This window comes from Nyctibius grandis, chromosome 5 (genome assembly GCF_013368605.1).
Source record: "Nyctibius grandis isolate bNycGra1 chromosome 5, bNycGra1.pri, whole genome shotgun sequence".
NCBI lineage: Eukaryota > Metazoa > Chordata > Aves > Nyctibiiformes > Nyctibiidae > Nyctibius > Nyctibius grandis.
This window is the reverse complement of record NC_090662.1, coordinates 36,889,878-36,961,349: the sequence shown is the minus strand read 5'-3', so window position 1 is coordinate 36,961,349 and position 71,472 is coordinate 36,889,878. Positions and strand designations below refer to the sequence as shown.

At 43.6% G+C, this 71,472-nt stretch overlaps 2 protein-coding genes across 4 annotated transcripts in view; both read left to right on the top strand.

Moving 5' to 3' along the window:
* The window catches only part of SLC38A2 (solute carrier family 38 member 2), a 16,678-nt gene extending 11,534 nt beyond the window's left edge, over positions 1 to 5,144 (top strand). For 2 of the 3 annotated variants that reach the window (XM_068400406.1, XM_068400407.1), the window contains 3 exons: positions 671 to 815; positions 933 to 1,030; positions 1,763 to 5,144. In XM_068400406.1, coding sequence (XP_068256507.1) covers positions 671 to 815; positions 933 to 1,030; positions 1,763 to 1,861 — 342 coding nt within the window. In that variant the 3' untranslated portion in view covers positions 1,862 to 5,144. Of the gene's footprint in view, positions 1 to 670; positions 1,031 to 1,762 lie in introns of all 3 variants that reach the window. The other variant, XM_068400405.1, reaches the window with a different exon arrangement.
* A 20,523-nt stretch (positions 5,145 to 25,667) lies between these two features.
* SLC38A1 (solute carrier family 38 member 1) lies at positions 25,668 to 63,596 on the top strand. Its single transcript, XM_068401999.1, has 16 exons — positions 25,668 to 25,751; positions 34,110 to 34,322; positions 43,103 to 43,178; positions 44,547 to 44,662; positions 49,605 to 49,678; positions 51,327 to 51,419; positions 51,736 to 51,817; positions 53,010 to 53,092; positions 53,999 to 54,057; positions 54,188 to 54,313; positions 56,535 to 56,614; positions 57,729 to 57,829; positions 61,012 to 61,130; positions 61,679 to 61,820; positions 62,348 to 62,445; positions 63,495 to 63,596. The coding sequence occupies exons 2-16, from the start codon at positions 34,204 to 34,206 to the stop codon at positions 63,594 to 63,596; spliced, it is 1,470 nt and encodes a 489-aa protein (XP_068258100.1). The 5' UTR covers positions 25,668 to 25,751; positions 34,110 to 34,203.
* Positions 63,597 to 71,472: the final 7,876 nt, after the last annotated feature.

Here is a 71,472-nt window from a genome sequence, read left to right as displayed (position 1 = left end):
TTTCATGACCTGTCCTGCTGCAGTCATTTACTTACGTGGCAACTCCAATTTATTAATTTACGGAATTTTGCTCTTAAATGAAAAAGGAAATGTATTCCAATAAGCTTGATGAAATATCACTGTACTGTTAATTCAAATAAATTAAATAAATAGGCAACATTTACAAAGCAGTAGAAACAAATACGTTCAGTTATATTGTTTTCCTGATGTGGTTTAATTGCCACTTTATAAAAGTACTTGCACTATTGTATTATCAGCTTTCAAAAGTCAGTGTGTTCCTGTAGGTACCTTGTGAAGATGAATTCTGGAATTTAGGTCTATGTTGTTGAGCAGCATCCTTCGATGTTACAAAAATCCCTGGCGTTTATTTTTGTTAGACACATGTTTTTCCTTGTGTTTTCCCCATTGCTGCCTGTGCTTTGAAAATCTAAATCACTGAAAAGAAACACAGACCAGAAGCACAGAGCTATGTCTCAAGTGCAGGAAGTAAATATTTTTGAAAATTACTTTCATGTCTTTACAATTTTTACTAAAATCTGAAGTGTACAGCAAAATTATGTTAAAATACTTTCAGAAGGAAGATCTAATTCAGGTGACAGTCACTGACTTCCACAATGAAGACTAAACAGGTTTTTTGGTTTGTTGTTTTTTTTTTTCTTCCCTTCAAAAGATTCGCAGTTCCATTACCCAGCTGTTGTGGGCAGGGAAGGAGTTTAGATGGTGGCGTCACTGTGCCATTACAGTTGCTCTTCTGACGTTTACCAACGTGCTTGTTATCTTTGTCCCTACTATTCGCGACATCTTTGGATTCATTGGTAAGCATCTTCACATCAGTTCAAATAGTCTTTCAAATCTCAGGAAATGCAGTTCTGATCTAATTAAATTACATTTACCTGTTTATGAATATTTATTTCTATGCTTTTTAAATACAGGTGCATCTGCGGCTGCCATGCTGATCTTTATACTTCCTTCTGCCTTCTACATCAAATTAGTGAAGAAGGAACCAATGAAGTCAGTGCAAAAGATTGGGGTATGTATAAGCAGATATGTAAGAGTTACACTTGCTTGCTAATTCAGAGCAAGAACTTCAGTTTCCTTCTTCGCGATATAAGAATTTTGAAGTCCTAGTGAAGGTAGTCAGTGAATTGGCATTTAATGTTATCTTAGCTAACCCATGGGAGTTGCGTAGGTACTCAAAACTGAGGAGATAACAATCACAAGGCTCAGTTCACTTCAGTGACTTCTCTCACCCCCCAGCCCCCAATCTCAACAATAGTTGGGTCATTTTAGAACTAGATTTTGACAGGTTGCCCTTAAGAGCTGTACTTAAAAAGTCTTGTTCTCATTTAAATTTTCTTTCAAGATTTATTTACGTAATTTACCCCATAAAAGCTGACCTCCACCAATTGTTTGGGTTATCCTGACTGATCTTGGTGCTCTTACTGGTCTTAGATGTACTGACTCAGAATCAAATCTTAGACATTCTGAGTCAGAACCAAGTGGCACATCCTGACTGGTATCAGCAGCCACATTAGTTTCCCTCAGTTGAGGGTGAGGTCTGCTATACTGAAAATAAATGTACTTTTTTATTTGAAAAAGGACCCCAAGTATGGGAAAGATACCTAGCTCCTTGTTGCTTACTGCGATCTCTTGCCTCTTCTACTTTGTCCTCCATGAACAAGCATTTGTGCCATAAATGGGCATGACTTTATGGGTATAGTAGCAGAAACTGAAATACTTCTTTTATATTTTCTTTTTTCAGGCTGCATTCTTCTTTCTGAGTGGTATACTTGTGATGACTGGGAGTATGACACTGATTATTCTAGACTGGACCCAGAATGTTGAATCTGATGGCCATTAACTGTCCTGGTTTAATCTCTTAAAACTCCACTTCAAATGCCAGTGTTCACTCAGATACCTACTGAGAATGAAAATGAGCCATTCGGCTTCCTTTAAAATGCAGATTCTTCGTTGATGGTTCTTCTGATTGTAGAATACCTGAACTCTGTCTTTAAGAAACTATTCTGCATGATGGAAGTGGACATTAACATCAAACCACGTGAGTGTCTGGCTGAAGGAAGTGACAACTTTATTCCATTCCAGAGAATGGACAGAACTCTCTGTAGACTTTTATCAAGCCATGTTTGGCTTTCATCATTGTTACTTGGATATTTTTGTTATTTTACTTGAATGTGCCTAATGGAACCATTTGATGTGAGAAATAACTCTTTAATTTACGCAAAGTGTTTAAATAACCAATGAGAGAGAGAGACTATTATTTTTTGTACCAAAAATTCTTATGGACCTCAAAAGCACTATTTTGACTTTAAGAAACATTTTTCTAAAAAGAATGAAAGAAGAACAGAAGAGCTCATAAGAAAATACTGAATTAGTGTCCTAAACTAAATCTAGTTTGCCTTTCTGTAGAGGCATAATTAGAAGAAATTTTATTTTAAAAAATACTTATAATGACCAAAACAGAAAACGAACCAATTCAAGTCAAAATTCTCTAATTATAAATGCTTTCTGTGAAATTCACTTAGTTTGAAGTAGAGTGAAAATAATCCTGAAAATCATTTGTCCGCTTACTTAAGTAACTACAGTTACCGTAGGTCCCAAAAATGGTGTGGAAACCCAAATTTTCAAGCTTTAAAAAAAATGCCCTTTAGAACGGGTATGTTTTGAGAAAAAAGTAGCTAATCTAGAAATTGTAAAGATGGCATTGACATTTCCCTTCTTGAGGTACTCAATAGTGCAATTGGGTAAAACAGGGTTTGGGGGTTTTTGCTTTTTTGTTTGTTTGTTTGGGGTTTTTTTGTTGTTTTTTTTTTTTTCTGTTGTAGATACACTCCAGTGCCATTCAGTTTGTATCATGCCATTAACGTAAAACTCCCTCCTGGAGTTCTCTTTATTATTAAGGTCCATTGTCAGTTGTAGCAATGTTTGTTTGGTTTTTTTTTTATGTCCAATCTATCTTGAAACACTCTGTAGGAAAACAAAAAGGTCGTAATGTAGTTTACTAGTTGTATAATATTCAAAAAGTGTACAGTATTTCTCAAATTACTCATCCATTATTGGATTTTGAATTACTTGACTATTCTGTTTCTGAGTCAAATCCACGAAATAACTGCACCAGTATTTCCTGTTTGGTACAAACTCTCTTCACATACGCAACTGGGATTCCTCTTTGAATTTATACTGTATAGTAGTATTAAAGATAACCTCATAGACTGGATAGTCATCTCATACTTGTTTGCTTCAGAAATAGGTAAGTTTCTTAGGAGCCCTAGCTAGCTAGCTGATGAAACAGGTGCTGTATGGTCGTGATTAGCTGTTTTGTTTCTAGTGCATGTTTACTCTTTCATTCTTATCCCAGGTTGAAGAGAAATAACACTTGTATAACAGCATACTTGTCTTATCAGAGGTTCTCAAACGCAACAATATCAGGTACAAAAGCCTAGATAGAGATTATTAATGAAATAATCATGGCAGTGTGGTCAACTGTCTTTATCTGACATGATGCTTTAAAATCATGATTTGCAAAGTTCCAGTTGGTCGTTGTGTCAGAGGGAACAAGTAACGGCCTGTAATCCATTGATGAAGCAGTGCCTGAGACTTTTTTGCTCTTGTAGAATTAATTAGGAACAAATCTAAATGACAGTCACTGTTTGACAGATAATGTCAATCTCTGCCCAGCCATTTAAAATCTATGAAAAAATTGCAGGTATTTTGTATTGATAACTTCTGCATGACTGTAAGTACTGGTCACTAAGTCTGTAGTGTAAAACTAACGAGAAGTTAGATTCTTTTTGTGTTGTTTGTATTATTAGTTCAGTGGTACTCAACTGGCAGTTAACGATCCTGGAGTCAGCACTGGAAAACCTTAGGTACTCCTCTGCCTCAGGTACTGTACATCCCGTGTTACCTGATCTCCACCGAAGTGCTGAGCGCGTGCCTCCTCAGTCCTTTGGCAGCTTTTCTTCTTCCTCTCCACAAACATAGAAAGGTGAAAGAGGATTAAAATGTTGTCTACCTTTGAGGAATCTGTAGCACATAAGGGATGAAGCGCTTCCCTTGCCAGCATTTAAAAAAAAAAAAAAAAGGAAGTGAGAAATACCCTCCTTTCTCCAGTAACCATAGAAGAGGAAGGAGGTGCAAAGGAGAAGTTACTACACAGTCCTTCTCAGCAGCCGGAGAGGAGGAAGGTTTTTGTAATGGCACCTCATAATATATCGTACATGTAACTTAATTCTCTGAATGTAGCAATTTCCAGATTTTACATAATGTGTTCTATTATTTGATGACTGGCTCTCCACCTGCAACAGTTGAGTTCCTCTTGGCTGGGTTGGTTTCAAACGTGATTTATTTAATCATTATTTTTTCCAAACCTGTCTGTTTAAAGTTACCTACATTGCAAACCACCTAAAAGAGCAGCTTCAGTATTAAACCACTGTTTTGTCACCTGAGTTAGACATTACTGTCTTCCATGATATTTCAGTCATAAATGTAACATGTTATTTATAAAAACATTAATCCTTTAAAACTAAACCTATTTTTCAATATTTATGATAGTCTATGTACATAAATTGTATGTGTGTATATACTGTAAATATACTGTATATAATGTAGGTTTGGAACCTGGGATTTATGTGTATATACCTCTCTCGTTACTGATTGTTACATCATTTCAAGGAGTTGTTCATGTTGTACATCTGTGTAACAACTGTCAAGGGAAAGATTCTTTTACAACAAAATGTAATGCTTACAAAAACGGAAGAAATGTGTTACGCCTAAGGTGTGCTAGAAAACACTAAGATTGTATTTATTACAAATGTATATGTTGCAATAAACACAAGAGTCACTTGGGTCCATAAAAAGCATCGTTCAGGTTCCTGTATACTTTTCCTCTAAAATTTACCATGGATGTTACGATTTCCTGAATGCAGCAACTTAACAACGATCTAACGTATTTGTTAGGGCACCAAATTCGGGCATTCAACGGTACATTCGTGTACATATGTAAATACCCACTGTACTGTTAGAGGCCAACACTCCACCTGCGGTTGTTGGCAGGGAGTGCAACACAGTTTCAATGAAACATTGTATGTTTGTTTTAACTGAAATAAAGAAATAGATAATCCTAAGCAATGTTGTATTGGTTTTTCTGGGGGGAAGCATTTGCAGGATTTTCTTTAAAGACAACATTAAAAGTGTATCTTTAATTTCATGCATGTTTAACTTACGAGCACTTTTCAGGAAGGGGCAGGGGGGAAAGGAAAAATAGCATACAACTCAGTCCACAGTTTATGACACTACAAGAGTAAACAGAAGTCGTCTGGATGCTAAAGAAAATGAGAGATTAAATTGTGCAAGGAACCTGTATTATGTCATTTTTTATACTATAGGCATAACTGGAGACAAGACTCAATGTGTTTGAACTTGTATAAGTGTAATAAATGAGGGAGTCTTGCCAAAATCCTGTGCCATTTTCCTGCAACTGAATCTCTGGGAGAAGAATAACTGTTCCTGTAAAAATACTCAGAATTGGCGCATCTGTCTCACTTGTATTTTAGCAATTGGCTACAAACCAAGTGTGCTGCATCAGTTCTCTGTTCTCCGGAAATCTTGATCGAGTCATGTGAATCTTTGTCTTTCCCAAATATTAAAAATTGGGCGTGAGAGGTACCCAATGGAGGTGTAACTGTGGCATGTATACAACAAAACACTATGTGAAAGGAATATTAAAGAGGTGTAGTGAAGTACCCTGAAATTAGGAAATGCCTCATTAAGGTTGCTTTAATTACATGTTTGTTTGCATAGTACTTTTCACTGGAACCCCCACTGAGTAGCTATTCATTATTTTATTTTTTATCACGTTTTCTATGTGTTCACAGTGTTTACGTATTTGCTCAAAGTCCAAAGCCCATTCTGACGAGGGACGAATGTCCTTTCTCTCTAGTGCTCATTTTAATGGCATCTTTGTGAAAAATGATTACTCATTTTCACAATGTTGCAGGCCTGTAAGGAGGTGTTGATCAGTCTACACATCCAGAGACCTGAAGTGTGGAGAGGCAGCACTGTGAGACAGCCCTGCATTTCAGTCAACAATTGAATGTCCTGCACATGCTTATTTTGTATTTCAGCATTTGCTCACATGCATCTGAAGCATAACTGCAAACAGGTTTTGAGTGATTATCGTTCTTGAAACAAGAACCCTGAGTATCAAGTTAGCTTCTTGGAAACAGTGGTCATGCCTGGGAGTGCTTGTTCTCACAACTTGCCTACCATCATGGGAATTGCATAGCAGTAGCAAGCGCTTTCCCTGCAGCACCGCTCAACTAGTTGAACAATTAAGCCCACCTCTCTGCCATCAAGCATTTCCACAACTTAAATAATACGTGAAATAGTCTCTTCTGCACACTTCTGATTCTTTCCAAGAGCTGGCTCACTTTTTGTGATGAATGAGACAGTGCCATGATAAAAAAACAGAAACAAATTGTGTTGTGTGACAGTATCTAAAATCCCGTGCTTTGAACCTCTTTACCCACCACAAGGCCTCTGCAGAAGGACCCTATCCAAAAGAGGGATAAGCTGTCACTTAGGGTTTGTTCACAACGCTGAGATTTCAGAAGTTCTTGAGGCCTCTGCAGGTGAGCGATGATGGCATGTTTACTTTCTTCTGGTTCCCCTGAAGTTTACCTCTTTCTTCCTCCCTGGCCTTGACGAGTCTGTTCTGTCCCAAGGTCATGCCTAGGCACCTGACCCCCAAGCGTTCGTGCAGCGGCTGGATCGTATCAGCTCACACCCTAAGGTCCCCCGTGGCTCAGCTCGTGTACCTGTTTGTAGGGCAGCACAGCTCCCATCCAGTCTGTGTGCCCAGGATTCCCTCCTGGAGAAACAGAGCAGAGGGTGGCCGGCGTATGCCCAAGTTTCAGTGCCCGAAGGAGCTGAGATGCTGTGAGGCATTCCCCCAGTCCTGTCCTTCTGGGAACATGGACATGCCATCCCATCTCCAGTGCAGATGTGCCCCGCGCCTGCTTCCTCGGCCTTTCTGGTTTCAGTCTCTTGAGCGTGACAGTCTAAACCCCCACCTGCTTTCACATGTGTTTCCTTCTGTCTTCTTGCACAGCTGCTTTCGGCTGTCATACAGTGACTCCTTGTCAGCTCTGTAGCTCTTGCTCTGATCCCAGGCCCAGTTTGCCAGCTCCTCAGTAACACCGCCTCTCCCAGTTCCTCCTGCGAGCCACCTCCCCTCATCTCACTACCTTCCTGACTATGTGCTTGCCCAAGTCCAGCTCCCACCCTTCCACATTCACTTCACCCAGACACAGGTAGAAATGTCTTCCTTTGATTTTCCTAGTCTCTGCCCACCCAGCTGGTCTCCTTATGGCCTCCACTCTAACTACAACCCTTATTTTCTTGTTCTCTGGCCATTCCTCCAGTCCCGTTTCTCCAGCAGTCCTGCCTGGACTTCTTCGGCAGCCCGGAGAAGCCCACTTCCACCTTCAGTTCAGGCACTTCTTGCCCCTCCAGCCTTTGGCCAAGCACGAAGCCCTGCTGTAGAGAATGGGAGGGACAACTTTTCCCAGGAAAAAATGATTCATTATTTCACTACAAGAAAACATCCTCTTTTCCCTGATTTTATTCTCAAATGGGCCAAACCATGTAGGCTGATTGTTTTTCTACACAGATGCACAAAATAGCCACCCTGCTGCAGTTATAATGGAAAATGTCAGGAGAAACATCTGAAGCTAGATAACATTTAAACTAACAGAAATGTATTCCAGTAAGAGAACAGCCAGGTAATCTCAGTAACGTGGCATCATCAACCATGTTTGAAAATGTTATTTAAATTAGCAATAAGTTCTATTTAAATTTTTGTTCTTATTCACTTATATTAAAGAGGGCTGGGGGGGAAGGTTTTCCAATTGCATAACAGAAATTGATAGGTAATATATGTTGGATGGGTACTAACAATAACATAGAAAATCAGTATAGGTCTCGGAATGGAAGTGTAACTTACATAACTAGCTTTTTCGTGATGTTTAAAAATCTTCTTTGCATTGTCTCCAAACAGCCCAGACTGCAACAAAATGAAACAGAGCTAAGTGAGGTGCTGCGCGTGTTCCCAAATGCTCAGGAGTGGGGCTAATGATGTGGTCAACCACACGTCTACTTTTTGTTAAAATAAATACCAGTTCATGAAGAGCAAATATTGCTCCTTCCTGCCCACTTCAGTAAAATGGTTTAATGCACTGGTGGAGCATATCTCAGGGCTGGAGCCCAGATACACTACACAGAACAGACAGACAGATCTCATGGGAGGCAGCATGGGCTGGGAGCTGCCCCCCGAGCACCTCACCCTGCCTGGGGTGGTGTCAACTAGAGTCCCCGCTCGAACCCCCACCAAGGACTTGGGTGATGAATAAGACTGGTGATGGGCAGATGCTTCCACTGTGGGCAGGACATGGGGAGCACACCCCAGTGCCACGGCCAAGTAAAACAAAACAGCCGTCAAAAAGGCCACAGCAGAGCCACAACTTTGTGGAAACATGGAGAGCAGCCACAGAGAGCATGAACAGAGTCTCACTCTGTGTCCGTCACCAAACAGCAGCAACCAGAAGAGAGACTTTTAAAAGACAGGTTTGAAAACAGCCACTGCTAAAATATTTGCATTGCTCTTCCCTGACACAATCAAGGAAGCATCAGCTGTGAAACTGTTGCTCTGCAAGGATCACTGGACTCCAAATGAAAATGGCATATGAGGGATGTGTTTTTCTGGGGAACAAGGGAAGAATACCAGCTGCAGGAAACCGAGCTGTCACCAGAAGCTGCCGAAGAGTTACCGGAGGCCAGCGCTGGGTGCAGGTATTTCCTGCTGCGGTGCAGTGCCAGGAGCAGCGAACCTGCTGCGTACGCCGGCCCGCCCGCAGAGATGGAGCCAAAATGTCTGAACTGCAGGAAATGATGAAATCAGCACTAATATGGATCAACCGCCCATGGGGGCCATCCATAGCCTCCTGCCATCGCCCAGCTCAGAGGGGCTGCAGGCTTCCCGGGATTCTGGCAGACATCAGTCAGGTCTCTCGCCTTCATGCAAAGATGATGTTTCTGAGCACAAATAAGACTTATGTTCATCTAATCAGATTATTAAAACCACGGGTGTCCCAAGAAACATTTTGAAGTATATGAGTCATGCTTGATGTAATGATCATGGCTTGGGGTCACTCTGTGTGTGTGTCTCTGTGTATCTATCTGTGTCTGTGTCTGTGTGTACACACTGGGAATAGAGGGTACAAGGGCTCTTCCAATCTACTTGGACTTACGTGGAGAGACAACAAAAAGTCAAATGGGGAAGTAAAGCCCACAATTCCCTCTTGCAGTAAACCAGGCAAGAAACAATATTGATTCCCACACCATTATTTTTCTTGGTCCCAGAAAAGTCCAGGACTCTCCAAATTCCTCTTGCACATTGTACTTTTTGAAGCCTGTACTCACTCTGGTAGCCACAGCAAGGTGGCCTTTAGTCTCCATTTCTTCTGCAGGAGCATTCATTTCAGATATGCCATATTTCACTTACCTGGCTCCTTCAACCTCAAACTGACTATAAGGCATAAATGCAGCAGCCTTTCCTTTCCCAGGACCCAGCCCTAAGCTCTGCAGTGAGCTCCTCTGTAACTACCAAAGGAGATACAGGCCATGTCACCAGCCAGGTCACACTAGCATATGAGCTGTGTTTCAAAACCAAGTCAGTAGTTTAAAGTAAAACAAATGTGTTTGTTTTTTTTGCTGCTACAGATTTCCAGCCATCGTGGTAGGTCAAATGCAGCACCTCACTACTCCTGCACTTAACAGAGCCAGTTTCCATCTTGTGGTTAAATTTCTCAATGCATTTAAACAATCCGTATCTTGGATCAACACACTGCTTATCTCCGAGTCCCAGTGGAGAAGTCTTTTGACGGTTATTATGTCCGAGCATGGCTAGCTGCTAGAATATCCATCTGTCCTCCCCTGAAAATTTTAGTTTGGCAGGGAAGAGCAGGCATCTTCTGTTCTGCATTTTCTAGCAACAACTTGACCAAAACAGAAACTCTGAAGTATTTCCTTTCTTACTTGAATGGATAAGTGTGAGAAAGAATCAGATCCTATCTTTGCCATCCAGAAACTTTGGAGAACCACAAAATACTTCTGAAAAAGGCATCAACAACTACTTGGAGTAACTACTTCGCTTGCCTTCTTATTTTTATAAATACTGAGAGAATTTAAACACATGGAACCTGAAGCACTTTTACATATTATTTTGTTTCTCAGTTCTGCTGTTACCTGAGTCGAGTTGCCCGTGTGATTCAGACTTTTCCCTTGCTGAAGTGAAAGCACATGGTGCTTTCCCTGTCTGTGCACAGCGAGTTATTAAACATAGTCCAATAACACAGAGATAAAACTACATAAGTTCCTCTGCAAAATCTTTCCTGCTTTCATTTCTTTCGCTCTTCAGACTAATGCGTTGTGGCTTTCCCTTCTCCCCTCCACCACAGACACCCAAAACCATTCACTTTTCAAATTCTCACAAGGTTTTGCAAACTTCTTAGCACTTCTTGTTTTCCCACAAGGAAATGTCTTTGCTTTTCATTTGCTTTGTGGAGTTTCCCATATGATCTTCTCATAGACTGTAAAGATGAACTGCTTTCAAAGAGGAAGTACATACGTCCTTTTCACCCAGTCTAGCAAATAGACTACCACAGAGTTTTACAGTGGGATTTTATAAAAAGTATAAAAGAGGCGCAATTTTTGAAAGACTCGGTGATAAAGAAAACAGTGAGAAATATCACAATATCATGGCAGTGAGTACGACAGCCAACTGATGTATTAATGTTGCTAAACTATGTTTCGCCTTTGACACTGGAGAGCGTAACTGAAAACGTAACTGCACAAAGTTTTCTCTGCTTTCTCCTGCTGCAGCTCAGCCATGCTTACCTGCTACCCTGCACACTGATCTGGCTTGCAAATCTTCAGGGTTTGTGTTTTTTTCCTTTAGCCGGTGTTACGTCCATGAGCCCACTCACCCTGCAGCCTCCCAGGGAGCTGGCAGATGAAAAGGGTACCACAGGGGCAAAGGGGTGGGCAGGCCACCAAGCTGGCTGTGCTGCCCAAAAGAGAAAGGTGTCTGAGGCAAAAACTCAAATGTGTGCTAACAAAAAGGATGCTTGATCAAAGGTCCCTGCCTCGTGGTGCCTGAAGGGTGGGAACGAGAGCTGCCAGCAGACGGTTATCCTGCACAGGGAAAGGAGCCGCCACCATCAGCCAAGCACCCATTGCCATGGGGGCTGCCAGCCCCTCAGGTCTTCTTCTCACCCTCCCCAGTGTGCTCACAAGCAGGTCGGTGTCACTGAGTACTCCCACAAGCACGAGTGCAGACATAGGCAACGACTGCGTTTTTGGAGTTGGCAATGGGGATCACCGAAGCCACAAGCCTCAGGGGAGGAGAGCAAGCCAGAAGAAACACAGGAGGGAAAAGAGGCCTGGAGAGGAACAGGAAAAGATAATAATTTCATGATTGTGAAGAGAGAAAGTAGACCCACTGATAAAAGAGAAGGGAGATGAGAAGAACCTGTGCAAACCATCAGAAATCCCAAAGTGATTTCTTGGTTATTTGTTTGCCTCCTTGCTTTTCCTGAACGGGAAGGGAGGAAGGACTTTGTGGAAATAATCCTGGACAAGGTATATATAACAGAATGTGTGAAAGATTGAACATCAGCCAGCCCATCCTGTAAAGCAATTCAATTAACAAATATTCATAATAATTTGAAATTATTTTTAAATCATGTGAAAAAAAGGTTGGAGAAAACCATACATGTTGACAGTCTCCAAGGGAAACCTGAGTCATTACTTAACTCTCGTTACTTAGTGCCCACAAGGCTATCTTCTATCCCACCGGCACATTAACATAAGTAATAAAATAAATCACTAGAAGCCAGAAACCTTTCCTGCTGACTGTGAGCAATTACTAGCATTTATATGCTCAGTGAAATCAAGGAGATAGCTTGTCTGAGTAGCATGGAGGTCCAGATCACTGAATCACAAGGATCGGGTAAAAATTGCAAAGTCACAAACAAGGTTCTGACCTTGAGTTAGTAACTTCACTTCCTGAAATCAACAGAAAATGGTAGGTTTGATGCAATTTTCCAGGAACCAGATAGGAAGGAAAAGAGGGTGAGTATTTTCTTCTGGCCGAGAGATTGATGGCGGTATTCACATTGAAGGGAGGAATTTGCCTTGAACTCATAGGAAATATCTTTGTATCTTGGGGATTTAAAAACAACCTCTGTGGAACAAAACAGATGGCCTGAACTATGCATGTGTTTCGAGGAAGAATAATTTGCCTATTGAAAAGAATAACAAAGTCAAGAAGTATTTTAATGGAATGTGAGGGTGTTTCATTTTTCTTTCAGCTGGTTGCACCAAAGGCAGATGACAGTGGTGAATTGTTTTAAAGAGCATAGCAACACAGAAATTGAAAGGTGTTTAGATTTTGAATAATTAATTGTGTATGTTGCTGTTGTCAAGCTATTCACTTATCTAGTAGACACAAAAATTGATAAATTCTTTGCTCTGAAGAGATTTTAGTCTGAATGGTGGTGATCTCACATAATGTTGGTACTACCTGTCACATACTTACCCCAGTTCACTTTTTCTAAACCTACCACAAAGTTAACAAGGATTAATTGAGGTAATAACAGAAACAGAGATGAAAATCCCCTCCCAAATCCAGTGAAGGTGCTCACTCATCTTCTAATCAACTCTTCCATGCAGAAGAGTGGCTTGGGCTTGATCAAAACATTTTCAAACCTGACAGCATTGTTATTACAGTCCCAGGGTTGCTTTTTTTTGCTGGAACATAAGCATTTGTACTCCAAGCACAATGATGGTGCTGGAGGAGACCAGCAGTGCTTGAGAGAGGACCAGAACTTAAAGGCAAAGTTTGCATTCACTGCACTGTGCTTGGGACTCTGGGGATCCAAATTAAGTATGTGCTTTAAGCACCTTAAATGGTCCCACTAACTTTAATGCTTATTTTAAAGTAGTTTTGGACTCAAGCCTAAAATAAGTTGGTTTTGTACTCAAGTCCTCCTGTATGGAGTTAATTTGGAAATGAAAATAAGAAAATGGAGCTTAAACTTCACACTGAAACAAGCAAGTAACTAGGGCACGTGCTGAGAAAGGCGATGGAGAAAAGCCCTGCGGCATGAGAAGAGTTACCCCAACTCCCGGGCCTAACCCTATTACAAATCATGCCTGGATCATTACCAAAACTCTTCTCGTGATATTTTCCATTTCAAGGCTGAAATGCCGGCATGTGTTTCACAGCGTCAGGCATGGCATCTGGGAGAGAAGGCATGGAGTTGGTGTGGCTGGGCAGGCCAACAGCAGAAAAATAAGCTGCTCTTTTGGGACACATTTACCAGGTATCTGGTCTTTGAACAAGCTGTCTTTTCAATTTTATGGGCTCTTACAAATTTTCCCAGACATTACTCCAGCTGTACCAGTCAAGGAATTTCTCATAGATGCCCTTTCATGGTAAAGGTTTCGAGGAACTTCTCAGATAACGGACCTGAAGGTATTTCAGGGAAGACATGGCCACTTTTGGAAGGAGACTTCTCAGGAGAGGAATTAGGAAGACAAAGAGAACAGCCTCAACATGGCTGCTGTGTGAACATCTTATTTAAACACCGGTGCCACCCTGCAGCCACCGCCACGGTGTGCAGGCGCCCGCACACAAAATGGCCACTGAGCGGAAGGGCAGCGGACATGCTGCATGCACTGGGGCTTCCCTGAGCCCCTCGCGCGGGCTGGCAAAGCCACCATCAGCTGTTGGGCAAAGTTGCATGACAACACACAGAACAACATTGCTGTGTTTCCTTCCTGCTGACTAATTAAAGGCCAATCTGATACCTCAGAGAAAATTAGGACAATTCCTGCCTGATGCTGTTAAATAGTCAAGTTATGAAAAAAACAACTATTTCCATTAAATTCACTTTTCATTCTCCTTTTGTTGCAAACATTTTTTCATTCTCCTGTGATGTAAGACCTTTTAACATTATTTTCTGTCTGTTAAGTTTCTTGTGTAGGAGGCACCGTCCTGACTCACTCTATTAATCCTTAAAGAGGATCAAACAAAAAAAGATAAAAATATCCAAACTTCAGAGTTATTAGAATTCTCTTCAGGATGATTTGCTTGTTTTCCATTTCCTGTCAGAATTTGATTTTGCAAATGAAGCTGACATATGCAAGCCCTGATCACATCTTGCTATTAGTTTTATATTTAGACTTATGAGCATGATTTAGATTTAACTTGGGATTATCAGAACTTCAGTTGCTCATTTCTTTAACTCTGGGCTCTGAAAAAGGCTCTACAAGGAAAGTGTATCTGAGGACACCACCAAAATAGATCAATAAGAGCATTATATGTTGTAACATATTTCTATTAAAGATAAAACACTTCCCACTTGTCCGAAAGGTGTACAGCTATCTCCCGGAACAGCAAAAAGGAAAAGAGAGAAAACTATATATCCCAAACCAAGTGCATCCCAAAAGTGATGTGGAAAACAGAAACAAACTAAAGAATTTTCAATTTGGACGTCAAAGAACTAACACTGAAATTCTTCTACACATCTTAAACAGGACTGCAGAAAAACTGCATTGTAGCAGAGAAACACACGTTCTCAGAAAAATCCATTATAAAACCTGGAGCGTCCCATAAGAATCATGATTTAATTTTGTTACTTCCCTCCATGAACTTTGTCACAAGAACGTATTATCTCCTTCACATGCTATAAAATGAAGAATGAGAATATGTTATCATATATATCAAAGTAAGTGGTATTCAGTGTATATTTATATGAAAAGACATAGCATTATTACAGCCAAAAAGGCATAAGAACATAAACAAGTTTTGTAGGTAGAGATTATGTCTTATACTAGATGAGCTGGTCTAATTTAAAAATAAATCATTAAAAAAAAAGCTTGCAGGGGCACAAGTTCTTGTGCAGGCCTGAAATAGAAGCAGCAAACTTTAAGTTTGCTATGAAACTTAGTTTCACATCACGGCACATCACAGTCCACTCCTTTCCCACCCTCACATCAGGCAGGTGATGCATTACCCCTCCCCACACTTCAGGGGATAAATTTATCAAACCTCTCTACTGCACAAGTACCAGCTATCTTTTCTGTCAGGTGGCCTAACTTACACACACCTAATTTGGCTTAGAGCAGCTTCCCTCCACTTTGAAGTCTGCTTCTACGTCTTACCTGAAGAAGGCCACGTGTGCTCAGAAGTTTGCTTTACTTGGCACACAAACCTCAGCTTGCCAACGTCTGTTAGCGCACTTCATTTGCACCAGCTGTATCCTGGGTCATTGCCATCCCGCATGATGTGCTAACACGGAATAATTCAAATGACTAGAAACCAGAGGGCAAGTTTTACTGCAGCAGCATGACAATGATATGAACAGTTCAAGCATTAGTGTAATGATATTAATAGCCTCATGTCACTGGCATAGGAGAAAATAAACACTTCCACAGTAAGAAATAATCTCTTAGGGAAAATGATAGGCTAATGAATGAAATACGAGTAAATTCTGTATGACACAATATATTTAGACGGGATAAATGCAGGGGGAGGAGGTCATTTTTGTTAGTAGCCTAATATTTTCCAAGAGCAGTTCAACACTAGATTGAAAAGTTATTTTCAAAAGTTTTATATCACTCTCCAAATGTGCAGTGTGGACTCCAAAAGTCTAAGAGAGCACACGGATAAATGTCCATATTCAAACAGCCCCGAATGGACCACCTCGGTTTTCCGTATCATCACCAAGATGAGGAAGGGTGCAAGGTGTGCTTGCTGTCCCTGCATCTCATCGCACGTACCAGGGCGAGGTCTGGATGAGCTCTGAGGCCTCAGCGCAATGGGCAAGGCAGGTAAGCTGGCAGTGGGGTATTCTAATTAGCTAAGTGTTATGCCCTGAAGCTAGTGGAAAGAGAAAGGTTTTGTCGGTCCTTAACTGGAAGTCATTGGCGCTCCATCCTTTCCATGGTGGTAACATGATATAATATTATCTATTATATAACCGAGTCTTAATAAAGGTGGAAAAGGTAAGGAAAAAGGCAGGGGAAAAAACATGAATTTTAATCCAGAAATTTTCCAAACATGAGATTAAAATGATGAGGAAAAATCTCTCCATTTTTAGAAGTCCCAGTGCAGCACTGTTGCATGCACCAGGCCTGAAGAAGGTGGCCTTTGGTTGTGTTACCATCCTCTTCACATTACACAGCCCATCAACTTTGTTGTCGCAGCATTCTCAGGCAATTGATTGCCTGGTTAGGAAACACAACTTAATGAGTCATGAGCAGCAGTGTTTGTTGTGAGTGGCACATGTTTGTTTAATCCACATGAGAAATTAAATTAAAAGCATCAGTAGCCATTTCAGACTAGCTGAACGTCAGAGAAAAGCAAATAGCTTTATATATGTAATACTTCACGCTGGCACCGAACCCTCCTCCTGCGTGAAAACCAGAAGGCAAACAAGGAGCAAGTGAATGTCTGTGCCCATAGAGGCCACATACATCGCCAGTAACAGCCAGCCATGAAAATTGAAAGCAAATATTTGCTCTGCTTAAAAAATACTTCCGATTGTAATAATTGCATAGTGCTGTAAGCTTCGAGAACTTCTTGATCATTTATGGACACTGCCTCTCTGCTCGCTGAATATTTGCTGTGAGTGGGGTGAGGTTCCCAGCAGTTTGCTATCAGTCACTGCCCTGGTTAAACCCAGAACATTTTCAAACAAAATTATGGAAATTAAACAAGTTCTGATATATCACATTTTTAGCTTCTTAGTTCCCTATGGCACAGGCTGCTGTGTTTGTTTGTTTTTTTCTCACTGCAGGCAGTGGGTATGCCCCAAAGTCTGATTGGTCTTTCACGTAAGGTCCTGATTTGGGTTTCTTAAAACCACAATCAAAATCTTGACATTTCCTATGCTGGGCGTGATCCAAGCATCAGGTGGCTTGGGGGGAGTTGTGAGGCTGGATTTGTCCTCTCTCAGCCAAGAAGAGAGGAGGGGAGTCTGTGGCTGAGCTCGGCTACTTTCTGGCTGTTGCTGCCAGCAGATCTGCCACTCGATGCCTGAGTTGTCCATACCTCTCACCTTTGCACTAAACCATAAACTTCAGTGCAAAAAACAAAGTGCAAAGCCCATGAAAAATTGCAGAACTGTTTCATTTACCTCATTTCTTCCCTTGTATTTTCAGGCAGCCCCCACCGAGTCTGGCAACTCTGTGACCTTGCTCTGGTCCCCATCACCCCAGTCCTGCCCCTGCCACCTCCAGTGCTGGTGTGCCCCCACTGAGGCTGCCTGGGTCCCAGAAAGGGCCCTGCTCTGGTGAACGGAAACAGCAGTGCAATAGGGACTCTTGAGAACCCAGTCTGGGAAGAGGAGAAGAAGGGGTGGAAGAAAAAGTCCCTTGTCCAGTGGTGGGAGTTGGGTCCCAGACAAGTTCTTGTAGACAGCTCACGTGGGTTAAAAATGCTAGCGCAGGCTTTGCGGCAGCAAAGCAGCCTGTGTGTCACCTGCTTGTTTCTGCCTCTGCACTGGCCCTTCTCGGAACTGATCTGAGCTCAAGGCTTGAGGAAGTGTTGTTCTTAACCTGGACACGTGCCCCAGCCTGGCTCAAAGAACAAGAGACACCTATGCAACCACAGCCTATGATGGAGGCATGCTCCTCCCCAGGCTGCTCCTTCCCCCTGGACCCTTGTAACTTCTAAGCAATTACTCACATCGTTACGCCCCCGACTCCCCATTATGGGCCAAATCTGGGAAAATGTTTCAGCCCAGGCTATACTTTATGTAGCTGTCTGTCTTTGTTGACTTCAACAATCTTCCAGTCAGCCCCAACAGTGCCTGAGATTGACAAAGACACGACTTCCCGCAGCCACCGCACACGGAGGGTGAAGCAGGGTGATGGACTCTGTGAAACCGGCACCATGACTCTTTCTGAAAACAGCATTTTTAGCTAACAATCTTTTAGAAAAGCATCTATAACCTGAACCAGGTAGCATTTGTGATGAACATTAATATTTCAGAACACATTTACATAATGCACTTACTCCTTCCTTTTACAACTGCATTAGGCCCTGATGGTAATAATAAAAATGTATTGGGTCAAGCAGCTTTGCATACACCAGTCCATAACAATATTTCCAATGCGACTTCAGTACTTGAGTTCACAAAATCTGCAAGATCAGGTGATGATTTGCTGCCAAGGCAAGGCTTTAGGAAGGCAGTGTTTTCTAATGACGATTTTGGACTAAGAACACTCTAACAAACTACAGTCAAGTTCATGAATCAAATACACATTCTAAACCCATTTGCATGGCTTTTTTAATTTATTTATTATAAGAGATATAGAAGACATCTGCTAACATATAAGATACACTATATATATCTCTGTAAATTTTAGCTATAAAATAGTAATATATATAAATTTATATATACTACATATTGTAATATATCTTCTGCCTTCTGGTTACCCAGATCTTTATACATCAGGTCAACTGGTAAAGTAAGTGTTACACTCTGATCTTCTAAGAATTTTTTCTACTGTCCTTTACCTCAGGATAATTTCTTTTAAACCAACTTTTAGACTTTTACATGGGCCTTAGAAATTTTATTGTACTTTTCCTCTGACACAGCTTTGTTAAAATGTTACCTGTTTTCTTCATCTTCTGACTAAGCAATGAGAAACAGATGGTAAAACAGGAGGGACTTGTAAGATAAGATAAAGCAGTGGGAATCAAAACTACTGATCCCTTTTCCGGTGTGAAGAGCCTGAACCAATGGTTGAGTTGTGTATGTTCCACTGATAATCATCATCTTGTTTGCTCTAAGAATGTACACAATTAGCTGTATGCATTGCTAAGTGAACAGTATCTTCCGCTATCCCCATTTACCAGAAGAGGCTGTAGGACAAGGCAGGTGGTGTTCACTCAGATGTTCAGCTTCTGGTCACACCAAGCATCCCAGATAGGATGGTATAGGGACGTAAGCCCAGAGAGGAAAAGGATGTAAGCCCACAACTCTGCAACGCATTTTAAGTGGGCAAATACACAGCTGCTGGAAGACAATAAAACAGATACTGGTAGGGAGCAGGTTCAGCTTTCCATCTCCAAAGATGTCAGGAGCTGGCATGAAGGCAGACCTACCTCTGTAGAGGCATACACTGATAATTGAGGCAGACACATAAAGTCTTTTAAGATGTCTTTTCTCTTGTAATACCATGCTCCTATCATTAATATGACCACGCAGAACTTCCTGGTTATTGTACAAAGAGAGGGGAGCTTCTCTGGAAAAGAAAACTCGCATGTGCTGTATCCAACTGGAGGCTGTGAGTAGTCTCGTTTTGTACCCAAAATCTGTATCACCAGGACCTGCATGGAAGACTCTTCCACCCTAAAGAAATGCAACAAGAGGTCTTTTGCTTGTAGGATCCCCTCAAGGACATTAAAGGAAAGGGTAGCTATTCTTGAACTAGGTAGTCTCGGTCCACCATTTGACGGGATTCCTAAATAAAAACCATATTATCTCATTTTTCCTCCAGGTTTTCAATCTGCAGTGTGACTAACAATACTTGCCCCTTGTAGCAAAATACTAGGAGATTCTGAGGTGAAAAACATTAAGTTCAAAGTACTTATAATAATCAATAATCCTACAATATGATAGACTCCTCACTGCGATCAAGTGCACTTTAAAAAAAAAAAATTATGTGCTCTAAAGATAATTTCCCAAACACTGTCCTTGAAATCAGAGGATTCGGATATGGAGTACTTAACTAGATTGCAGGAATGCATGCCATTTCTAGTCCTGTAATTAGGCAACAGAGTAGATCTAATCACTTCATTACTGTAATGACAGCGGCTATATGAAACCCAAAACCAGAGAGGGAAATAGGTTACTGCACAGGTACCTCAGAATGTTTTTAAGCACGACTGCTAATAGAGCTGTATACTTTGATATTTTTGTCTGCTATTTGCCTTTTTTCCTTATTTGCAGGTTGAGCTCGACAGCATGTTAGGGAGGTGTGACTGGCGTTGACCAGCTCCATGCTGCAAGGGAGGCTGGGGGGAGGCAGCCACACCAGCAGTGCTGGGGACTTCCCTGTCTCAGGCAGATCAGGAAGTTTTGCTATATTTATAACATGAAGTTCCAGTTAGCCTAATTTTATCAGTTTAATGTTTTTTCTACAGAACTTGACTCCACCACAAGCACATTATTAAATGCATGCACATTTAATAACCACTGAACCACGGCACGGCACAGAGCACTGCTTTGGCCTACAGCACTGTCACGGTCTCTAGGGAAAGACTTCACGGAATATATGATACACAAAGCCTTGTAAATTATGGATTAAATTTTGCTTTCACTGATTTCATTTAGATTTAATGAAAAAGGAACTTGTCTGCATTTTAAAGAACTGCAAAAGCTAATGTAAATAACAGGGGAACAATGGGGTGGGTACCGAGCACCACATGAGGCACCTGCCCAGTCTTACAGACCGGTTAACACCCTCAGCTTTTAAATAAGCTTACTACTTCCACTGTATTTCAGCCATATTTCCTGACATGCCCTAGGGCATGTCAATAGCCTTGCTTTGATTTACTCTTTTAAAAAATATTAGCAATCAAGACGTTTTCAAAGGACTTCATTTTAACCTAGTCCTCTACTTTTTACTATGAGTTTCTTGCACGTAAAACTAATCTATGCTGGTTGGTTGTTTACTGTGGTGATTTAATGAGTTCATCTTTTTACCACCATCCTGAAAAGCTTATGTCATCTTATTAGATAGGAATTGTCAAAAATAAGAATTCACCCCTTTTTCTTCAACATCACTCATTTCATGATGTTTCATGATCCCATAACTTCTCCAGGATACATTATTGTTGGATTACAATAAGGTCAGTATGTGCAAGCTGGCTGCTTACAGGTTACCATCTAATTTCATACACAGTGAGGTAAATGCACTCTGATTTCTACAGATACTGAGTTCCCTCAACTCCCACAGATTTAAGCAGGAGTGAGAGAGGCCATGCAGCTTTAAATGCTTCTAATTAATGATATGGATTTAGATATATAATATTTGGCACCCAATTTCTGAATTAAACTTTCATATTTTTTTCTTTTATATAGGTACCTTTTAATCTACCTTTTTTTAACAGAGGAGAATTCAATTACTGGGCTGTGCACTAGCAGGCCAGTCCCAGATTAAAGAAATTATCTTTAGTATGATTTCATTCACAACAGGTATCAATTATTTCATGTTTCCAACTGCATCCCATCTTCTATAGCCATGCCTTATGCTGGAACTAGGAGTTGCAAGTTGCCAGGACCATTTCTGGCAACCCAACATAACAGGTACTATCCCTCAAAACGCTGAGCAAGACTTTAAAGTTACTCTATACAAATGGAATGGCAAAAAATATCCATTTCTGGGGGAGAGAGAATCTCCTCTTTGTGTTGTAAAACAATGAGGTCTAATTCTACTCATTTCAGAAAGACGAAAGTTTTATGGTCCATTCAGACCATATAAATTGGTCTGTAGCACTATCTATTAACGGTAAGAAGCAATGCCTTAAAAGCGACTAAACAAAAGAGTATTTTGTTACACATACTTTTCAAGTGTGTTTAAATGAAGCTTTTACTGTCATTACAGGCATCTATCATACTTGCAAGTCTCTCTGGTTTAGTCACTGCTATTTCCTTAGCCTCATACAAAAAGTTTAAAACCTTTGTATTCCAGCAAAACACTTGTTCTGACCAGAGAAAAAAGGGCGGAAGGCAAGGAGAAAAAGCACAACTACCTGGTTCGTTGCATGAAATCCTGACTCTAAAGAGGAAGAGCAGAGGAGAACTCCTCCTATTAAACCAGGATGAGTCATTGTAATTTTATACCACACTTTGGCCAGGAAACTAAGAAATGATACCATCTCATGATCACAGAGTCACAGACATGCATGCAAGATTTCACAGCCCTCGTTGTCTCAACGTGCAGAGTTGGAGGCAGCTGAACACATGTTTAAGCACAGTTGATGCTATCAGTGTTCACGAAATCTGTGACAAGTGTGGGCAGTTCTTTGCAGAGTATCGTGCAAGACCAGTCATGTACAGATCATACATTATGCATCCTAGTCAATGATGTTTTTCCTTGCTCAGCTGCTAGGCAAAATATCCTTCTCAACTAATACCACAGAATTAATGTCGGGACCCTGCTAGCACGAGCACACTTTTAACATGACAGTAGATTTCCAGGAAACCTTTCTTTTTGTATGATAGCAAATCCTGGCATCACAGACTAGACAAACCATATTTGTTGAAAATTTTACTTTACTTCCAAGAAGAAAGTTGCACCGGGCAGTGCAATAGCTCACTGGACCACCCTGGAAGAGTTCACCCACCTCAGCGAGCCCCGTGGTATGTCTGGGCTTGAACCACCTTCAGACCAAGTAGGTAGCAGCACTTTGTTCCTCCTTGCAGCACATCTGTGACACTTTTTGAGTGCACAGTCTCTATGAAGCCTTGGCGGAAGAAGGATCTTACTGTCTTAACTCCTTCCTAAAAGAGGACCAGTACTGCCCTGTCCTGTGAGCAGCCCCATAGCTTAGACGCTGCCTTATCAGACCTAAGCTCGTGGGCTCTCTGCAGAATGAAGACACAAAGTCTTCATTCCAAAAAACTAAAACCAAACAAAAAAAAGCCTCCAAAGTCTATGTGCTTTTTATTTCCACTAGCACAAGGTGTCGATGTAGCACTGAGGTGCAAAAATAGCCATTGCCTACACCTTGAGCTTCCTCATCACTCTCGGCCATTCTTGAAGGCCAGTCAGAGAGTGGCCTTCTTGGACAAAGATGTTCAAGGTCACTTTCGGGCAGCAAGCAGCTTCTCTGCAAAACACGGGATTTTTCTCTGTCAGCTGGCTTTCCGCTTCTGATCTGTTCTCTTTCGTTCTCCTCTCTTTCACACAAGCACTAACACGTAAGTTCAGACATGCCAATGACGGATGTACTAAAATAGAGGTGAAGAGAACTCTCTAAGCACCTCCAGCTCCTCCTGTCAGGCTCATCACACCAGTCATGAATCGCCCTGCCTCAGGCACAGCTACCTCCAACTCCGCCAACCGCTTTCCCCTGGGCTGTGGCCGTATATTTGCCCAGGCGTGAAATATCTGAACGAGTAATCATCCAAATGTAATGACCCTCTGTCATCAGCTTTGTGCCAGGTGCAAGAATCTCTCGTAGGCTTCACTGCAATTTGGAAGCAAAAGACAGCAAAGAAGCCAACCAAGCCCCACTGTCAATAAAATGCACCCCAAATCAAACAGCATTCATAAACTGTGCATGGAGAAGCTTGCCCAATGCTCACAGGTGTGATAATTTAGTCAAACAAAGAAGTACTTGGTGTCTTGATTTAAGTTCACTTATATAGGTATATTTTTTTGGTTTGTACCTGCAGTTTCCATTAGACAGCTTAAGCTAGTCAATAAGTATAATTTTTTCATGGACAGTTGAGAAGGGAATCTTCCAGACTCTGGAAGAACATTGCACTTCAGAGTGTAGTTCTGAAAATGAACATGGCTGTTGATGCATTTTAGGCAGCTGAAATATAATCTAAAGAACATTTGGAAGTTGCAGGTCTGAACAAAAGAAGGATGGGAATGGTGTTATCACAGTCAGAGAAAGGCTCAGGGCTATTTCAGAGGAAAGAGAAGAGGATCCATTTTGACTAGATAAAAGCGCATTGAAAGGCATCCAAGAGGAGAACTGGCAGTTCTAGAAGGACAAGAGGAAGAAAAGCGATGGGCTTGAAATATAAAAGCAAATTCCTGAACCTTCGGTGTATCTGAAGCCAGATTTAGGAATGAGATTATATGTGAAAAGGATAAAGAGAAAGGCCCAGGAGGAGTGAATAAGGTCAATAAGGAGTGAATGGCATGAAAACCTATTGAAAAAAAGCTTACAAGAAATCATAAAAGCTGGAACTGGAAGATGCTGGTCAAGGTTTCACAGAATGTCAAGGCAAGCAGAACCAACAGTGCTAAAAAATCAGAAAGATATTGAGGAGAGTGGAGAAATTTGAAATATTAAAAGTGCAAAGTAAAATAGTTTTCATTTCTGAAAAGTGCTATTATTTTTGTGGAGCTGTGTTAAGGTATGCTAAAAAGATTTTTTTTCCAAATTCTATGAAAAACAATTACCTTTCACAACCTTTGTCAATCTGAAATTTCTATGGGGCTGCACAGGGTGCTGGTGTGAGCCCCAGAGAGGTTTATTCACATGAGAAAGTGTTAAAAGAGCAACCCTTGCCTCAATGACCTTGGGCAGCTAGCTTTTCCTCTGGCTTACTCTCATTACTGGGATGATATGGCTCTTGTCCTAGCAGGGTGCAATGGGTGTTAGTTAAATTACTGTTTGCACAGTGCTTCACATTCAAAGAATTACCCTAGTGAAAAAAAAAAAAGCAGTACAAGCACCAAAACAGGAATCTAACTCATACATGCAAAGATGGTAATTTGAAAACCACAGTTCTTCGTGAGTGACATCTGCCTTTTTGGCCTGACATTTAGGAGACCCTGAAGGGGATCTTCCAGCGCAAACACCTCGAGAAGCTGCTGGCAGAGCTACCATGAGAGCTTCCCAGCAGCCATCCCCGCTCCGTGAACAGCCAGGCAAGCTGTCCCCAGACCTCCAGCATGCTCCAGAATCCTTTTACTCTTCACCTTGTGATACCCCGTGCAAGTCATGCATTGCGTGGGGTGAAACCAAGGACTGCGGTCTCAAATTGTCAGCTGCAAGGCCATTTTGCTTCAGGTTTGTTCTCAAAAAGTTTTTTTTTTCCAAGCCTAAAGCTCATACGATGCTTTATAGAGCTTAGTATGGAAATCATAAGCTACAGCGAATCACCTGTGCATCAAATCCCCCTTTGTATCTGAAAAGCCTGTCTTGCCCTAGTTGGAAATGCTGTGACCTCTCACACAAATGGCAGCGTTTTCAGCATATACATTTTGCATGACGAAACAGGAAATTGGGTAACATGGTGATGCCAGACCCTCCGTGGCCATTTCAGGGAAAACGCCACAAAAATCCAGCCTGCCTCCCAGGAGGGGCTCTCCTGTGGCAAGCCGTGGCGTGAAAAGAGGGAGAAAAGTATTTTTTGTTGTTGTAAAAAGAGTTTAAAATTGTTTTTTAAAAAAGAAAGAGGCTGAACGTCCATGCGGCCGGGGAGCGGCGGGTGCCGGGGAGCCCCCGGGTCCCCTGCCCAGGCCACGTGCGAGCGGGCGGCCCCGGGGGGGCGGCGCCGCGGGGGCTCCGCGGGGCTCCGCGCCCCCCAGCACCGGGCTGCGCGGCCGCGGCCGCGGCCCCGGCCCCGGCCCCGGCCCCGGCCCCGGCCGCGGCGGCGCGCCCGGCGCGCTCCCGCCTGCCCGCCCACCTCCACATGCACACACCCGCGGCAGGAGGAGGAGGAGCGGCATCTTCCTCGCCGTCTTCGTTTCGCCAATTTAATTTCCCCCCGTCCTTGCCCCTTTTTCTTTTTTTAAAAAAATTTATTTTATTATTATCACTGCAATTATTTGTCGGGCTGCTGCGGGCGGCTCCCGCCGGAGAGGGTGGATTATACCTCGGGGGATCCCCGCGGCTCCTCGGGAAGGTAGGCAGCAGCTGATGCAATCGGGGGGGGACGGGGCCGCGGCTCCCCGCGCAGCCTTTGTCTCCGCGCTGCGGCCGCGCAGCGCGGTCCGGAGCCCGCCGCGGGCCGCGCTTTGTCTCTGCCGTGTGCGCAGCCCTCCGCACCCCCCACCCCAAAATGCCTCCTTGCCCCCGGACGCGGAGGGTTTCAAACCCTAAAAATGCGCGCAGCGAGTCGGGGAGGGGATGGGGGAGCCCCGCGGCATCCTTGCGGCGTGGGAGGGGACGGGGGGGGACCGGAGCCGGCCATGCGGCATCTCTCCGCGGCTGGGGCGCGCGGCGGGGCGGGGAGGGGGGGGCTGGCCGCCGGGATGCTGCCGTAGCGAGCTGCTGCGGCGTGCGTGGAGAAAAACAGCAAGAAAACAAAAAAAACGGGCAGCGGGAAGCTACGAGCTTTCGCTGGCATGACCAAAAAAAAAAAAAAACTGGGTTTCACCCTGGCGAGCGTGATGGCTGGGACGGCGCGGCGGGGCCGCCTGTGCCGCAGCCCCCGCGAGATGCGCGGCGGCGGGTTCAGCCGTGCCTTGCTGCGAAACCTTCCTGCATTTCGCTTAATTCCGGCGCTGCCACAGGGTCGGTGGAAGTTTGACGGTATTCAGAAAATGAAGGCTGGGCCCACGGCGCGCACGCGTGTGTGTGCGTGTGCGTGTTTGCCCGTAAATACATAGTAACAGCTAAGCTGCTCGCTTTTAATGAGCCACAGGCGAGAACAAAAAGGGGCAGGTTTGAATGCCTGGGTATGCGTTTGCTCCCGTGTACATATGTCCAGCTTGCTCTTAAGGCAGAGGGATTGTTCCATTGTTTTGCAGAGTTTCTAACGCAACCTGTAGCTAGGATGTACCTCCTCGTGAAAGAGGAGACGAGGGAGTGTGTAAACCCGTGCTTTGTTTATGTGACATTAGAAGGACTGAAATAAACCCCGTGTTTGGCAGCTGGTTTGATTGAAGGCAAAGCTACAGTTTGCTTGTGCCACCAGCTGAACCTGCCACATGTCCTTAGGCTCTGCAGTGTCCCACGGGACTGCTTTGGGGCATTTCTACTCACTTCTGTGCCAAATGATAGTAACCTCTGCTTTGCGATGCTTCCTTCGCCTTTAGGTTTGTTTGGGTTTTACACGTGCTTGAAAGGCAAAATAACACGGGCCAGCCATTGTTCTAAAAGTAAAGTATTAGAAAAAGATCCTTGCTAATTGATAAAATACATTCTGGAAGGAAAAAAAAATGCATTCTGAGTCTAATCGTCTTCCATTGGAAGTAAAAGCAGCTACCGAGGGAGAAAGAAAGAGTATCCTTCCAACTTTTACTTGATTTGCCACCAAAGTACCAACTTTGTTTAAAAAGCCTGTAAAAAGAAATTTCATCTGTTGCTGAAGGATACAGAGTATCAATAACTGCCCTTTCCGGGCTAGGAGCCCATGCCAAAATTGCGCTGAATTCGACTGGCAAAACCTGTCTGAAATCTAGGAATTGCCTTATTGCTGGTGAGCAGAGGCCTTCTGCTGTGGCTCCGTGGAAATTTACTGACTAAAATGGGATCTGCTTCACTGTCGTACTGAATGACTCCTATTTGACTTTGCCTTTTTGGAAGGTTTTTTTTTTTTAAGAGGCACCATAGAGAGAGCACTTCACTGAAGCACGCTGCAGCATCCTCTGGCTTGTCACTTGAGACTATTTGTGCTGTAGTTGGACCAATGGCGGTCTCCAGCCTGGGTGAGGACGGGAGACGTGTTGGCAGCGAGCGCCACGCTCCATGTACCCCTGTGCAGAGGATTATCCTATGAGTTGTTCGAGGCTTTCTGCAGACTGCCGTAGAACATGGAGGATCAATTGTCTTTCGTGTCCAAATCCTGCTTTTTACAAGGGTTTTAAAGAATGGAAGGGGATGCAGGGGTCTCTCAGCCAGTCTGCCTGCAGGCTGCTCATCTTGGGTCTCTGTCCTACATTTCATCGGGGTTTTCTGGTTTGGGTGTTTGTTCTTTACCAGGGGAAGAGTGGTGACTGGGCAGAAATGGGACTCTCCTTCCTCCCGTGTTCTCCCGTCTTTTTCTCAGCTTGCTCATTTCTGTAGAAACGTGCTTAGCACATAGCGTGACAATAGCCACCACTTTAAAAGTTTGTATTGTGAAGGCAAATGAGATGTTGTGCGAATATTTAAATATTCTAAGCCTGAATTCGATTTTCTTTCTGATAGGTATTTATGTGACCTTAATCCAATTCAAGAAGTTTGAGCGGCCACTCTTGGGAAAAATGGCAGCTTTTTGATGTTGAAAATGTTTCACAGCCCTTTTGCAGTTAACTCTCATAATATTTGTGTAAGCTTATCAGGTAAATATCACTCTGAGTCTCTTACAGTCAAGAAAATTGAAGCAAAGGAATGACTTGTAAACTAGGGCAGAAGGAAAAGTGAATTACATATGAACTTATGCAAAGGGTTCTTCCTTCTGTAGTACAAAATTTATTTTAAATAACAATTTTCAGAGCTGCTATTTAGCCCCTACAAATACATCTGGATGGTCTGTTTCGTTGCTGTAACCCATAAAGCCCCACTCGTAGAGGGCTTCCACTTTATGTGGAAGACAAGATTTTGTTCATTTGTGGCAGTGCATTCTGGGATCTCTTCAGCAAAACTGAGGCTCTTGAGAGGATTTCACAGAGAAATATAGTTAGGAAAAAATGTGACTATATTCCTCTGCCAAATGCCTTCCCTAAATTGCCTGGGAAGGGCTCAAAACAAAAATGTACTTAAAACCATTTTCCTTTATGGCTCATCTTTAAGTGTTTTGCCTAAAGTAATGAATCACTGGGTGAATCAGACTGGGATTTTATGATTTCTTATTTGCCTGCCTTTGATCAGCTGAGTAGCCTGTCGAGACTTAATTTGGGGCTGTCTTCCCTTTCTTTACGGCAGAATGGAAGGGCACTGTGGAGAGCGATGGGGCAGAGCAGGAGCGTTTTCCTGTTGCAGCGCAAGGTCACGCAGTACTGAGAGAAAGGTTGAGAATCCACATTTGTGCTCATCGCTTCTTTTTTATAGCATCCTTTTCTGAGCTTCCTTCTCAAGTCTTCTGTCACTTGTTTGTTTCCCCCTCACCTTATCTTTTAACTGTTTCCATCCCTCTTGCCGTGGGGGCTGTGTGAGAGAGAAGGAGCCTGGAAATGAAAGGTGATGGCTTGCAGCCACCAAGCAAACATCTGCAGCAGCTGGAAGGCCTTCCAGCCGCCGCACTGCCCTGGACCTGGCGGCGTTGCCGGTGGGCAGGACGGGCGCGTGCCAGCACCTCAGTGGTTCTCCGTGGGGCCCTCGAGCCCACCGGGGCTGGGCCGCTATCGGGGCCGGGTGAACCCGCTTCCTTCCTCCGCTCCCGCGGCTGCAGCCTGCTGCAGAGGGGCAGCACCGCGGAGCCAGAGGCAATGACATTTCCAGCACTGCAGATGTGTGCTCAGTGGATGTGAGTGGGTCTTTAATTTCCAAGCTCTCTGTTGTCTCGGTGGCTCTTCTCTAATATCTCCATTTTGTCCTTCCTGTAGATGAGGGGTAAATCGGGAGCTTTATGTTCCACTTGTCAGGTGTCACTAATGATGAACAAAAAGGATAGTTGCTTCCCTGCCTCCCAACGTGATACTGTTACGTATAAAGCCTATTATTGCTTTTTGTCATTTAAGTGAATAGTCCGTACGCAGAGTTTCAGGCTGTGCTTCATTGTTTGTATCCACGGAGTCTTACTGGTCATATTGCTCTTCTTTGAAAGAACTTTCAAAAGTATGCACAAAGACAGACGTATCACATCTCAGGCTTTGCAGGAATAAAAACAGCTTGCGTGAAACTCAAGTGCTGGATTCTGATGACTCGTAACCGACCAAGAGGAGTTCTTGGCAAAACTCCCTTTGAGAAGAAAGTTGAGTCATATTTCAGCTTTTAAGCAAATTATCTTGAATTCCATAGTTAAAATTGCTTAGTGTGTCTTGAATATTTGCCATCCCCAAGACCTTTTGACTGCAGGAAGCGTGCAGTGAATGAAGTGCCCAGTGACTGTGCAAGGGCACGTGACAAAAAACATACCCAGAGACGGGCAAGATGGTGTCCAACCCGACCATTCACCCAAACGCCTCTTGCATACTGGCTCAGCTTTTGGGCAGCCTTGTGTCTTACGATGGCACTTTTTGAATTATGTCATTTACAGGGAATGAAAAAAAAATGGCCTGTGAATTAAGCCATCACCATTACCACCAGGAGTGATGATTTTACTGTTAAAAACACAACTTCTAGCAGAGTGTTTTCTGAGATTACACTTCTTCCAGGTACTGCTCGGAAAGGATTCATCCTTGAGCCAGCAGAAGAAATAAAGTTAGATTGTCTCTATTACTATGTTTTCTCAAATACAAACTTTTTGAGCCCATTACTGCTGTTGTGGAATTCTTAACAGTCCAGAAAACTGGAGTTGCAGGGATTTTTTTTTTTTTTTGATGTTTCAGAAGGCAGCAGAGAAAATTATCCTGGTTCTTGGAATGTGTTTTAATGGCTTGTGAAGGTCTCGGTGTCCTTGAGAAAAATAAACTCATTTTATCTTCTTGTGTCATCTCACAGTCCTCCTTCTGAAGTCTGTGACCAGTTGTAATCTTTCCCATATTCTGCAAGGAGCACACAATGAATAAATTATCCGTAATGGCTTTTACAAGACATGTCATGGAATGTTTAAAGAGAGAGCCAAGCTCCTAGGCCAGAGCAGAGTTTTTTCTACTAAATGGAGGGGCTGGATCAGCTACCAAACACAGACCTTGGAGGTTCCTTTAGCAGGAACATGAGCTCTTTCCTCAGGGAGGAGTGTTTGCACATCTGAGTAGAAAAGTTTGAAGTAAGAGCAAAATTCTTATTTCTTCTTGTTGATTTTCTACATGTGTGTCTGGAGAGAGAGTTTTGATGGCAGGTATCTGGAAGTTTTCTTTTTGGGAGGTTGAAGGCTGGGCAGAGTAGTAGGCACAGTGACTAGAAGTGACTGGGATTGCTAGTCACTCTTCAGATGATTATTTACTGCCTTTTGATGCTAATTAGGAATAAAGCTCAGTCTAGGAACTTTTGCCAACATAGCATTTTTATTTGCGTTTATTTCATGATATTTCTTGAATGAAAAGGCCTTGAAGCAAAAATATTACCATGCTGCTTCCAATATAGCTCAGCATCAACATATGGTGAATTTTTATTTGTTGAAGCAATTTCTTTTTTTCTTCCCACAGCATTAGCAGCGCCTACACCTGAGCTGGCAACTTGCTTAGACTAGTTATCCCAGTGTCAAAGCTCCCTTTGGGAGCAAAGCTGTTGGATTTGCAGAGAGCAGCTCAGTGTGGCTGCAAACCCCTCCCGTGGGCCGGGGCAGATTGTCCTCTGGCAGCACCACGCTCCGCTGTGGAGGCCAAGTGATGAGCCTGGAGTGGACACCTGACTTGTAGGCAATAAAGCTGGTTGACATGAACCTACTCTTTGGGACGGTAGATTTTATTTAGACTCTGCGATTTGTTGCATCCGTGAACTTGAAATTTAAAATAGGTGACTTGGGGTTGAAATTCATGTGACCACCTGTACTCCACTGACTATGGAGGGTGCCTGGAGTGATTAGCAATGACAAAGGGTTTGCTCTGTATATGTCTACAGCAAAGTTATCATCTTTGCAAAAAATTTGCAGTTTGCATAGTGTTTTTTTCCAGGTATTACACTTCTGTCACCCTTTCCCTCTGAATCTGCAAGCGCTTCACAAACGGAGTGCTATTGTCGCTATTATCATCTTAATTTTACAGATGGAGGTGCTAAAGGACGAGGTGGTTATCCTTTGCCAAAGATTTGCGATGAGTTCATGCTGTGACAGTGAAAGTTTCAGTTTCCAGCCCCACTGCTCTCTCTTCACCCTCCTCGCGTTTTGGCGCTGAGATCAGGTTTTCTCATACTTGGAAGTGCAGTGCATTATTTCACGCAACAACTTTTTGGTTTCAGGGGTTTGTTTGGTGTTTGTTTTTTTTTTTTAGTAAATCACTTAACCTAGCAAGAACCTGAGGCAGATTCAAAGATGTGCCTGCTGTCATGCTGCTTCAGGAGCAACTTGTCTGCCTGAAACCTGGGGTCCGCTGGAATGATTGCTGGTGCTTCAGCTGGCACTGCTTGCACTAAGATTTTGCTCTGTCTTCATTCAATCAATTTTCTGTAGAATCAGAGCAGCGTTTCAGCTATGGAGGGGCAGAATGAGGAAGCAGGAGCTGCACGTCAGTGAGGTGTGACGCCTGCTCTCCAGCACACTAGTTACCTCACACGAGTGCTAATTTCAGCACTTGCTTTTGAAACACTTAATGGGGAATTTATTAAGCACAGGCAATGTCAAGGCGGTCCTGAAAATCCTTCTGGGGGATCATGATGCAAAATAGCACCCAAAGGGAAAGCTGCTCTGCTTGAATCTTAGATGAACCTGTACACGGGTTTTTAAATGCCAGGGGATACAGATCTCGATACAGAGGTTGTCACATCTATTAAGGAATTGTTATTTGAGGAACTCATGGTGACAAGAAGCTTCAGGATTCAGCGGTCTCAGTCCTTGCCACCTCAGCAGTCACCGTCTCCTGTGGCTTTATCCTTTTATAAAAAGATCATGCTTCTCTTCCAAAATAGGTAGACTATTTTATCCCCGCAGCCTCTGGGAAGACTGTTCCAGAATGTCACTGCTAAAACCACCCTCTGCTTGCCAGTCTGCATTTATTTATCAGCAGCCTAAATCCATTTATGTTTTTTAATTGTGCTAACATTTTAATACCCAAGCAGTTGCTCCCCTGGTATCTGTAGTGGAAATCTCGTCTGTAGGGGAGTTGAAAAGGACCCAGCTCACATCCCTCCCCGTCCTCGCACCAGGCTGTGCCAGGTCCTGTTTGCCACCATAACCATATGCATAGTTTGCTCCTTCAGCAGAAAAGAGCAGATTCTGCCCTACTGTAAGCCTCGAGGCTCACCTTTAAACTTTGCACCTGAAATTTGGACAGTTTGGGCTCTTGAGGAAACATTAAGAGCACATGTAAACTTCCAGATAAAATTACTTTTCTGAGAAAGTATTTACAGGGGGGAAAAAAAATGCTCATTTGCAAAGCCCTTTTCTGTGTGGTGGGGATGTGGTACAAACCAGAAGTATTGGGTTCTGTAAACTTAATTTGAAACAGGCAGATGCCATAACTGAGCAAGGGAACTACGGCCTCCCGCCTCAACGCAGTGACCTGCAAGAGCTGGGGATGCTCCTGCTTCTTTGGTTGCATAAGAGCATTTTGGTGGTTTTGAGGTAGCTCTGAGAATCTGAAAATATCCCCAAATTAATCTGGCATTTGAGCATTCGCCACGTACCCCAGGGTGAATAGTTGTTTAGCATACTGCAGGAAATTAATTCACAAAGTGAGAATTGAGAGAGTGGTGGTGTAGGAGCTTGTTTGTGAATAACATCCTGTTGCCTTAGCACCTCGTTGGAGTTGTAGCTCAGCCGAGAGTGGTCAGACTCTGAAAAATATGGGTCTTTCAGTTGATTTACATTGCTGATGAGGAAATATGTCACTGTAGCAGATTTGTCTGGTCTGCCTCTGGGTTATTCTCGGCGCTTTTATGCAACACATCTATCCGAGGAGAGATCACCTGGTCTCTAGATAACAACTGCTTGACACAAGATACACATTACTCTTTCTTCCTATGATACATGAGCTTAGGGATTTGTTTTTGTCTGTTTCTGTCCTTGTTCAGAATAAGTTTAACCATACACAAAGCATCCTCTGCACATCCTCTTTGTCAAAAAACCTTAACATATTCAAATACCTGGAATATAGATATTAGTAGAACAGAGTACTGGGATAACTCTATGCCTCTGTTCCATCCACTTAGCAACAGCACAGACACAATATATTTTATGTTTTTAAGTAAGAATGGAGAACATGCAGAAGACGAACACCGAATATCAAAATGGGACTTGGACAATCAATTCATTTTTATTCCTTAATTTGTAGGTGGTTAATCTTTTTTCCTGAAACAAATAGGATTGGTTTGCTCACTAGTTTGTAAATACAAGTATTGTCTTCAGCAGTTGGTTGCGGGACCGGGTAAATTTGTAAGGTTAGTGAAGTTGATCTCATTAAGGCATATAAGGTTACCACTGTTCTGAAATGCATTTAAGTTATAATCTGAGGTCCTTCTAACAATACAAAATTGGTTGGTAGGGATGGTCCCTCTTGTCCAGGTTTCACTGGTTTCTTCTGGTGGTATTGCCTGTTGTTGGTGGTATACATCTTGGGTTTTTTTACTATGTTTTATTTAGGTTGCTGACACTGTGGCTGCAGTTTTCTTACAAGATAGCAACCAAACACTAATATTTGGAGAAACACTTGGATACCTACAATTCCTCACCCAGGATGCCTTTCAAAGCTGGATTAGAACTGACTGAATTGCAGAATATGACTGTCCCTGAAGATGATAACATCAGCAATGATTCAAATGATTTCACAGAGGTGGAAAATGGCCAGATAAATAGGTGAGTATTTTTCCACTGACGTTGCCTGTGCTAAGAAACACACTGTTTAAAAACAGCATTCTAATTTTCAGTATATGTCTTGAATAATTCATTACCAAGTCATGCTCCATTTGAAGATGTAATTTGAATTTTGTATGTGACATCTGTTGGGCATAGGCTGCAACAGCAGATAAAGCAAACAGTGGCAATTTATTCATCGTTTTGAATCTTTCAAATTAGTCTAATAAAATGCACAAACATATAATGTAGCAAAAAGCCAACATTTTGAAATATCTGCTTGCACACAGCAAAGAAGTAATAATAATTAATACAATTAGACCAACAGCATAATTTGGGGCAGGTCACTTTGTTGACCTTTTATCTCTGATATGACAATTTTAGCCTGCCTGGCCACCTCCATGCACCCAAGCTCCTGGGGATTTACAGCTGGCATTGTTGGCAGCAAATGTAGTCCTGGTCCACATTCGCAATTTGGCAAGGTAAACCGGGCAGTGGCTCTCGCTCCCTGAGGCAGGGATGGCAAGAAACAGGTAAAACAGAGACGTATACCTGACTCAGGTCAAGTTTAAAAAATACACCTATTTATCAATATTGGTGAAAATCATTACGTTTGTTTAAACTGGGCTGTGGGGTTTTCCTATAAGCTGTACAGTCATTTCAAAGAGCGGCCTGTTCCACCTGAGAGCGGCTCTTCAGGCCTTCCGACTGCCCTCCAAGAGGTGCTGAGCTGTCCTGTGTACAGCAAAGACCTGCTGACGGACCCTGTTTGGGTTTTGTGAGCTGTAAAACAAGGAGCTGTTTTTTGATCAAACTTCCTGTTCAAATATTGCAAAGGCAGGTGGAGCACGTCGGCCGGACGGTGCCTGCGCAGGGATCCAGCCCTGCCTGCACCGGTGCTGCTGGGAAGCCTCTGCCAGCATATCATCCCGCTCCTTCACTGCTGGGCTGCTGCTGCCTGTGTTTATGGTCTTTAGAAACCTGTTCTCTTGCCCTTTCTTCCTTTTGGCAGCAGCTTCTCTGGCTACCCAGAAAAACTCACTTTCTAGTGTAAAAACACAGTTAAGAGCTGTTTTTTTCCCAAGTGAGGGTAGAGTTGTGTGGCTTTCGCAGCCGCGTGGGTGGACAGGGAGCTTGGCAGCGGGCATGGGAATAAGCACCCGGCGCTGCCCGTAGCATGCACGTAGCAAAATGAGCCTGCCGTACCCCTGGACCGAGCAGGGGGCCGTGGCTGGCGGCAGGGGCGAGCCACCCCTGGCAGGAGGGTGCCAGCCTGCCCCCACGTTGCCCGCCCAGGGGAAGTCCTGGGGCGGTCACCAGCTGTGCTGTGTAGTGGTGCGACCGCAGCGCAGCTGCACTGATGAAGATTAGAGCTGGTCAGGAATTTTCTGATGCAACTGCTTTGATGGAAAGTGCCAAAACGAAACACAAACCACTTCTGTAAAAAAAAAAAAAAAAGAAAAAAAAAGAAAAAAAAGAAAAAAAGGCAAGAGCAAGAAAAAAGCCCCCCAACTTTGCCAAAACAAAACAGTTCCAGTATGAACCTGCTTGCTTTCCTGCTGGCTCACTTCGTAAGGCGAGGAGCTCAGGGGCTCACAGTAGTAAATTCACTCCCTGGAGCCTGCTGAGGATTTATATCCTTGAGAGGAGAAGGAGTGGCTGTACTGGACTGGCTGTGCCTCCCCAGCGCTTTGGCTGGTGTCACCAGTAACGGTTACGGGGAAAATCCCTGTTAGCGCTTCATTTTCCAGTGAATGTTTATGGAGGGTGGGGAAGGAGCTTGCCGTATGTGCCTGATCCTCAGCAGTCACGATGTGCTTTGTGGAGTTAGGGTGTAGTAAGTGTGGCAAGGTCTGGGTCTGATCCAGACTGCCTGCAAAGGGAAGAAGAAATGTGGGGTGAGGAAAGAGCGTCAGACACTCAGACAGAATTTCTGATTAGTGTCCTGGCTCTTAGGGCAGATGAACATATTCCACGATTTTCCATTCCCTTATGGATAATGTTTTTCCTCTGCAGAGCATCATTTGATTGTAGGATGTAGTCCATTACGGTTGTCTATTATCCCTCTGCTGGGGCGCTCATGGGACGGCTACTTACTCATGCATCCCATGCCTGAGTATTTTGCCCTGTATATCCTGGTGTGTTCATGTTCCCCTCCATGTCTAAATGAAGAGCTTCGATGCAGCTCGCACTGACCGCAGCTTCCAGCGCAGCAGCACGCTGGCACCAGCGCAGCCCCGTCGGTGTCCCCTGGGGATGGGGTTGAGCCACCTGTGGCCACTGCCCTGTGCATGGCACCTCCGTGCCGACACGGGTGACGAGCCAGCGGGCAGACCCTGCTCTGTACCCTGCACCAAACACATCCTGAACGGAGGTGGTTATTCCCTTTCTATGACTTTTGGCAAATGCCCTGTCTCTGTGGAATAAGAGGTTAACAGGCATACGGAAGAAATAATTTTGTGCTGCCTGGCACACGGTGCGAGGCCTTGTGAAACTCCAAAGTCCGTCAAAATCAGTGGGACTTTTTCTGTTGATTTCACTTGAGCTTTAGATTAGATCTGTAATTTTCAACTAACTTTTTTTTTTGTTGTTTCAACCTGTTTGATTTTGCACTCTGTATTTCATTTCAAACATTTCTTTTCTCCCAGTTAGTAATTTTTCAAGCTCAAGTTTTTAAGGGTCTTTTGGGGAAGGTAGACCAGGGAGAAGCTGATTCCAGGTCTGGTTTTAAACCCCAAATATTTCTTGATCTTGGACAAGAATTCTCTAGTTTACTTTGGATTTCCAGCTTTTCTGAGCCTAAATATGCATTTATATACGCAGTTGTATGTAGGGAGGGGATGTTGTTTGGAAGGGGCTGTATTGTGAGGGGTTTTTCTTTGGATGCAGATGTTGAATTTCTTCTGGGAATGTCAATAAAGAGACTTGCATCAAGTCCAGGCATGGCTTTGGTGTCTTTTAACTATGTATTCTGGCTATGAAACTTTGCCATCTCTGCACATAACTGTAAACCAGTATTTAGATGACCTGCTCCTCATGTATAACTACAACGATGCTCTCAGGAAGATGCTGGCTGAATGCCTGTCTTGGTTTACAGCTACTAGTAAGTTATCAGCACCCCTTGTTCAGTTAACAAGGTTGTTAGGTATACCCAGATCTGGTCCAAGTTTCATAGTATAAGCCAGACCAAGGTTTCTTCTGCATTTCTTGTTCCTGCCTGCCCTGGAAATCTTTGCTGTTGCTCAAGCTAGAGCTCAGTTTAAGAAGCTGCCTAAGGATAAAGTTCTGCTGTCTCGGCAAAACTAGCTTTCCTTAACTAATGTTTAAGGCATTGTCAAGTATCACTTTAATTTATTTATGTTTAAACATATCTGAGATGGCTAAATGGTTTTTGGCTAACTCTGCTCAGGGATATCACCTTAATCAAACATTTCTCATTTAAGTCTTCTAATAAATTAAATTTGGAAACCATAGTTAATCATGGTCTTTTTAAAACCACTTTATCAATAGGACTGAGTTTCTACTTTGCACTAAATCAAACCAGGAAAATAATTAGATGAAGAAATTCTCCCAAGCCAGCCATGAGGCTTCATGAATCACAAGGATCAGCTGATTATTTTTTGGACAGGATATTTTATTAATGTATCTGAAAAGTTTTTTATAAGCTGCTCATACTCAGCTGTGATGTAGGAAGCACAACAGGAAAGCAGAAACATATAAGAACAGTTTATGTCTTTTAATGATGAGTAAAGTGTTTGCAATGAAGACAACAAACAGCTCAAATGGATTTCATGCTTGTCAGGGAGTCACAAGGCTTTGGTGGCCCAGACGGTCCTACTGCACATTTCCACAGCACCTGTCACAGTGGCCTCTAGTCCTTGGGAGGGCTGGGAGAGGCTGGAGTAAACAGTGGTTTCACTTCATTCATGTCATATTTATAAAGGTCAAATATACAGCATTCTGTGACAACGAATAGCTCATTTTCTAAGCACATCTATTAAGCAGAGCAGATGCATGTCACGCTTTAACTAGAAATTCCAGTGTTCCAACATATGTTCCTTTTCATATGCTATAGGGGGAAAAAACACCCTGAAATGAAAAAATGTTTATAAAAAGCAAAATCTTGGGAAAATTTGTTTCTGTTGAATCCATTGGATTACCTTCCCCCTACTCTTAATTTTTTTTTAATTTAAGTTCAGTAATACTTAAGTTCATTTGTGGAAAACTTGGGCTGTCATGTGGTACACCTGTACCACCTCCTGAGTGTGGTCCCGAGGCAACCTTCTTGTCTGGACTTGCAGGTTAAGTTGCCTGCCATAGTAAATGCAGCACAGCCTCCGGATCAGGCGGACCCCACATCCCCCACCACTGAGCTTTCTGGGCAAGCCATCCTGGGGCTGGGAGGCAGGTGCTGGGAAGCACCCTGTAAAAAAGATGGGTGCAGTGCTATGTATCTTGTGATTTGGGAGCCCAGTAGCCAAGTTCACATGTTTGACTTTGCCCTCCCATACAAATCACACAGCATAAATGGAGAAAAACGTGCAGTGTGATGTGGTAAACGTGGGGTGGATGAGGAGCCCAGCTTGTAATAGGAGATGAGAGGCTGGAGAACAAGCCCAGTCTATTTTAATGTAGGACTAACTCGAAAGAAAGTACTTCAGATCAATTTATCAAATCAGACTAGTGTTCTTCAAGCCCCATCCAGAAGGAAATGATGAGTTTGTTGGCCACAGAAGATACCAGTTCTGCAGAAGCTGTTTATTTTGTCGATAATATTATAATGGAAAGTCCCACGGTCGCTTTATATTCGAGCAATATTACTCAAGTGTTGTCTTTATCATGTGTTAGTTCTTTAACGATAATTTTCATGGAACTTTAATACCAGGTGACAATAACAATAGTATCTACAAATCTGTTACTTTTGTAATTATTAAGCAGGGACTGGCTGCAGAGGGATGAGGAGAAGCAGGGGGGAGCAGACTAGTTACTTCTATCATAACTCTGACAAAATCTAAAATGACACATGATCTCCATGAACGATAGAAGAAGGCAAAGTCCACAGATGTTCCCAGCAGCGCTTACAAATCCAAAAGAGACAAAACTCTTCTCTGTGCTCTTGCCTGTACAAATTGCCTGCGGGGTGTTTCAAGAGAGCTGGAATGTCTTTTTCAAACCGTTCACACTCTGCTGCCTGCATTGAAGAGATGGGCTTTAAACAGACATGGAAAAAAAAAGCACATGCCCTGAATCTACACCAGACCAGGTTGAGATTTTATTCCATGAGGATGAAATACCTACATGGTGAGCTTCAGAAAGTTAATTTTGGATCAGTTAATCTTAGAAGTGGTTGCTTCTTCTTAAAACAGTGGTGGAGGTTCAGCCGTCTATTCCAACTGCCTTAGGGCTGGTAAACCTGGCAAAGATGTCTATATTTTGCAGAAAATTAGTTGCTGAAGTTAGTAGTTTTAAAAATACAGGAGAAGCCTATAGCTGTTTTTTATTGATATAAAGGAAGTCAAAGCAGACCAATGGGTAGGAGTCAAAATTACAACAAAATCAGCAAAAATACTACATGCATTTGCCAGCTATGCCCAGGTTTAAGGGATAAACTGAAAACGTGTATGTAGTACACAAAATGTTAAATACACAGGGCCCAGGGCATCAGCTGTGGAAGCCAAGTCAGCAGCATTACAACTACATGATTTTGGTGTGCACTTAGAAGCTGTGCTAGCATATATTGCTAGTAATTAGGCCACAAGCGGGGTAGCAGGGAAGTTTGATAGAGCTCTGTCTTTATGAGTTCACTGTTATATTACCAGCCTGAATACCTTTGGATGTACTCAAATGATGCACAGTCTTGAGTCACAGTTTGAACTATGCATCCCTGGCCAGTAGATGTTCCCAGCTGTGGGAAAGGATAAGCAGTGCTGCTCTTCATGTTCAGCATATTGTTTGTCAGCTTTAATTTAAGAAGAGCCACATTAATTTACCTACAGCAAAAAGGGTCTCTGACACTTGGTGACAGCCCCTGGGTTAGGTATGTAACACGTACGATGGCTGATGCATTAGCCAGGGCAGCCTAAGAACCATCTGTGCATTAACGAAGATGCCAGAGACTTAATTGTGCATAAACCTTCAAGAGATGAAAAGCTGAAAGAATGCTTTATACAAACTAAAATATTTGCTGAAGAGAGGATTTGGGAGAAAATAACAGCTCATCCAAATCAGAAGCATCATAAATCCCAAGGATACTGACGCAGCAGGAGGCAAATCTTGTTCTGGTGACAGTTAAGTTCCTAAATGTGGATATATCAAGGACACACAACAAGAAAAGGGTGCAGAGAAAGCAAAGCTGTTTGTTCCATGTTTCCCTGCACAGAAGTGTTTAATTTTGCAGTATGGTGAATTCAGTATCAAGTGTTGAAAGACACTTAAATGAAAATCCGGTAGCCCAGAATGGTGCACCAACAGAGCTCGTCGCCTGGTTCAGGATGGTCTGGGCAATGCTGGCTGCATGCAGCACCTCAGCACCTCTTCCTCCTCTTAACTCCAGCCACACCGACCCCACGGTGGCAATTTAGGGTTTCGTAGGGTGCCGCACTGTCACCCGACACTGAGGAGACAGACAGGGTCTTTTAGGGATCCTTGGCAGAATGATGATGGTACTAGATTGCAGTTACAATTAAGGCTTTATTTTCTTAACAGGGTATTATGATTAGTATAGCAGAGAATTTATTATTAGAATGGCACAGGTTTTCTACAAGCAGAGTCAATGTAGTACATTCTATAATCAGCATAATACAGAATTTATAATACAATTTAACTTATAATTTCTAATCACCTGGACCCATTGCAGATCGGGTCAAATCTCACTACATGGTTTGCTGTATCAGTATAACAATCATAATCTAGACTCAAAAATCATATAAAAGAATACAAGTCACTCCCTCAATCCTTGGAAGAAGCAGAGGATGGTGGGGGCATCCCTGGTCACCTGGGGGGTCCCAGGTCTCACTGCCCAGCAGCAGCTCCAGTCAAAGTTCCCCACATAGATCTTGTAACTGCTTGATTTTATGGACACCTCTGGGTGCTGTTAGGCTTCCCTCTTCTATGACAGGGTCATCACCACCACCTGGTGGGATGGGTGCCTGGGACCAGAGAGTGGTGGTCAATGGGACAGAGTCCAGCTGGAGGCCTGTGTCTAGCGGAGTCCCTCAAGGGTCGGTACTGGGACCAGTACTATTCAATATACTCATTAATGACTTGGATGAGGGAATAGAGTGCACTGTCAGCAAGTTCGCTGGTGACACAAAACTGGGAGGAGTGGCTGACGCGCCGGAAGGCTGCGCAGCCATTCAGAGGGACCTGGACAGGCTGGAGAGTTGGGCGGGGAGAAATTTAATGAAATATAACAAGGGCAAGTGTAGAGTCCTGCATCTGGGCAAGAACAACCCCATGTACCAGTACAAGTTGGGGGCAGACCTGTTGGAGAGCAGCGTAGGGGAAAGGGACCTGGGGGTCCTAGTGGACAACAGGATGACCATGAGCTAGCAGTGTGCCCTTGTGGCCAAGAAGGCCAATGGCATCCTGGGGTGTATTAGAAGGGGTGTGGTCAGCAGGTCAAGAGAGGTTCTCCTCCCCCTCTACTCTGCCCTGGTGAGGCCGCATCTGGAGTATTGTGTCCAGTTCTGGGCCCCTCAGTTCAAGAAGGACAGGGAACTGCTAGAGAGAGTCCAGCGCAGAGCCACAAAGATGATTAAGGGAGTGGAACATCTCCCTTATGAGGAGAGGTTGAGGGAGCTGGGTCTCTTTAGCTTAGAGAAGAGGAGACTGAGGGGTGACCTCATTAATGTTTATAAATATGTAAAGGGCAAGTGTCATGAGGATGGAGCCAGGCTCTTCTCAGTGACATCCCTTGACAGGACAAGGGGCAATGGGTGCAAGCTGGAACACAGGAGGTTCCACATAAATATGAGGAAAAACTTCTTTACGGTGAGGGTAACCGAACACTGGAACAGGCTGCCCAGAGAGGTTGTGGAGTCTCCTTCTCTGGAGACGTTCAAAGCCCACCTGGACGCGTTCCTGTGTGATATGGTCTAGGCAATCCTGCCCCGGCAGGGGGATTGGACTAGATGATCTTTCGAGGTCCCTTCCAATCCCTAACATTCTGTGATTCTGTGATTCTGTGACCTTCAAGGCTAGTGAGGAAGGGAGTAATCGCACTGGTGCCCAGGAGTCTTGAGGCCAATAGGGAGGGGAAGAAGAAATCTGTTTGGTTTGTCTACTTTGTTCACAGGACCTTCAGGGCCTGATAGTGTGGGAAGGGGAATGAATACATGACCTGCTCAGTCACAGAGAACGGCTGCTTGCCTTATAAAATGGCGTTAGTTATGCTAACCGCATGAGCAGGGATCAGGAGCAAGGGGTACCGGTACACGCACCTCTGCAGGACACCTGGAGAAGTATCTCCTCTTAGTGTCTGTGAAAACAAATTACTTTCCCGTCCACAAAATTGGTGCTGCTGCTTTACTACATCTTCCAAAAGACCATTCTGTATATATACATTTATTCTGATCTTGTGCTAGTGTTGCCTTTATCGATGCCCAATGTACACCAGTATCAGTGAAGCATAATCTGGCTCATTAAATAGTTAGGAGTTTGACCTCTTTTCACATACGGTTTTTAAACGTTGCGTATTTGGTAATCACATGCTGCTCATGGAATTAACTTGTTCTCATTTCCTAAACACTCTTGCTGGAAATAAATCCTCTGACTTCTTTCAGCAAGTTTATTTCGGATCGAGAAAGCAGAAGAAGTCTCACAAACAGCCACCTGGAGAAGAAAAAATGCGATGAATATGTAAGTCACTCTTGCCGTCCTTTTCCCCTCTCAAAATGAACTGTATGTTGTGCATATGAAGGACCTTTAAACATGGTCTTCAGAAGTGCTGGGCACATGCAATTATAACTGAAATTCAGGTTCCAGTAGGAACTGCCTGTGCTCAGCACCTAAAAAACCCCGAAAAATGAAAAAAAACAAGCATTTTGGTCAAGTTGAGGCAACGGAATCCCTCTGGCCTGTGTTAGGCAGCAAGTCCATGTGGTTTCTTATGGCCTTACAATACGTAAATCATGCGCCTAAGATGTCTCACAGGCTTAGTGAAAGATGGGGTTTCAAATTGAAAGTGTAGTATGAGTTGTGTATTGCCTATACCATTTACGTCGGTTTACAAAATCTATAGGGCAGCAATCAAGAGTGTAGCTGTGACAGGGTTCAGTGACGCTTTTTCCTCTTTCAAACCTTGCAGCTTTTATTAAATCATTTCCGTAGCAGTAGTTATGTATATCTGCTATGTCAAGGTTCAACTGATATGTTGAGGTTCAACAAGGCTGTGTCGGGTCCTGCACTTGGGTCACAACAACCCCACGCAACGCTACAGCCTTGGGGAAGAGTGGCTGGAAAGCTGCCTGGCGGAAAAGGACCTGGGAGTGTTGGTCGATGGCCAGCTGAGTGTGAGCCAGCAGTGTGCCCAGGTGGCCAAGAAGGCCAACAGCATCCTGGCTTGCATCAGGAATAGTGTGGACAGCAGGACTAGGGAAGTGATCATCCCCCCCTACTTGGCACTGGTGAGGCCGCACCTCAAATACTGTGTTCAGTTTTGGGCCCCTCACTACAAGAAAGACATTGAGGTGCTGGAGAGAGTCCAAAGAAGGGCAATGAAGTTGGTGAAGGGTCTAGAGCACAAGTCTTATGAGGAGTGGCTGAGGGAACTGGGGTTGTTTAGTCTGGAGAAAAGGAGGCTCAGGGGGACCTTATCGCTGTCTACAAGTACCTGAAAGGAGGTTGTAGCAAGGAGGGTGTTGGTCTCTTCTCCTAGGTAACAAGCGATAGGACAAGAGGAAATGGCCTCAAATTGCACCAGGGGAGGCTTAGGTTGGATATCAGGAAAAATTTCTTCACGGAAAGGGTTATCAAGCATTGGAACAGGCTGCCCAGGGAAGTTGTGGAGTCACCATCCCTGGAGGTATTTAAAGGACGAGTAGATGTGGTGCTTAGGGACATGGTTTAGTGGTGGACTTGGTAGTGTTAGGTTAATGGATGGACTCGGTGATCTTAAAGGTCCTTTCCAACCAAAACAATTCTATGATTCTGTGTTGCAAAACATGGAGTTCAAAGCATAGATGCATTTACCTGCTCTGTTCTAAACACATCTGTCTACTTCTCCAGATCCCAGGAACTACTTCGCTGGGGATGTCTGTCTTCAACCTCAGCAATGCGATTATGGGCAGTGGGATTTTGGGTCTCGCTTTTGCCTTGGCCAACACGGGAATTCTCCTTTTTCTGTAAGTATTTGCGTGGTGAGTAGCTGATCCCCATGCAGTTTCACTGCGCTTAAAGAACGTATGCACTGCCAGCAAGCGGAGGGATTTGTAGTCCATCTGTCATCAAGTGCAGTGTTCAAGCCTGAAGATGTTAGCTGCAAGTGTTGGACATTTTTTTCAGTCAATTTTTTGGGGGGAGGAAAAGTCACTACTTGTAATGCTAGAGCAAATTAAGTCCATGTTATTTACTACTGACCTGAGCCTAGCCAGGGTTTTTTCCTATGGTCCACAAGCTACACATACATTGGAAATATTCAGTGGTAATTGTTGCAGTGGGATAGTACCTAGTTCTTACTTGTGTCACAAGATCTCCAGAGCTTTCATCAAAGCATGATGCAATAACTAACTTTTTTTTTTAACCAAGAAAAAGAATATTTATATTCCTTTATAAGTTACATATAATATTTTCATTTCACTTCCACTGTTTCTTCAGTTTCTGATGTGAAAGTCCTTGAGAGCCAACATAAATATAGCCAAGATTTTAGTATAAAAAAAGAGTTGAGGTAGAGTACTTAACTCCACCAAAAAAGAGAATTTTATAGTTTAAAAATGAAACAGTGCCAGTGAATGAGTAAGACACAGTGTTATTCTGTGTTATTCTGAATCACAGTATGAGACGTTTCATTGTGAAAAGTGATTGTTAAGAAATCAGTTGGGAATTGTGTGCAGATTCCAGTGATAAATGTTCATTGAGGGAAGAAATACAATAATTCACAATTTTTGAGAACTGTTCAACACCATTATTGAGTTTACAAATTACTCTAAAGAGGTGTCATTTCTTGAATGTCAAATCTAAAAATCCAGAACTTTTGTTATTTCTTAGGTTTTTGGGAAATATATAATATGAGCCCTGTATATAGCAGAGGGGATGGCCAAAGTGGTACATATAGCCATCTGCTCTGGGGTTTTGTGCCAGGATAGCTACATCCATGCTGCTAGCTTACAATGTGCTGTGGCTGGGTAAAATCTGGGAATAATCCAAGGACTTAATCCATTTACATTAAGAACGTACAAAGTCTCATAACTGTGTTGTCACTAAGCTAGGCTATGAAGTAGCTGTACTCTAATTTAGATCTTTCTTATGCAGAGGGACTGAGTTTGTTCTGTTTTTGCTGTAGTCTAGCCTGCATGTGATACTCCACCTGTGCTGTAACAAGCACACTTCTGAGGGCACAAACTGGTGATTGCAAAAACTGCTGTAACTAGAAAAAAAAGTTTCAGCCTTGTTACCTCTTCTGTGATAATAGTGTCTCTGCCACGGAGCACCATCAATTTCTCCTTACTGCTTTAGTTTTCTATAATCTCATCCTCTTCTCATTCTTTCAGCAGTTTTTCATGAGAGTTAAGTGAAATGTGAAATGTGTTTGCTCTAAAAGATGTAAAAAGGCAGTTTCTTTTAACTGAAGTAGATCAGACCAGTGATGTGAACACCACAGAAACTTCTAACAATGTGTGATGGTGACTGGGCTTGTCTTGGCCCGAGTAGTGAGCGTGTAGATCTGTAACACCATATTGTACAAAAAACTGCCAAACCTGAATGTAGAGATTTTATACAGTAAATAACAGCATTATTCTCTACAGAATTAACTGTGTGGATTTAAAAGTGGATAATTGTTTTTTGTTAGCTTTATAATGCCTTTAGATCTGTTGGCTTGGAGATACAGCAGCCCGCTGAGATCAAAGGTAGGGAAGCTAGTAGGACCTAACTGACCAGGCTGGCAGAGTTTTCCCCTTTGAAGCCTGGAGATACAGGATCTTAATGTGGTGTCTGTAGCTATGCCTGAAAGTTGAACCACTTTAAATGTTCTTTTATCATGCAATAATCTCAGAGTTACACCTAGTCCATTAGTTTTATATTTTTTCTCACACTCTCGTTCAGTGCATTTTTCCCATGCTGTCGCTATCACAGGTAGATCTTAGAACCATTTCTGCTTTACAAATAATTAAAGATAGAGTCACAGCAGTAGTTTCATTGCTTTTTGCACATAAGGAAGCACTTACATTCATTGAGTAGCACAGTTCTGGAAAGTTTCTAGCTTGCTTTATCCAGTATTGGCATGCACCATCTCTGAAAAGTAGAAAGCAGAGGCGGAAAAATTAAAGGAGCATTTTCAGCACTAAGAAAGCAGACCCAGCCTGATTTCTACTCTCACAACTTTTACACTCCTGCAGTGTGAAGTGTGCACTGCCATGCACATCTTGATCAGTTCAGATCCTATATTCTTGGCATGACATGCAAAATAAACGTGGCAATGAGTATATACTCCCACATCTTATGTGCATAACTTAGTGCCATAGCAAAGTGTCATTCTTTCTAGGCAAAACAGCTGAGGTAGGAACTCAGAGGAACTTAATCCCAGTATTGTTGATAACTACAGCCTAGACCAAAGAGCATCCTTTCCTGTATGCAAAAGGGGAGAAAACCTCGCTGCAGAAAGATAGCACAGAGGGCTTGGGAAGTTAGAGCTGGGCCAGGACACCAGGGATGGCAGGAGCACTTATCACTGCCTGTGGTTTCATCCTGGAGAGCCAGGACTGGAGTGATGACTCGGGTCGCAGAGACATACAGGCCGGCCAAGTGCAAGGTGCCTTCAGCCTGCATTTAGCCCCACACTGCATGTGATCTGAAAAACCCTGCTGAGGCACAGGGGCTTGTTAGATGAGGTATAGTGTGAGACTACAACTGAAGTTTCACACTGCTTTCTGCAGCCACTTGTGCTAGGGTTGGCTGGAAGCAGTCTCGAAGCCGCAGCCTAACTCCTCCAGAGGTTTAGGGCAGGCTGGCAGACCAGGCTGGATAGTGGTGGCAAACCCTGTGCTCTGCCATGCTCTTCTGCACCCGACACCTTATGAGGTCTCAGAGCTGTTCTGTGCAATAAGGCAGGTGACTGCACGAGCCTCACAGGTCTTCTGGCCCCAGAGCCTGGGACTCCACAGAGGGCTGGGACAGCGCGTGTTTCAGCTGACCTGGTAATGTGGCAGCTGGGAGCAAACAGCAGTGGAGTCGCAGAAACAGTTTGTTCTTCCCAGCACTTCATCAGTCCCCTACCCTAAATTATTTATTCTGGATTTGTTGGAGGGAGGTGACTTTTGCATGTGCCGGTTGCTTGCATAGCTGCCAGCACTTCTTTAAAAGCAGGCAAAATAAAAAGTAGGGGAGTGCTTTTGGGACTGCAGCGCAAGCTCCCCTGCTTCTGCTTTGAATTTGTGCAGAGCAAGTGGCATGGACATTTTCATTCCTTTCCAAGGGGTGGTTCTGGCATGAACATCCCTGTCCATACCACAGTCCTAACACAAACAAGTTTTTCATACAGCGCTAATGAAAATGCCAAGTGTCTCTGTAAGAACCCTATGGGGAGCTAAGGACAACAGATCAGATAAATACTTGGCTGCTTGGGAGTGTTATTTTTACTGCTGCAAAGGCTCCATGAGCTCAGTGCCTGAAAAACGGGAGCTTTTAATATTAAAATAGACTTGATGCTGGCATGGGGAGTCAGAGCCATTTGGGGCTGGGAGTGAGTCAGCCCAGCAGCCTGTGAGCACCGGGGCCATGAGCACTGTGCCTCCGGCAGACAGGGGCATAGCGGCTCCGCAGGGAACGCGGGCAGGAGCAGGGCTTAGCAAATCTGTAAAAAACAGAGCAGGGTGACCTCAGGCAGTACAATCTCCCTTCCCTTCTCCACCTCCCCGAGGAGCAACACCCTTTGGGCTGTACAAGGAGTGCGGTGGTGTTGTCAAACATCATTCTCTGTTGGCAAAAGAGCAGTTCCTCTTATCACCTCTTTACGTTTCTCCCTGCTGCTTCTGGCCCCAAGAAACTTGTGGGTCATAACTTTCTGCTAAAGTATTTCTAGTCTAAAATAATAAAAAAGTGTGTGGAGGAGGCTTCTCATCCTGTTCTTTCTGTGTATTCCTGTGAAAAAGATGTGTTGCTGTCTATCTATGACAGCAGCTTGTTTTCTGTTAAATTTTAGGCTTGTTTTTCTCAGTGTCCTGAGGGTAGTTGTCATAATAAAGAGAGGAATTGCCAACAGATTGTCTGAGTGCTCTTCACACACATCATGAAAACATCATCAGGTCTTTGTCAGAGTGTTGGAGGGGAAGACACACATGGTGCTTGGCTTAAAGACATTGAGCAGTGAGGAAATGTGTTTTTATGCACTTAGCCCCCAGCACTGACTAATTATCATTTGTGCCAGCAAGTTCCCTACACAAACAGTTCAGTCATTACTTCCTGCAATTCTTCTATGTGAAGTCAAATTATGGATCATGGCAGACCAAGACTGACATCAGTGAGGGAACACCAGTGTCCACCTGGACAACGTATAAGCCTTTGGGTTTTGCCTTTATTCCCAAGGGAAGCCCGTTGAGCCTTAACTTCCTTCCTTGAGCACTGGGAGGCACATAAAAAGCCATTTGGGCATCCTTTTTGTAGCATATGAAACATGTGCGGGGAAAAGAGGCTTCCATTTGGTATGGAAGTCTTTAACTAGAGGACTTCCCTTTGAAATTTGCACTCTGCTTCCAGAAAAAAAGCTTGAGAGTGAGTGGTGAGGGACATACCTGGCTCATCCTTGCTCTGATTAAATCTTAATTTCTATGTGAAAAGAGCTTTATTCTTGCTTCTTTCAATATGAGGAGGTGTAACTCACTAACAGGCTGCGCTCTGCAGCTCTGCTAAGTTTTACTTGGCTGAATCCCTCTGCATGCAGGGCTTTCTACCTTCACGGTGGTGTGGCAGAACTGCCAAAAGCATGTGAATCACATGTATTTTTAGGGCTTTTTGCATTGTCAGAAGAGTATAAAAATTATCCCAGAGTCAACGGGAATATGACCTGACGTGAAATATTGCAACGTTAGAGCTCAGCTCTTACAGTAAGCTTTATTTTCTATTCTTTTGTAGGCTGCTTTTGGTTTCAGTGACGCTGCTGTCTATTTATTCAATATATCTCCTGTTGGTGTGTTCAAAGGAAACAGGTAATTTAAGATGTTATTATACCATTTCAGTAGGATCATAAAGAGCAAGAGGTGAAAAGTGCTCAAATAAGGCCAAGTGCTTTGTGAGAGACAGAGTTTCTATCACTTTGCTGACACAATAGGAAGGTCTAACACATTTTGGGTCAGAAGCCCAGAATTAACAAGAATTTATGTCATGGCAACGGAGAACAGCATCTGACCATCGCTATAAAGAGAAAAACTTATGACAAAGAGTGAATTCTGTTACCATGAAATGTTGTCTTCAGTGACTAGATGGAACAGCTCATATAGTTTCTTTGCATTACAAAAGTAATTGCAAATTAAATATAATGAATCTTTGCCTATGGTGAAGCTTACCTGGAAATACAGTTTGTCCTTAATAGTTAGTGTGAAACTCCTGATAGCCTTTGTGTTGTAGTGGGAGGTTTCCTAAAAGAAAATAAAAGGGAACAGTTCCTCTATGGAGAGAAGTGTATCTGTAAGCAAAATCTATCCTAAGCACAGAAATTAGAAGTTACCTAAAGTGTTAAATGTCACTGTGCTCTGAAGTCCAAGAGTCTCTTGCCTTGGGTAACAATCTCTGAAGCCAGATTTTTAAAATTATTTGTGCACAAGAACACTGTACTATTTTAATATGTAATTTGGACACACATGAGTTACTGTTATAGCATGTACAATGGCAGCAACTGCCTATTTAAATTAGGTACTTATGCCTAATTGTGGACACATTTGTGCCCTGTTAGTTCCCAAAATCAAAGCCCTGTTTCCTATGCTGCTGGTACATTTAAGCTCAAACTTATTGTTTATACAAGCTTCAAAGCAGAAATGTCAGCTATAAGGAAATATAAAGAAAACCAAACAATGGGATGCATTTTAAAAATCATCTGTACAGTGTAATATCTGCAATATTTCTTTTTCTGTTCTCACGCTTCTCACCATCTTCACAATGTCCAGTCTTTTTCTCAGCCTAAATCACAGCCAAGGAAAAAAACATTTAACACAAACACAAACCAATTAGTAGAGGAGTTTCTCAATCTTGACAGATTTTTAAAAAGAAGTTTTAATTATAATTTACACCTTTCCCTGCTTTTAGCAAAAACACCACACTGTGAATTCACAAGTTAAGGCTTCGTCATTAGAAATTGTAAATCATCCTGTAAAACAGTGGCTGCCCTCATTTGGATCGTTTAGTCAAAGCAAGCGAAACTGCAGAATCGCGGTACTGTGTCTGCTGTGGCCAGGCTGCCACTGCCAACTTGTGGATCCCGCTGTACCGAGTTTTGTCTGGAGAGGAGGCTTTCTACGTCACTCTCATTGCGGGCACAAACCTAATATGCCAGGATGGGGATACCAGAACTTAACATGTCACTAGGGGGTATAGACTGACTCATTAAAGGGGTGTAATAGCCTCATTAAGAGCTTCAATTTCAAAAGTGACTGGTAGCCAACGATAACATTTATAGACGTCAAGAAGACATTCCTACATAAGTTTCAGCCCTAGTAATTACAAGAGAGCTCTCTATTTACTTGCAAAGGGCAGATGTGGCTGCACAGATGGGCAGTTAGCTGAAAAGGAATCAGAAGAGTTTCAACTCAACAACTTTCACTGATGCATTCTTTACCTTTCTCCTCATTTCTTTTCATGCAGGCTGCATGGTGTATGAAAAGCTGGGTGAGCAGGTCTTCGGAACCCCAGGGAAAATGATTGTCTTTGGATCTACATCTCTCCAGAACGTTGGAGGTAAAGGAGATGAGGGGTATTGAAAAACAAAACCCAGGAATATCTTAATAATGTTACAGCTACCAACCAGTCAGGTTCCTCCTTCTCTCAGTGACATCTTGGGATCTTCATGCTCCTCAGTACAGCTGTGGCTAACACTTTGCATACAGCCCTTTAAAAATGCTGTATTGCTGAATGATCAGTAGTTTACAGTCAATTATAGTTTGGGGTCTTGTATCATCAGGCAGTGATGTGGGAAAAGGTTCAGGATGCTTCTCTGTACTTGTTCCACAAAATATCTTACCCATTTTCTAAACTGATTTTCTTCTTCCTCCAGCAATGTTGAGCTATCTCTTCATAGTCAAAAATGAGCTGCCTTCTGCCATAAAGTTTCTAATGGGAAAAGAAGAATCTTTTACGTAAGTTGAATTAACTTTGGTGATTAGATTATAGAATTTAATGTTATGTAGATAAGTTTAAGTGTATGTTTATAAAAGCTCTAAAGTATTGGATACTCTTTAGGTTTGTCAAAGTAGATTTTCACAGGAATATCTCAGGGGGTTAATAAAAAACAAGACAACTTTGGGAAGGAAAAGGGGATAGATAGGAAATGGAAGGTTAAGTCATCAGTAGTTACTCTCTTCCACAACAGAATTTCATGAAGAATTGTGATTTATATAAACCTCTTATCATAGGATCCAATCTTTTACAGTGTTAGGCAACACTTGAAGATATTGGGAACAATGCGAGTTTAAGATATTATCTATTTCCCTGCCTTCTTAGCATCTTACAGGATTTTGCCCCTGAAGCACCGTCCATAGTATGAAAATCTTTGATACTAGCATATGACAACAGCAGAATTTTATACTTAGATTTCTGCCACTTATCACTCTGTGACATTTACCAGCTTCTTTAATAGAGGGGTGGCATTTCTTTATAGTGCTAAATATCCTTTGCACTGGGTTATATGGTGTGCTGTAGTGCACGAGAAGAAGGTAGAGATCCCATTCCTCAGGCTTTCATACTGAATTGGACTGAGCAGTGGAAATAGGTCATACAGGATGTCACTAACGCTGTCCCTTCTCCCCTTTCTTGCTTTCCAGCAGGAGTCAAAGCACTTTGCTAGAAGGAGATACAGCCTTGGGCTGGCTAGTGCATGCCCACCCACGGGAGCCCGTTTTGCCACTCCAGGCACGTGCCCAAGTGGTTTAGCAAAGGAATTGTGGTGGCCTCCCCTTCCCCACTGTGCTGTATGGGTGGCTCTTTGCATGATCTTTCCTCGTCCTGGCAGGGTGGCTTATATCAGGTCACAGAGGGTGTTGTTCTGCCTCTCAGTCCCACTCACTGATCTCAGCAGTACGGTGATGTTTTGTCTGTGAAAATCTGCCGTATCTGAGTCAGAGCAGTGACATGTTTTAAGGGCTGGATACTTAATGACTCTACAAAGTTCAGATGTGGCCCTCATCTCTCCTTTTGTAGGAGCTTGTAGGGTAAGGAGACCAAAGATAGTTCTGTAACAGCAGCAATCAAAGAGGATGACTGAGTGTGAGGAAGACCAGAGAGGGTTTAAGGTGTGCTCATGGTGTGGGTTTTTTTTAATGTTTTATACAGGGCATGGTACGTGGATGGGCGAATTCTTGTTGTCACAGTGACGTTTGGTATAATCCTCCCCTTATGTCTGCTTAAGAACTTAGGTAAGATGTAAATGCTATTGTGGGAATAAAATAAAGGAGCCCAGGCATCGTGCCACTGACAGCCACACTGGCAACTCAACTATTAAAAACCAGTGCTGTCATTGTAATCTAAGCAGCCTCCCGCATCCAGGAATAAGCTGTGTTTTGAGCATCTTGGAACAAGTAGGCCTAAATTGTCACAGCAGTTGAACTCAGTATAAACCAGTTTCATCCATACAGTTGTGGAAATTGATTTAAAAAATTATAGTTAAGAGGGTCTTCATTTCATAAGGCAATTCTATTTTATGTGCAGCCTGTAAAAATAAGTTCACAAATCATGAGATTACAAAAAAATAACTTATTTTTCTATCAGCATCAAAAGTTTTAGTGGTGAGGTTAATTGGAGGTATTGGACTTTGAAGTAAGATGTGTATAGAGGATTACATTTTCAAATGTTTGAGTCCACAGAGATGCAAGTAAGTACACAATGTATTTTTTAAAACCACGTAACAAGTTTTGGCACTGAAGTCCTGTTGGGATCTTCCTTTAGAGAAAATAACCCATACTCAGCTGACGTGGCTCATATCAGGGAATCTGGGTCACATTCTGATTGCAATTGCACATTTTCAGGTTTGTTTCAATTATCGCAGCCCCTTTCAAAAGTCAAATTAGTTTGAACTGACGGAAAGGTGACCCTCGGGAAGTCAAACCGGTCAGAGCAAAGCTCAGGTCTGTCTGAAAGCCGGGAGGCTTGCGACGTGGAAGACTCCCACACCAACAGGACATGCTTTTGTCCTGCCCAGAAGCTCATGATACATTTTAAATGTGTAATACATTTAACTTTTCACAAAGCAATAAAAAGAAGTAAAAACCAAGATAGGGCTAATAAAATAATTTTGTATGAGATTTCCTTTGAATTTCTTTCAGGATATCTTGGCTATACCAGTGGATTTTCATTAAGCTGCATGGTATTCTTCCTGATAGTGGTAAGTTCAGCTTGCTTTTTTTGTTGGATGAGTGACTTGATAGGATATTCACAGTTTCTCTGATGTTTTAATTTTAATTTGCTTTTTATTATTATTTTTAGCAATTAGCTGTCTTCCGCTCTCATTCTAGGTTATTTACAAGAAGTTTCAAATTCCCTGTGGCGGATCGGAGCTAAATGCAACATCATCTATCCTATCAAATAGCTCAGCACATGAAAATATGTGTAAGCCAAAGTATGTTATCTTTAATTCCAAGGTATGTTTCTTTTTATAATACTTATTTTTAATTCACATAATATATGCACCTACACCCCGTGTTCTTAATCTGATCAGCACCACGTAGGGCCTGATTCTCCATGCTTCCACTCGTGCTCCAATCGTGAACATACAATGGGGCTCCTTGCGCAGTCTTATGGAGATGCCGTGTTGAATGTATCTCCTTGAGGTCCTGCTCTGCCCCGGTAATAGATGTGCTAAGGCTGTGAGCCCGAGCTACCACCGGAGAACAAATGCTTACTTTGGGAGAGTTTTCCTTTCCACTGCTTCTTACTATCCATGCTGCAACTCCACTTTTAGGCTGTAGTTCAGCAGAGGCTGAGTAAGCCATTCCTGCGTCCAAAGCCCAGAAGTAATCCCTCTGTCCTTCTGCACACAAACCACTTCTTTGTGACAGGGTATGTGTTTCTGTAGCCATATGGTGAACTGGATTGGGAAAAGGATACAGTTGAAAGCTAATCCAGCAAAAATTTGATTGCCTTTCAGCTGGAAGCTTTCCTCCGTCGCCACACAGCTGCAGGAAAAGTTGTGCCAAGAGAACGCAAAAGAGCAACTGGCTGTAGCTGTGGGAGCAGGAGGATTGCTCCTGTCAGCTGTGCTGGGGCGCAGTGCTTGTTAAACAGCGCCTTACCCAGCAGGGCAGGGTCCTCAGGGTGTTGCAGTCATGTTCATAGGCAATGCGCGTGTATAGCATATATGTGCAAAAATTAAATTTTTTTAAATTCATCCTACCAGCTTCAGCTGAAGAAGCCAATCCGAGCACTTTTCTTTAGTTGAGGGTCGCCATCAGCCTAGATCCGGTGTGATGGACCAAGAATTAGTTAACTTTGTGTGCGATAGCAGCTTAGATGTAGTTATATTTTAGACAGCGTTGAAGGGTAGTCTTCTCCTCCTACAGTAAGTGTCAGCGTTTGCCTCAGAGTCAATGGAGGCACATCAGAAGGATCGGTCCATCTGAATTAGGCACGTTGGAGCTGAACTCTAGAGATTTGCCCTTGGGGCCAACAGTTTGTCAATCACTTTAGCAACTTTGGTGTGTGAGAGGAGAGACAGTTTCACAGAATTAGAGGATGGCTGAGGGTGGCAGGGACCTCTGGATGTCATCTGGTCCAAGCCCCCTGCTCAAGCAGGGCCACCTAGAGCCAGTTGCCCAGTACCATGTCCAGGCAACTTCTGAATATCTCCACGGATGGAGACTCCACAACAGTAGGATGCTGTGAGTGAGGGAGAGGAGGCAGCACAGGCTTGGGTGAGGAAGGACTGCTGGAGACCAGACAGTATATTTACTGAATCTGTTGACCCTGGGACATACCCCAGGATGGCTTCAGTGGGAAGGGGATGCCTGTGGCCAGTGCAAGCAGATCTCAGAGGGCCAGGGAGAGCCTCGTGTAGGGATGGACTCATTTTGTCCTTGCAGAAGGACCTGTTTGTTGTGTGATCTCTGCTCGTACCTGTTTCCTGGGAGAATGGAAGTTCTTGGGCGCTGAGATCATTTGTGAAGTTTGGCTGTATGCTGAGGACTGAAACCCACTCAGGTTTTTGGTGGAGAAGGGGTGAGGTCCCCCCCTCCGGAGGCCTCCTGCGCTTCCTGGTGACGTAACGGTCTCTCTCTTTCCCCAAGGAAAATGCTCCCTCCACAGCCCTCCTAGCCCTTTTGTTGGCCTGGGAAATGAAGGGACTCAGTCTGGTACCTTGAAATATCCATTTATTTGTAAGTTCTGCATTCCTCTTCTCTTTTCTTACAGTCTGGATATGGGCTTCCTCTTCAGGACTTCAGCCTTAGCACCACGGGTGCGCACCCCTCTCCATGCCAAGGCAGGGTAGCGTAGCTGTGACCCACCATACGTCCCTTTTACGTGTGACGGTGTGCTAGTAATGGTGGCAGTAGCCGGGCAGGGAAACCCATCCCAGGGAGCAAAACCAGCAGCCGTGTGGCATCCAGCACTGTGCTCTGCGAGCAGAGTCAGGACTGTGCTCGTGTGACCAACGCGAAGACTTTGTCCTCCCATTGAAAGAGCGCTGCTCTCTATATTTCATTAAATACGTGCTAATTGACAGGTCTTCTGCCTTCTCTGAAAGCTCTCAACGTTCGGTTGAAGAGTCCAGAGAGTTGGGAACTAAGGTAGTTGAACACGGTTCATTTCTTCATGCTGCTGGGGGAAATACTTCTTAACTTCTTTTCTGAAATTCTCTCCGAACAGACCGTGTACGCTTTGCCCACCATTGCTTTTGCATTTGTGTGCCACCCATCAGTCCTCCCAATTTACAGCGAACTTAAAGAGTAAGCCTTTCTCTTTTAATTTTTCACGTTAATTGTTTTGAACCGCTTTGCATGGAAAATGTTAGCACAGAGGTGCTCTGAGTTATTTGTGCCATTCGGAGGAGATGTGCTTTAATAACACCCAACAAGCCAACGAGCGTGGCTGTCAGCTAGGAAATCTGGCTTCCCAGGCGTGCCGCTGTGGCGCGGGTGAGGGAGGTTGAGGATAATGCAATGCTTTGGGAGTTTTCTCTGGAAGTACACGGCAGCCTGGGGAGAGTCAAGTTGTGCCGGTTGTTATTTGGCATAGGAGAGAGGGGCGTGTTCAGCTAACAGCGTTTGTTCCAATGCAACTAAAAATCTGTTGCGGTACCAGGAAAAAAAGGTATTTTCAGGCTCGCCTGTACTAAAAGACCTTTGCCAGTACAGCTGTTTCGCCATCACCTCCGGCTGGGCAGGGCTGTGCGGAGTCAGACCCATGAGTGCCCTCAGGTCGTGACCACTTGCTGGGTGCTTTGAGTTTCAAGGGACGCCAGCAGGTTCCCGGTGCCTATTTAGGGCATCCCTGTGTGGGTTTAAAAGTCTAACTTTAGGTACCAGAGCGTGAATATTTCAGAAACAATATCTAAAAATGAAATGTTTACACTTAACCTATTTTACAGGTCTACAGTGGTCTGCATACATCCATTATTTTCTACCCATGGGGACACAAATGTTTCTCTGCAAATGTTCAGAATGTATTTTTTTCCTGTGTATAATTTTAGTCTTCCTTTATTTTGGCCTTTTAATTTAATTACTGAAGTATTTAAGGGCTGTCCCTCTCCATTTGGCTTCACTCTTCACTCTGTTTAGGCAGGTTTGGCTTCACTCTTCACTCTGTTTAGGCAGGTATGGCCAGGGAGCAGAGCCTCAGGGCGGACCCACCATTTCTTGACTTAAGCCCCAAGTAGGGTCCATTTCCCCAGTCCTTCTCTTCCTTGTGCAGCTGTCAATGAATTCCTGTTTTAAATGAAAATGCATTCATGAGTCTCCCCAGAATTACAATGTTTATGCAAAGACTTAATACATTTTTAAACAGCTATTGAAAAATCCAGCTAAACCATTTTTATGTGTTCTTTTTTTCTTCTTTCTCCAGCCGTTCACAGAAAAAAATGCAGTTGGTTTCAAATATCTCATTTTTTGCCATGTTTGTGATGTACTTTATGACTGCCATATTTGGCTATTTGACTTTCTACGGTAAGTATGCAGTTCTTTACTGATCAAAGTAGAAAGGGAGTACATGTGAAATCAATAGCATATCCCAGCTGGAAAGGAAAGCCCCATTCACTTATATTAAAATACTTTTTCAAATTATTTTCCTTAAAGTTTTCATATTGAAGGTACAAATCCTTTCCTCCTTTTCCCCTGTGGATGAAAAGCACAAGAGAAAGGAGTATTTGCAAAAGGCGTATTCAAAATACGAGGGAGCGATTTGTTTAACACAATTGGGGATTAGCTGGGCCCCACTAAGATTTTTGTTCCAAGGTCCTCACCTGAATGTTGTGTACATCGGTAATGACTGAAGGGTGCATATCTGCACAAAAAGAGACAGATTTGAGAGCAGGTCCTAGGAAATGAGTATCAAATCAGCCATCACAGCTTTTTCATTTTCTTATTGACACTTTCATCATAGAGGTGAAGGACCAAATGTTTTCCCTGTGTTCCTAGAGCTGACCCCTTCAGGTCTTGCTTAAATAAACTGGCAATGAAGGTGGGGAAGCTTTGAGTGTTGTCCTAGCTCAGGCACCAAAGGATGGTTATTGAGACTTGCACCCTGTCTCTTTTCATGCATATCAATTCACTTAAAGAAACAAATTATGTTGTATTGCTAAAGGATATAACATGTATGCCCTAAAGGCACAATTATTAAGTAAAGTAGGATAAACTGCGAATGTTGCCCAGGAAGTTACTCCCGTGTTCCAGTATAATGAGAATGTTGAAAAGTAGTGTCTTTTTCCATGGACCACTAAAGGGTTACAAGACAGATGACAAAACTGATGTTTGCCTTTTACTTCAGAGTCACCAAAAGGACATCAGTCCTCTCCATCCTATTCCAAGTGACCTTTTTGTTACAATCTCCTCATTCATGATACTGTTCCTTGTGAGCCACTTATTGCAAGAGAAAGAAAATAAGTAAATATGAAATGTGGCATTTTTTGTTTCCAAAGGTGTACCTATCTCATATTTGTTTTCTCAGGCTCTCATTCTGATTATGAGGCCTTAAGTCTGCATGTGTTGAAGTAACTTGAGGTCATCTGTTCCAATTTTCTTAATAAAACCACAAATACGCTGCAAGTGACAACAGCAACAGCCATTCTCATCCAACTGCTCCCGTCTAACACATTTTTGTAGAAATGCATCAAATTAGCAGCCCCAGGGAGCAAGTGGGTGTAAATCAGCACGGACCCCTTCGCTTTGGCAGGGAGGAGATTCTGATGTGATTGCCCCAGGGATCTGAGGAGGCAGATCCGTGGTGCTCCTCTCTGGGAATCTCCCACGCCCCTCAAGGACGAGGGTCTGGAGTCCGTGGAGGAGGTAGGGGCTGCGTCCTTCTGGCCCTCCTGAGGGGGAACGGCGGAGGAATCCCTGGGGTGTCTCGTGTGCCTCTCCCCACGTCAGGCGTCCCTGCTCCCCATCGCCGAGAGCCCATGGGTGGAAGCTGTGCAGCTGCGCTGGGGCTTCTGCAAGGGTCAGTGCCATGACAGGCAGCAAAAAAGACACTAAGGGAATATAAAATTCCTCCACTTTGATCCTTCTTCCCCTTGAGACTGACAAGACCTTACCTTTCATGTGTTTGCTTACAGTTTTCTAACCCTCTTCTCTACCCTTACCTGGGTAAGAACAGCATTTTTATTATGGCCATTTCTTCTTCACACCAATAGTACTTGTCTGTTTGCTGTGTTCTCGAAAGTGTTGCAGTGATGACTATATTTACATTGCAGAATTACAGAAAAGAGGTGTTTTTCTTCCCCTAAAAGGTCACACTGTGGTTGGGCTCTGTGGTGTATCTAGCTGAAAGGAAAACAGACCTTCAACTGTAAGCCTTGCCCTTCACTTCCTACCTGGCTGCAGTCCGTCAGCGGTACAGAAGTTGCAGTCTGTGCTTGCAGGAGCAGAGTAAGCTCTGTGTTGCAGAAGCTGTGCATGTGCCCGGCTTGAAAACCCCACTCCTAATCTGCAGGGAGGTGGGAGAGCGTTTTCTTTCTCCTGGTGGGGACTCAAGCACTGCATAGGTGGTGTTGACCCATGGTCTTTCCCCAGAAGGGTGTCCTGGGGGGAGCGCAGGCATTTCGCCGCAGGACAGATCTCTCTGCCTCCAGGAATACACGAGGTTTTACCAAGTGCCAAAGATTTTAAACTAGACATGGCTGCCAAGTTCCCTTTAAGGACTTTGGTTTAAGAGCTGTTATGTTTTACCATCAGCTTTCTAAGATTAGCAGGCAGAAACAAAACATGAGCCCCTAAAAAGGGGCAGCGAGTATGTTTTGTGGTGCGCTTAACAGCTGCCCCCTTAGGTGATTGCTCCTAGATATTTAAAAGTTACAAAGCAAACACATAGGTCCCTCAGCAACTTGGTTTTCCTGTTGGTTAGCACACGCAGACCCACTCTGCACTATTTATTACAGCTTCAAGGAAACATTTTTGCAGGAGGTCGTATTAAATATCGCCAGCACCTCCCCATTAGGCACTCCTCACGATTTGTCTTGGCTGCTGGGGCCGCCGGCCGGTGCAGGACCGAGCTGCAGGCACTGCTGGGCGGGTGGCAGGTTCAAGAGAACAAACCATCAGGGCAGCCCTCGGAGGAGCTGCCGAGGGACTTGAGTGCAAATGTCAGAGCGTCCCACTGAGAGCTGACCCAAGATAGGCTTTGTTCTTTGTTGAGAACAGGGGCACTGCTTTTCGCTGGAAGTTTATTTGCCCTTTAGACTAATTTAGCTCGAAACCTTGTAGTTTATATTAAGTTCAGCTATTGCAGTGCATGTGGTTATTTTTATATCATTTGAAACGTAAAAAAAAAATCCCACGGAACCAATTAGAAATAGCTTATTTCACTTTACTTAGTTTTTAATATATGTATAAATGTAAGCAAGCTTCGTGTATGTCTCACTGTTGTCTTTCCTACAGTGAAAATCACCTTAGACTTAGGCATGTGCTGTCTTGAATTAGGATGCATTCCTAAATCAGGACAAAGGATTAATCTGCAATAATGGGATCATTAGGATTTGGTTGAAAGTGCTGTTTTAACTCAAGAATGTTTTATTCCACTCTTTTGTTTGCAGATAAATCACTTGTTGTTCAAGAAGGCTGTTGTTAAGCAATGATTTTTGTGAACAGATTGCCTGTTTGCCAGAACACTTACCTTACTGTCTTTTCCATAGACAATGTGCAGTCAGATCTGCTTCACAAGTACCAGAGCAAAGATGACATCCTCATCCTGACCGTGCGCTTGGCTGTGATCGTTGCGGTGATACTCACGGTGCCCGTGCTGTTTTTCACTGTAAGTAAAAACCTCCACACGGTTTGGCAGTTGGTAACGGCCGTACACGGTGCATTTCTTCAAACCGCAGTCCAGCAGTTGCCAAGACAGTGATGTTGCAGCTACAAAAAGAGCTTGAGCTTGGATCGGTCTTTTCCCACACCAGATTCCCACTAACTTCTGGAGTAGTTTTCCCTGCAGGAAATAAATTAATCATTTTTGGTCTTAAGTCTGTTTAAAACTGAATCCACAAGGGCCCTCTCTTACTTCACATGACTTCACTGGAGCAGGCTCAGAGGTGAAGTTTATTTTTAATTGCAGAAGGACCCCAAAAGGCATGTTAGAAAGGGAGGACTATCCTACTGCAGATACATGTATACCTACAGTTTTGAAATATCAATTTAATTTTAAGGATGACTTCAAAGGGGCATTACCTCAGAGATCCTAAAATTTCTGAGGGATCTATGCAGCACTTGTCACATGAAGAACTGGTTAAAATAAACATAGGAAGATTTGAACTGGCTTATAGACTATTCCTGACAGAGAACTCTCTCTCTCTCTTCCTACAGGTGCGTTCATCATTATTTGAGCTGGCTAGAAAAACAAAATTTGACTTATGCCATCATGTTTTGGTTACTGTTGTTCTTTTGGTTATCATCAACCTGTTAGTCATTTTTATCCCAACCATGAAGGATATTTTCGGAGTTGTAGGTACAGTATCCTGGTTTTGTACTACTACTAAGGGAGTGGAACATCTCCCTTATGAGGAGAGGCTGAGGGAGCTGGGTCTCTTTAGCTTAGAGGAGACTGAGGGGTGACCTCATTAATGTTTATAAATATGTAAAGGGCAAGTGTCATGAGGATGGAGCCAGGCTCTTCTCAGTGACATCCCTTGACAGGACAAGGGGCAATGGGTGCAAGCTGGAACACAGGAGGTTCCACATAAATATGAGGAAAAACTTCTTTACGGTGAGGGTGACCAAACACTGGAACAGGCTGCCCAGAGAGGTTGTGGAGTCTCCTTCTCTGGAGACATTCAAAACCTGCCTGGACGCGTTCCTGTGTGATATGGTCTAGGCAATCCTGCTCCAGCAGGGGGATTGGACTAGATGATCTTTCGAGGTCCCTTCCAATCCCTAACATTCTGTGATTCTGTAATAAAAGACTCTTGCTAATCAGCAACACAATAATTAGCTGTTGCTGACAGTTAATAAAATCCATTTATTTGAATTTTGCAGGGGTCACTTCTGCCAATATGCTGATTTTCATTCTTCCTTCATCGCTGTATTTAAAAATTACACAGCAGGATGGATCAAAGTTGACTCAGAGGATTTGGGTATGCATTCCTTTCCTGTCAACGCAACGCTTTCGTCTTGTCATTCCTTATAATGTGCTAGGTGCAAAGCATTACCTAATCTGAACGTGTGTGAGCTTCTTTATGTTACTTTCCCTCCTTGCTTCACTCAGCTGCCAGCTGTGTTTGCCCTTCTCCTTTGCTTACCCTGGGGGTCTCCTGATGGAGGGGCCGTACCAGGCAGGGCACCTTGTGTTCTGGGGGGCCCTTCTCTGCGGGGCGAGAGGCTCTTCCCTGGGCGAACGGCAGCTCTGCAGCAGCCGTAGCTGTCAGCAGGGTGCGGGTACCCCTCCAGCCCCCTTCGGCAGCCCTTGCAGCCCAGCAAGATTTCTCCGTTTCAGCGTGTTGATTCAGAAAGCCTGCAATGGGCTCCTTAGGGTATTCCTTGTGGTTTTAATGGGCCCAATTCAGACTTAGGGTGCTTCCGCCAGAAGCAGACAGCTGAAGTGTGAGCCCTTTGGCATGCACAGGCAGATGGGAATGGGCCTTGGAAAGATTTCCTATGAGCCCCAGAAAGAGCTGCAGATGAAAAGACGCAACACTCCTGTGTATTCCCAGTCTAATGGGGCGTGCACTGGAAGCATCGTAACGTCAGACCCTCCTACTCTGAGCAGACAGGCAGGAAACCCATGTTTCACTTGTGGCTCCATCCACAGACCCCAAAATAAAAGGGCTGAACTTCGATGGACGCGTATCTGATGGGAAGAGTATACTTATTTCTGTGAGGCTTTGAAAAGAGCAGAGCCAATAGGTCCTAAAACCAGACTCACTTAATCCTCTTTAGGGATGATCAGCATTTAACAAGCAAATTGAAAGGAGAAAAAAGCCAGTTTTGGTGTTCAGTGAGTAATTATTAATGACACTAATCTGTTTAATTATCTATGGGTCTTGTCTTTACCAGAAGTGCTATCCCATTTTAGCTGATAACTTTGACACATCACCTTGTAAATCTCCTTAAAAGGAGAAGTTAACATACTTGAATTAATTGTCTTTTCTTTTTATTCATTAATTTTCTCTCCTTTTTGTTCCAGGCTTCTCTTTTCTTGGCACTGGGGATAATGTTTTCCCTAGTGAGCATTCCCTTGGTCATCTATGACTGGGTACAATCAGGAGGCAGTGCCGAAGGCCACTGAAGTTCACCTCTTTCTGAGAAGAAGACACCCCTGTTTGCTACACACCAAAATCGCAACCATCCGTTCTGTTATCTATTCCATCTTTTGTGAGTTTACTCAAATCAAATCCAAATAATGATTATCCAGTACTGAAAATACTGTTATGGGCGTATTTTCTTGCAGAAAACAGACCCATTTTTCCAACAGGCATATTACTCTGTCCCCCAATACTGCATTATGAGATCAGCCTAAAGTCTGTGTTTATTGTCTGTGAGACTATATAAAGCGTTGCTCATAGGAATTCATCACAGTTAATTTGTTTCCCCTCTTCCACCCATGGATTGCATTGTTCTGTTATTATCCTTAGCCCTTCAAGCATAAGCTCTGCTCCTTTAGGGCAGCAGCGCCTGTTGTTATCAGTCCCAACTGGAGTGATGTCAGTTCACACCCTTCCCCCCCCGCCTTTTAGCCAAAACTCTGCTCTCCAATTGTACGCATCCGGTTTGTTGGTTTGTTCGTTTGTTCTGTTGCTGTTCCATGCACCATTTGCCTCACTGGGTTAAGCGTAGCGTTCTGGATACGGGCACAAAAGGCACCATGAGAGCATAAATAAGCTTTGTATAAGTGTAGGTCCTACATCTGGCGCTTCTCTCTGCTGTTCTGGTGGTGGAGCCAGCCCCAGGGCTTGGCCCTTTTGTGGCTTTGGGGAACAGACTTGCGTGTGTGTGTGTCTTTGTCATGGGGTGCAGGGAGCAGGAGAAAGACAGCCACCACCACCAGCCACCGTTCCCCTGGCATACTTAGTTGGAGCCTGACCAGAACTAGACTTGACCCCAAGCCATGAGTACTTGAGCCTGAAGAAAAGCAGACGCTCGGAGATTTCCATAGGAAGTCTGCGTTTTCTTCAGCGTTAAACTGTTTAGTAATGGCCTACTTCTCTCAAAAAAAAAAACCCAGACAAGCTCCAGTTTCATCAAAACCTACGCATTTAATCATACCTCATGCCTTTTCCATTCTGGGATTCATTTGTACATACCTTGTAGAGACTGGCTCCTCTCTTGTGTCTTATCCTCCTCCCACTGATGTCAGCAGGGTTTGTGACAGCAGCAGGAGCAGGATTTGACTCACCCTGCCAAACTACTGGATTTCTAATGGAAACTGAAATCTGTAACATTTCTTTAAACAAACAGAAACACTTTTTATATTTTAAATGTTTTATTTACATTTCTCATTGATTCTCCATAACAATTAAAGACAAGACATTCGATTACTACTAGCAAAAACACTGTAACTTGCATCTGTTGTCCACAAAATAAGCGTTTGCCTAATGCCTTATAGCTGGTGTAGAGAACTACTTGTAGAGACTCAAACGCTAAGCAGGTGATTGTTAACCATCCTGAGCAGACATCTTCTATTAGTGCAGTGCCAGCAGCATAAACATGTTCACTTTGTGTCATTCACCATGTGAGCTAAAAAGTGTCTCAAAACATGAACCCGGCTCCCACTGAAAGAACCAATGGCTAAAGGGAGCCCTGCTTCACACCCAAGGGCTGAGCAATGTGCTCCAGCCATACCTGTCAATATGCAGTGATCCTCTTGTTCCCAGTAGCTGGTTCATTGCCAGCTCCCATTGTAACTGTGGAAGGAGACTGTCATCAGCTGTGAGGAACCTGTCATTGCAGCTTGCTCTTTTTAAGGTTAGGGATGGCAAATTCGGGATCTTGGGATTTCTGTGAGCTATTGAATTGCCTCAGTTGCCATTGCCTTGTCCTACATGGCTGGAAGTTACTGATAGTTGAGACCACAGAGCACTTCTCAGGACCTTGAAAGTTGGTTTCTGAGGGTAGCATCCAGAGAGGTTAGTTTGGGGCCTTCCTTGGAATTTGGGCATCGAGATGCGGTGTTCATGCTGCAGAAACTAAACCTATTAAACCTAGACTTCTGGATCTGTACCTCAGCCTAGGCAGTGAGGTACCAGGCTCTGCTGATACTCCAGTGTGATCCAGAAATAAGGCAGAGTGGACTCTGCAGGCTGCCCAAGTCCTCAGAGTAGCAGTAAGAACAAAACTGGAAGCCACCTCCCAGGCGAAGTGACCTACTAGACTGCAGAGCAGGGTTCCCTTAGTCTGTCCTCTGCCTGCCCCCTCAGGCCTTCCCTCACAGGCTCCCAGCAAGGTCTCTGGTGCAGCATCCTTCCTCCCAAGCAGCCCCCAGCCCAGCATTTTAGCACATGAACCTCTGAGCTACCTGGGATCCCTGGGCTGAGGCAGCTTATACTTTCTGGTGGTTGGTCTCAAACCCTTGCCTGTGATGGTGCAGGTCACCAATTCTCTCTGTGCCATCTCTTTATGGGACTGATCCCTGCCATGATTCACAGAGAAGAAGTCCATACCATAGCCTACGAGCCCAGGTGCTAGTGAAGCTCTGGAGAGAACCCGTGCTTGGTTTCTATCATCTCCTCACCACTTGTTCCAGGCATCTTCCTGACTCTGGGTGTAGTTTGTGGCTCCCCTTTCACACACACCGAGCTCTCCATAGTAGCTGCAGCAGGAGCCCAGCATCTCACTCCGTTTTCTGACTCAGCTTTCTGGGGTTGCGTTTTAGGTTTCGAGGTGCCTTATAATCTCTCTGGATCTCATCCCAAAAAACCTAACTCAGACCTGAGAATACTGTACAGTGTTATTGTCCTCAAAATGCTCCAGGGCTCTCCTGCTTTCTTCCCCCCTTTATCCTTCTTCTACTACTGATTTATGAGCAGTGCAGCTCTGTGCATCAGGGGGTTGTGAGAGAGGAGATCATGGGAGCGACTTTCAAATAGCCAGGTAGGAGCCAGAAGTCTGATCTGCTGCACAGGGTCCCAGCAAGGCCACAACTGTGACATCTCCCTTCCACCCCACCCCCCAAATAATCTGTAGTCTCGTGTTTAAAATACCAGTCATTGAGTTTTGGCACCCAGCTTCCTTCAACTGGAAGGGCTGTTGAGTGACTGATTGCTCCTCGCATTTTCCTAAATCTCCTCCATCGCGATCTCTCTCTCCTCTTTGTTATTCTGCCGCCTTCTTGTTCCCAGTTTATTTGTATGCTGGAGTTTTACTGGATAAATGGGAGAAGAATGAGCTGGGTGTGTGCACAGAGTGAAATTACCCGAGGTACTGGACCATCGAAGCATATCTTAGATACTGAAAAATAGATACCCAAAATATTAAGTCTTTAAACAGACACTGTTTCTGGGTCTCTGAAAAAAAAAAAAAAAAAAAAAAAAGAGGGAATTTTGTTTAGATATTGATTTACTGGCATCATATTTATAGATATTTATGGAAAGGAATCATGTGTTTATTGATGTCTGTGGTAATGAACGTGAAATAACGTGCTTTTTGTTTTCTCATCAGGTTTATACATTCTTAACAGAATGCAATAGACCCTGCTGTAACTGTCAACATCAGTGATGGATGACAATATTTGTATGAGGTTATCTGTAAAATGTACTGCTGTTATTCAGTTCATTTGAAATAGTGAACTTGTAGCCAACGATGTACGAGTCCCACATTTTAGCTAGGATTTTAAGAGCACACTGAAATGCTGTAGGAGTTTCTCTGTTGTTAAATTAATAGGATCCAGAGTACCGTATCTACTTAGTAGGTGGTAGCATGCTTTCTTTTCATAGAGAGTTTATCACTATTGTGAGCACTGCAAATGTCATAGACTGGATGAAAAATTGCTCCTAATAAATAGACAAAATACTTTAAAATTCTTGTTTGCATAATTGCAACAATTGAGTGGTGAGGGACAAGGAAGGACTAATTAGAAGCAGGGGCTCCTAATAAGGTCGTAGGAGTTAATCCTACACTTGCAAGATGGCCTTGCTGCCTCTCCTAGTCCATAGCACATTGCAAAGAAAATAGTCATGAGCTTAAAGAACCCTTACGGTCGCAGAACACACCTGCCCTTCTCTGTTCGATGGCAAATGCCTACTAAGTAAAACACAGTAAATTGTTATTTGGGAGCAGTATCTCAGGAGCAGTGACCTCTCTGGGTGATGCTCCTGGTCAGAGGGCCAATGCCAAATCTGTGCACCGGCACAGACCTTTTGTAGGGCTGACAGGGACCGAGTGGTGCCCGGCCTGTGCACAGGCCCAGGGCAGAACGGCCGGTCTCATCCTGCAAGGTCAGGGATGGGGATGCCCATCCGCTCCCGAGGCTGCTTTCCTGAGCCACATACCAACCCATAGCTTGTGCTCCACTTGCGATAGGTCACACGTGCAAACGCAGGTTGGATGATAGATGGGTTGGGTCTGTACATCTGCCTTACAATGCATAAGCACCACAGCTCTCTCTGATATTGAGTACTAACAGTTAACAATTAATGGTATCTCTAGTTTCTCTTTAAACGAATATGTTTCTTTGCTTGAACCTTACATTAAGGCTAAAGAGCATCTCGGTCAAAACAAAACTCTTTCCATGTGGTGGTGTCCCACCTCCAGTCCTACCGTCCCACCCCAGTGCCTATAGGAGAAAGGCACAGCAGAATGTACTCAGCTCCATCAGCAGCTCCATGAGAAGGCTTTATCGCCTGCCGCCAGAGTGCTTGCTTAAACAATTCCCCAGAGCCCTTGGCGTCAGAAAAAAATACTTATTTCCTATAACCTACACAAAGAATGTTTTATTTGTATCTAATGTACGGATTTCTGTAACAAACTGTGAAAAAAAAAAAAGATAATGAATTAATAAAAAAGTACAGGGCTGGAAAGGTCGAGAATTCACAAATTGTTTCATGCCTATGTTTCTGAAGACAAATCTATGCAGTTGTGTTGTATTGTAGGAAATTTCATTTTTATGTACATATATATATTGTAAATAAATAGGATGCTGTATATTTTTGCAGTTGTTTATCCCTTATGATATAGAAGTGTTAAGATAGGCTCTGCATATTAAGAATAATTTTAATAGAAATACAAATACTTTAGCTTCTGACTTAGCAAAATGTATACCCTTTCCTTTCTCACGAGAGTTAACAAGTTAAATCCTAAACTTAAAATTATAATTACATCGCTAATGTAACAAGAAAAAGAGAAGTAAAAGGTCCAATGAAATTGCTAGGATTAATTTCTGTGCATGACTCCCTGTTCTCTCAATGGCAAGTTGGCCAGTCTTCCTGCTGGGTAAAGTATCTCCCTTGTAAAGGGCCCCTTTGGTACCTCTTACCTCCTCAGCTGAGGTCAGGTTATAATAAAGTGCTGAAAAGGGTTTATGCAGAAACCAGAGCAAACTGCAGCCAGCAATGTGACCCAGCATTATGCCATGTTGTATTCAGGCGTGTATTAACTCAACTAGTACAAACAGAAGTCAGGGCAGGACTTCTGCATTGCCATTTTGAGCCATCAGAAATGCCTGTAGTTCAGAAAAAAAAAAGTAATAAAAGCCAGGGGTGGGCAGCAACCAGAGCAATTCGTGCTGTTTCTAGCCCTCTCCCTTCCTGCAGAGTCCTGTGGCTGCTCCTTCTCCGCAGACCCAGGCACGCTGCTATCATGCGACCAAAACACTAGCATCTGAAGCTGCCAAGAGCATCCCTGGCCAGGGACCGGTTCCACATCCCATCCTATGAACAGGCAGACGCCAGCATTTTGGTCGTAGGATAGCTGCGTGTCCAGGGTGGGGATAATGGGAAGGGAGGTTTTGTATGTCCTAAGAGTGCCTCCATCAAGAGCTTGGAGTAGACTTTCTCGCTGGAAAAGCATGGAAACATGCTTTTTCAGGATTGCTGAAAAACAGAGGTTGAGAAATGCATCTAAAAATAATTGTATTTTTTTTTCCATGTTTACTTTATGGTCTTGGATGAAAATGAAACTTGAAATAATGTTTGCTTTCACCATGAGCACAAATATGAGGAAAAAACCTAGATGCAGTCACTTCTACAGAGCTTTTCAAATTAATACAAGTGTATGTTTTGTTTTCAGTGTTATAGCCAACAAAATATAAACTGTAAAGGTATTTTTCCACAAGACTTGAACTTTAACTTGTTTATAGAAACCTGTTTTTAGTGTCCCAAGGTATGTTAAGGCTCACCCAGATCCAGTATAAACAATACTGTTTGAATGATGTATGCTTGATACGAGTTCGTCTCTAGTAGATTGTTGAAGTGAGTCAATGACATTTTGCTCCTGCTAACATCACCATACTTTGTGCTGCTCATATCCAAATAAACAATGCAGATTTTCAGTTTCTGTGTGTAAATAAAAAAAAAATGTATTGAGTTCTATAATCTCTCTGTTACCTCTATAGTTTTTAAACATTAAAATTGTGATCTAAACTGATGTCGGGGCCATACTCGTTCTTCCAAAGGGATGACTATATATCATTATAATGCCTTAAACAGCACGTGCTCACAGAATCACAGAATCAACCAGGTTGGAAGAGACCTCAGGGATCATCGAGTCCAACCGTTGCCCTGACACCACCCTGTCAACTAGACCATGGCACTAGGTGCCATGTCCAGTCTTTTCTTAAACACATCCAGAGATGGTGACTCCACCACCTCCCTGGGCAGCCCATTCCAATGTCTAATAACCCTTTCTGAAAAGAAATTCTTCCTAATGTCCAACCTGAACCTCCCCTGGCGAAGCTTGAGGCTGTGCCCTCTTGTCCTATCGCTAGTTGCCCAGGAGAAGAGGCCAACTCCCACTTCACTACAACCTCCCTTCAGGTAGTTGTAGAATGCAATAAGGTCACCTCTGAGCCTCCTCTTCTCCAGACTAAACAACCCCAGCTCCCTCAGCCGTTCCTTGTAGGTCAGACCCTCCAGACCCTTCACCAGCTTGGTCGCCCTCCTCTGGACTCGCTCCAACACCTCAACATCTTTCTTGAAGTGCGGGGCCCAGAACGGGACACAGTATTCAAGGTGCGGCCTCACCAGTGCCGAGTACAGAGGGACGATCACTTCCCTAGACCGGCTGGCTACACTATTCTTAATAGAGGCCAGGATGCCATTGGCCTTCTTGGCTACCTGGGCACACTGCTGGCTCATGTTTAGCCGGCTCTTGATCAGCACCCCCAAGTCTCTTTCCGCCGGGCCGCTTTCTAACCACTCTTCCCCCAGCCTGTAGCGCTGCATGGGGTTGTTGTGGCCAAAGTGTAAGACCCGGCACTTCACAGAATGTTAGGGGGGGATTGGAAGGGACCTCGAAGGATCATCTAGTCCAATCCCCCTGCCGGAGCAGAATTACCTAGATCGTATCACACAGGAACGCGTCCAGGCGGGTTTTGAACGTCTCCAGAGAAGGAGACTCCACAACCTCTCTGGGCAGCCTGTTCCAGTGTTCGGTTACCCTCACCGTAAAGAAGTTTTTCCTCATATTTATGTGGAACCTCCTGTGTTCCAGCTTGCACCCATTGCCCCTTGTCTTGTCAATGGATGTCACTGAGAAGAGCCTGGCTCCAGCCTCATGACACTTGACCTTTACATATTTATGAACATTAATGAGGTCACCCCTCAGTCTCCTCCAAGCTAAAGAGACCCAGCTCCCTCAGCCTCTCCTCATAAGGGAGATGTTCCACCCCCTTAATCATCTTGTTCTTGTTGAACATCGTGCCGTTGGTCTCGGCCCATCTATCTAACCTGTCCAGATCCCTCTGTAGGGCCTTCCTACCCTCCAGCAGATCGACACTCCCACCCAGCTTGGTGTCATCTGCAAATTTACTGAAGGTGCACTCAATCCCTACGTCTAGATCATCTATAAAGATATTGAACAACACCGGCCCCAGAACTGAGCCCTGGGGGACACCGCTAGTGACCGGCCGCCAGTTGGACTTTGCCCCATTCACCACCACTCTCTGGGCTCGGCCATCCAGCCAGTTTTTAACCCATCGAGTCCACCCATCCAAGCCCCGGGCAGCCAGTTTG

Excerpts from the sequence above, each read along its gene's own strand:
- SLC38A1 (XM_068401999.1), top strand. The coding sequence starts at position 34,204 with ATGCCTTTCAAAGCTGGATTAGAACTGACTGAATTGCAGAATATGACT. Across the intron at positions 54,314-56,534 it reads ATGTTATCTTTAATTCCAAG|ACCGTGTACGCTTTGCCCAC; the intron begins GTATGTTTCTTT and ends CTCTCCGAACAG. Across the intron at positions 57,830-61,011 it reads TGGCTATTTGACTTTCTACG|ACAATGTGCAGTCAGATCTG; the intron begins GTAAGTATGCAG and ends TCTTTTCCATAG.